This window comes from Bos grunniens, chromosome 16, assembly GCF_055505025.1.
Source record: "Bos grunniens cultivar Pamir isolate PY7600 chromosome 16, Bosgru_T2T1.0, whole genome shotgun sequence".
Classification (NCBI taxonomy): domain Eukaryota; kingdom Metazoa; phylum Chordata; class Mammalia; order Artiodactyla; family Bovidae; genus Bos; species Bos grunniens.
The window spans coordinates 81,412,491-81,483,251 of record NC_141180.1 but is presented as its reverse complement, the minus strand read 5'-3'; the positions used below and the strand labels follow the sequence as shown (position 1 = coordinate 81,483,251).

At 49.9% G+C, this 70,761-nt stretch overlaps 2 protein-coding genes and 1 non-coding gene across 3 annotated transcripts; all 3 read left to right on the top strand.

Annotated features, from left to right (window-relative positions):
* The first annotated feature begins 32,266 nt into the window (after positions 1–32,266).
* PRELP (proline and arginine rich end leucine rich repeat protein) lies at positions 32,267–46,207 on the top strand. The gene is made up of 3 exons (XM_086345779.1): positions 32,267–32,406; positions 39,693–40,678; positions 43,617–46,207. The coding sequence occupies exons 2-3, from the start codon at positions 39,709–39,711 to the stop codon at positions 43,790–43,792; spliced, it is 1,146 nt and encodes a 381-aa protein (XP_086201905.1). The 5' UTR covers positions 32,267–32,406; positions 39,693–39,708; the 3' UTR covers positions 43,793–46,207.
* A 2,076-nt stretch (positions 46,208–48,283) lies between these two features.
* Positions 48,284–60,126, top strand: OPTC (opticin). Its single transcript, XM_086345780.1, has 8 exons — positions 48,284–49,701; positions 50,416–50,517; positions 52,009–52,219; positions 52,935–53,070; positions 55,080–55,238; positions 56,889–57,091; positions 58,716–58,811; positions 59,239–60,126. Exons 3-8 carry the CDS (start codon positions 52,016–52,018, stop codon positions 59,407–59,409), a joined length of 969 nt encoding a protein of 322 aa, XP_086201906.1. The 5' UTR covers positions 48,284–49,701; positions 50,416–50,517; positions 52,009–52,015; the 3' UTR covers positions 59,410–60,126.
* On the top strand, positions 50,924–51,026 carry LOC147357153 (U6 spliceosomal RNA). Its single transcript, XR_015143892.1, has one exon. It is a non-coding gene; the product is annotated as a U6 spliceosomal RNA (small nuclear RNA).
* Positions 60,127–70,761: the final 10,635 nt, after the last annotated feature.

Genomic DNA, 70,761 nt, shown 5'->3' with positions numbered 1-70,761 from the left:
TCCAATTCAAAGCTACAATGGGCTACCATTAGAAAATTGTCCCAATTTTGAGTTGAGGAAAATATGGTCACCGTATCTCTGACCCACCCTTCCTCTTAGCAACCTAAATATATCCTGACTGTATTAAATACTTTCTGTATTGCTATAGTCCAAAAGTCTGTGACCCTCTTTGGAATTCATGTGTTGAAATCCTAACTGCCAGTGTGATGGTATTTGGAGGTGGGGCATTTGGACAATGATCAGGTCACAGGGATAGAGCCCTCACGAACAGATTAGTGCTTCTGTAAAGGAGACCCCAGAGGGCTCCCCAGCCCCTTCTGCCATGCAAGGACGCAGTGGGAAGACAGCGCTTTGTGAGTCAGGAAGTGAGCTTTCATCAGATACCTAATCTGCAGGTAACCTGCTTTTGGATTTCCCAGCCTCCAGAAGGATGAGAAATAAATTCTCATTGTTTGTGAGCCACCCATTCCGTAGTATTCTGTTGTAGCAACCCAATGGCCTAAGACATACCTTATTGTTGACCCATTAGTTGATCTACAATACATATTGTTGATCCATTACTGTCTGTTTGGTCACCTGGAGACCATAGGGTCCTTAAAGTCTCAGACCATGTCTATTCTCCCTCTGTCCTAAGCCTCATGAATAGGTCTGTAGCAGTTAGCTAATGCTGCATAACAAATTATCTCAAATATTAGTGACTTAAAATGATAATAATCATTCATTACTGTTCATTGTTTCTGTGGATCAGGAATCTGAGAATGGCTTGGCTGGGTAGTTCTGATTCAGCTTTCATAAGGTTGTGGTCAACATGTCAGCCAAGGCTACAGTTTCTAAAGGTGTGATTAGGTCTGGAGAACCTACCTCCAGGGTTGCCTACTCACATGGCTGACCAGTTGGTGCTGGCTATTGGGGGAAAGCCTTGATTCCTCTTCAAGGGGAAATTTTCATGTGACCTGAGCTTCATGAACGTGGCTACTAGGTTCCAAAGTTGAACATTTTGAGATAGAGGGAACCAGGCAGAAGCTGAAGTTTTTTGTAATCTAAACTTTGGAAGTCACATGGCATCATTTCTGCTGTGCTCTATTGTTTAAGCGGAGAAGGCAATGGCACCCCACTCCAGCACTCTTGCCTGGAAAATCCCATGGACGGAGTAGCCTGGTGGGTTACAGTCCATGGAGTCGCTAAGAGTTGGAAACGACTGAGCGACTTCACTTTCACTTTTCATTTTCATGCATTGGAGAAGGAAATGGCAACCCACTCCAGTGTTCTTGCCTGGAGAATCCCAGGGACGGGGGAGCCTGCTGGGCTGCCATCTATGGGGTCACACAGAGTCGGACACGACTGAAGCGACTTAGCAACAGCAGCAGCAGCAGCTATTGTTCAAGGCAATCCCAGGACCCTGCTGATTCAAGAGGAAAGGGAACATAAAACCTGCCTCTCACTGGGATGAGTTCCAGTCATGTGTTAAGGAAAGCTTGTGCATGTTCAGCCACATCTGACTCTTTGTAACTCTATGGACTCTATAGCCCTCCAAGCTCCTGTGTCCGTGGAATTCTCCAGGCAAGAACACTGGAGTGGGCTGCCATTTCCTACTCCAAGGGATCTTCCTGACCCAGAAATCAAACCTGCATTTCCTGCATCTCCTGGGAAGCCCAGGGAGAGCTCATGGGATTGGATAAATATACAGATATAGCCACCTTGGGAGAATAGAGAGCCCCCGCATCTCTGGCTCTTGCAAACCCGTAACAAATGCTCATGGGTGGACTTTGTATTCACTGGCACCTGGAACTGAAACAGCCATGTCACAAGAGGAAGGAAATTAACTCAGAGTCCTAATTATTCACCACTCTCTGTACACACATCCTGTGCGTGAAATCTTAGATGTCCTCCCTACCCCAACCCTCGCCCTAACCACATGGCTTGCCTTGACCAACAGGCTGTCAATAGACATGAGTTTAGCAGAAGCTTTATAAGGCCCTTGCATGTTTCTCCTGGGGCTCCTGCACTTCTGTCCTTGCTATGAAAATAAACCTGAGCTAGCCCATGGAGTATCTGAGACATGTAGAAAGAAATCGATTTGTCTCAGCTGTCCCAGCCAAGGAAAGCTGACCTACAAATATGTGAGTGGCACCAGGGAAGGTGAGACCCACTCAGCACCTCACAAGCCTGTGAGCTAAACCGACTTCTAGGTTGACGGCCTGAGTTTGGAGGTTGGTCAGTTATGCTGTATATTCGAGGCAATGAGTAACACAGCAATCTCCGACTATCACAGACCTATACAGGTCAGGCTCAGTGTCTATATTAGACAGATTGTTGACCCCCCAGTGTCCACATTCTAATCTTCAGAGCCTGTGAATATGTTACCTTACATGGCAAGCAAGACCTTGCAGATAGGATTAAGTTAAGGATCTTGAGATAGAAAGATCATCTTGCATTTTCAGGGTGGGCCTAATTTAATCACAAAGGTGCTTATGAGAGGGAGGAAGAGGGTCAAAGTCAGAGAGGAGGTGTGACGATAGCAGATTTTGAGTGTGTGTTCCGGCCGTGGAGGGCAGGGCCACAGCTGAGGACTGCAGGCAGCCTCTAGAAGCTGCAAAAGGCCAGGAAATAAATTCTCTCCTAGAGCCTCCAGAAGTAACTCAGTTCTGTTGATATCTTGATTTTCACCTATAAGACACATTTCAGATTTCCGGCCTGCAGAAGTGTAAGAGAATACATTGATTGTTTTAAGTCATTTATGTTTATGGCAATTTGTTACAGCAGCAATAGGAAACCAACATAGTGTTTAACAACTACATTCCCCGGAAACAGTTAGGTGTCACACTATGAGCCTCACATACTCTTCTGGAAAGTGGGGGTGTGTGGTAGATTAAAGTTGGCCACAGACTTTGACTACCCCTCTTTCTGAGATCTGGGTTGGCTTTAGTGGTTTGCTTGACCACTAGAATATGCAAAAGTGATGTTCTGGAACTTGTAAGGCTTGTAACAAGAAAACTTCCTTCCTCCCAGGTGTCGTAAAACACTGCTTAGTAGCCCAGCTCTCCGGCACTTGTTCCAAGCCAGGCAGCTGGTTATCCTTCCTCAATTTTTACCAAAATGTCTACTGACACCTCCCCTCCAGTCCCTTCAGACTCTTTAGGGGGTTCTAGAATGAAATTTTTGGAGAGGTACCCACTGAGCAACTGCACAGAAGCCCAGTTTTCTTCCAGAGTTACAGCTTGGCTCCCCTCTGTGTGCTGTTCCTTCCACTGCTTCTGGAGGCAGGGAGGCACTGACAGCTCTCCTTGGAGCGTTCATCCCAGGCTCTGCCCATGCCTGCCATCTCCCCGGAAGCCGGTGGGTTAGGCTAGAGTGTGCTGGGGTTGAACAGGTGGGGAGTGTAGTTCATCAGAAGGTCTGGGAATTAGAGCCTAGAATTGGAGCTGGACTGGGACGAGGAAGAAGGGAACAAGCTTCTGCCTTTAATTAGAGGAAGTGTTGGTGCATTCCAGGGAACAAGTTCCTGCCTTTAATTAGAGGAAGTGTTGGTGCATTCCAAAGCTTCTAATTTATTTACTCCAACTTCCCTCTTCCACTTCCCTTTTGCAGCTATGACCGCCAGATCTGCGTTTGTCAAATGTAGGAATAGCATCACCATTTTCAACAATGAAATTTTCAACCTTTCACAAAAGATGCTATCTATAATTTAAAAATAGATTTTCCACCTCCCCTCTTTTCAAGCACTAGCCTAGCTGTTTCCAGCTTTATATATGTTATGCGTCTCTCTGCATTTTCTCAAGGAAATGGTAGGGTCTAGGAGTTAAGAGTGTGGATTCTGGAGTCAGACAGACCTGGGTTTAAATCCCAGCTTGCCTCTTAATAGTCATACAAGTGAGTTACTAAGGCTCTGTAAGCCTTGGCTTTCTTTTCTGAAGAATGGAGTGAATTATAGGGCTATTTGAGGAATTCAGTAAGACAGACCACATCAACAGCCTGGCTTACAAGTGCTGTAGCAATTGTTATTTAGACTCTCATTGCTTGGTTAGCTCTGAATAAGTCAGTACACAACTGACTTCTCCCCTGGTTCTTTATCTAGAGGACAAGAATCTGGGGAGATAGGCACAAAGGACCTTGACCCAAGGTGTTTCCGTTCTCAGTTCCCACTGTGGGTAAGGTCAGAGGAGGTGGGCTCCTGAGTTCAGAAATAGACCTAGATTTGATGAGAGACCCTAGGGCTTGCGGAGGTGTATCATCCTCTCTGTTCTGTTCATTTCTCTGCTCTAGTGACAGACCTTCTAGCCTCAGTCTCATATTCCACAGAGAAAATTTATCAAGGTAAGGCTTCGTGAGAGCTGGTTTTGGAGGACAGAGCACCATTCAGAGAACTGGGAGAATAAAAATATATGCCCAAGTCCACGTCTGTGGGTGTATTTGAAAGTGGAAGACGCTTGAAAAAATGCAGAACTGAATGATGGCATTAATCGAGTCACCCCCTGCTTGCAGGACCTGACTGTGACAAACAGGTAAATCCCCAGTTTTCCAGGGGGACGTCAGCCAATGGTTTGGGGGCCAGTTGAAATGTAAATGCTCCCCGATGTTTAATGTAAATCCCTGCCCTGAAGCCAGCCTAAGCCCTGTTCTCCCTTCGCAACAGTGAGCAGGCAGGCAGAGGGCCCTCTTCCTCAGAAAGCGCATTTTCCAACTCCATGGTTACAGCCCATCCCAGGGGAAGTCGCTGAAGGCAGGCGGTTCCGTGGCTCCACCTCACAAAGTTTTTGGTGGGGGAGGACAGAACTCACTTCAGAGGAGCGAGTGAGGCCGCTGTTCCAGACATCAAGGCTGCCGGGGCGTTGAATACATAAAGGTCACCGCGGCCTGTGTCTGGAGCCTCCTCTGGGCTCCCCTTAGCAGCAGGCACCAAAACACTGTATTCATGACCCATTACACCAACTGAGGTGGCAGCAGCTACGAGATTGCAAAACATTTTCCATCCTCAGCCCCTGCTCTGGTAACTTCACTCTTCATTGCTAATACTTCTAGTTTTTCCATATTTACCTCAGATGAATGAATGACTAGATTCAGAAGGGTTTTTTTTGCGGGGGGGATGATTTTTGGTTTTTTTCAGTGAAATGGTTGGAAAATTACTGCTAACACTACAATGATCCTTTTTCTCCTGTCTTTTTTTTTTTTAAGAGACTGGGGTTGGAATAATTTTTTTTTTTCTTCTTCTTCTAAAAGGTACCTAAAGATTTAGATTTATAGTACGTGACCACTTGTCTTATATTTTCTCAGAAAGCTCCAGTTTTTTAAAAGGAATTTGTAAAATCTGTACATAAATATGATTTAAATTCTACGAAGCACTATTCACAAACTAATATGTACGAGAAGTGTGATTCATTTTCTTTCATTTCTATTTTGACTTTTTATTCAGCTGGGCTGGCAGAATCTTTGAGAACCAACCTCCTTCCTCAAGGTGGTGTCTAATGCCTAGATCTGATTCTCAGTGGGCCTCTTTGCAGAGAAAGCCTCCTCCAAGACCTCAGCCACCCTCCTTGGTCTGGGTGGGTGGGACTCCGGGTGAGTAGATGCCCTGTGCTCTGCCCAGAGTCCCTTCAGGCTGATGGCTCTCTCCGTTATTCTCTGCCACTCTTGGAAGGTTCTGGAGCTCCAACCATGTGCCAGAACAAACAGGAGCCTCCATAAGGCCTTCCACTGAGTTAGGCAGTCTGGCAACATTTCTCTACACACTTGTTGCCTGGAGCTGTCCCGTCGGTGAGGCGCAGACTGCCTGTTCTTGGACCCCTCTTATCTCCCTGGGGTTCTCCCCTCTCTGAGGCTCAGCCTGGTCACTGAGGGAAGAAATGGGTGCAGGGCCAGATTTTCAAAACCTCCTCAGTATTTGTGCCCCTTTTGTTGCCCTCCCTCAACTCTGTCTGAATTTTAGGAGGTGTCCCTCTGGCTGGGGTGATGGAGTCTCACATTTCTCTCCCAAGCCTTGTATCTAGTCTGCATTCTAATCAAGGGGACAACACTGGGCAGAGGGTGATTTTTGCTCCATTGATACCACACTGCCCGAGGCAATGAGTCAAGCGATCCCCAGCTTTGGTGAGAAAGGGCAAAGAGAAGAAGACAGCAAAGAGGGGACGCATAAGTCAACAGTTCTGAGAGCTTTCCTCCCCAGCCTGAAGACTCAGCCCTTTAGCATGTTGACCATATGTCTGTATTTTGTATGAGAGCCCTCAGTTAGAGTTATTTTATTATTTAAAAGGAGACTCTTTATTAAATCTGTAGCTAAATTTGTTTTAAGCTCTGGCAGGGCTTTCTATATAAATACATTAAAGATGGGAGAGAGTGGGAGGCCCCTGAGCTGTGCCTTGCTTTCCTCTGCAGATGTGTTGCATCTTTCTTTTTTGTGTGTGTGTGTTGCATCTTTCAAAGTGGTGGTGTCCAGAGGTCCCTTGGCTCACCTGGGTTGGAATCAAACAATGCTCAAAAACTCTTCCCCAGAATAGGGGAGTGTCCCTGAGCACTTCCAGCTCCCAAAAGACAGTGCATGTGCTCCCTGGTTCCCTAAGCCTGACAGGGCAGCTTGCCCCTCATCGAGAGAACTGTGGAATCCTGTCTGCTTCAAGGGCTCTTTCCAAAATGATCTCCCAAGCAGATCACGCCTGAACTTGGAGTAGTCACTCACACCCCTCTCATTTCATTCTCTTCTTGTCCCTTCCTCCAAGGATAGCATCCTGCATACTAGCATTTCCTAGTATGTAAATAGCTTATAATTAGGGTTTGTTTTACCTAGTGTGGTGTTCTTAATAAAGGTAAGTGTCATGTGTATGAGTCATATCCAAGCCCCATCTGCTTTCTCTCTCCTGCCTACCCTGAACCACCCCAGGGTCATTCCAGCTGCCCCCAGGATTTCAGCCGGCCCTGATGTGCAGATGACCGAGTCGCTCTGTCCGCCTACATTTCCCACTAAACCCCACACCTTTGCACCCACGTGCCTGCTAGACTTCCACTTAGAGGTCAAACTTGAAACATCTCAAATTCAAGTTGTTCAAGAGTGGACTCCTTAATTTCTTCCATAAACCTGAGGGTCCTTTGCATTCCATATTCTAGTGTATTGTAGTCCACAGGATTTTTGGTCCATGCATCTCTGGATGGACTGGTGGTGGTGGGCATGTTTATGAACCTCCTAAAATTCTTCGCAAGATTTTCCGTGAACATTTGTTTCCTGCCTGCAAATAGAGATGGTAGATTTTTCAGATCCTGACTGAAGAGCAAAGTGAACCCTGAGCGAGAGAGTCAAGCTCATGTCTGTTTCTCTGGCTGCGTTTCTTGGCAGTCCGCCCTGACTCCCAGCCACACACCTGAATCTGTGCTCTCGGGCAGTGACTGACTCTTGGAGTTCCTGGAAAACGCCATCAATCTCATGTATGCTTGCTCTTCTGCTGAAGGGTGTTACCCACCTACTTTGCATGCAACCTTCAAGCAGCACCTCCTCTGGGAAGTCTCCTCTGCCTGACCCAGGCAGAGCTGATCAGCCTTTCCCTAGTGCCCCACCTCCATATGGCATCCATCATACTGCAGGGCAGCGTCTTGCACCCTGGGTGTGCCTCAGATTCCCTGTGCATTGTTCAATGAAATGCAGATGCTCCAGCCTTGCTTCCTTCCTCAGTAAATCAAAATTATGAGAGAGAGAGAGGCTCCTAGAGGACCCTAAAGTGGACTCTGCATGCTAAACCACAGTTGTAGGGCCTTTTATGGGTTCATATTAGTTGGACGCACCAGACTATGAAGTCCTTGAGAACAAGGATCTTGTTTCAGTCACTTCCCCAATCCCTGTAGCACTTGGAACAGTGCCAAAGCACGGTAGAATGAGCTAAGCCTGACACTGGCCTACTGGGAGCCCGATACCATTCTGGGGATTTTCATATACAGACATTTAGCACCTACAATTTCCCCATGAGGCATATCATTGATCCCATTTAGAGATAAGGAAATATTTGTGAATGAATGAACAAGTGAATAATTCTTTATAGAAAGCTGGTTGGTGTAAAGATATCTGAAAGTGATTTATTTCATAAACATGACTTCTAAAGGGGCAAGAAATAGCTCACTCCGCTCTGATCATGCCCAGGGAGGGAAGAACAAGAGAATCCAGGAATAGACATGATGATTTTCTGGAAAAGAAACCTACTCAGGCGGTGGCAGAACCAGACCAGGGTTGCCAGAAATTCACCCAAGAGGACTCAGCACAGCCCAAGCTGAGCCCACTTCTTCCAGACTGGAGGTGTTGGCACAGGCAGGCTCAGAGGCCACCGGCAGAGGGAGGGCCACGGTCCTGTCTCCTGCCTCCCCCTCATGGCCGGTAAGAACAAGGCCCAGCCTCTAGCTGCCATTTGCCCTCTAGGGGGCAAAGTGATCAGGAACATAGTTTAAATCATGCAATTGTTATAAAGCCCTTGCCTACATAGGCCACTGGGCCCATTCAAAGCCACCCTCAAGCTGAACAATGCCTTTGCCATCACAGAATTCTGATCCTCACAACAGAAGTAATCGGGGGACCACTCCCAGCCAGTGGTTTGTTTAAAAGGGCACGTAGGAATCAGAAAACAGTGCAGAAAGGCGGCGTGCAAGACCACACTCACACCACAACCACAGCACCGGAGTGACCCATCCTTGTTCTCGTTCCATTTTCCAGGGTCCTGCTCTTCAAGGACCACCTCCTCCAGAAGCCTTCCCAGAAACTGCACACAATCTCCTCTGTCAGGCATCTACACCCAGCTCAACCCAGGGCCTTCCCTCATGTGGATCTTTCCCTCTCCCCAGGCTGCCAGTCCCAGCTTCCCCAGGGGGCCGTGAGCCCCTCAGACAGGCAAACCTCCCATAGGAGCAGCACCCCACTGGAGCTCAGGAGGAAACAGCCTGACTGTTCTGCTTACCAACAAGTCTTAAAAAATTAAAACCCTCCCAGCTAAAATAACATCCAGCTATCTGAGTGAAGGATTTGCCCTTACATTTTAACATAGATTTTAGGGTTGTGCCAAGACAGTTTTCCAGAGACACAACATAGCAAGAGGTTAAAAGAGTCCTAAACTCTAGACTGAGACCTCTTGGATTTAAATTCCAGCTCTGTCACTTGCTAACTGTAAATTCATGGGCAAGCTCCTTAACCTTGCTGTACCTCAGTTTCCTCACCCATAAAATGGGTATAATAATACTCATCTCACATGCTAGTAATGCTCAAAATTCTCCAAGCCAGATTTCAGCAGTATGTGAACCGTGAACTTCCTGGTGTTAAAGCTGGTTTTAGAAAAGGCAGAGGAACCAGAGATCAAATTGCCAACATCCGCTGGATCATGGAAAAAGCAAGAGAGTTCCAGAAAAACATCTATTTCTACTTTATTGACTATGCCAAAGCCTTTGACTGTGTGGATCACAATAAACTGTGGGAAATTCTGAAAGAGATGGGAATACCAGACCACCTGATCTGCCTCTTGAGAAATCTGTATGCAGGTCAGGAAGCAACTGTTAGAACTGGACATGGAACAGCAGACTGGTTCCAAATAGGAAAAGGAGTACGTCAAGGCTGTATATTGTCACCCTGCTTATTTAACTTACAGGCAGAGTACATCATGAAAAACGCTAGACTGGAAGAAACACAAGCTGGAATCAAGATTGCTGGGAGAAATATCAATAACCTCAGATATGCAAATGACACCACCCTTATGGCAGAAAGTGAAGAGGAACTAAAAAGCCTCTTGATGAAAGTGAAAGTGGAGAATGAAAAGTTTGGCTTAAACCTCAACATTCAGAAAACGAAGATCATGGCAACTGGTCCCATCACTTCATGGCAAATAGATGGGGAAACAGTAGAAACAGTGTCAGACTTTATTTTGGGGGGCTCCAAAATCACTGCAGATGGTGACTGCAGCCATGAAATTAAAAGACGCTTACTCCTTGGAAGGAAAGTTATGTTCAACCTAGATAGCATATTCAAAAGCAGAGACATTACTTTGCCAACAAAGGTCCGTCTAGTCAAGGCTATGGTTTTTCTTGTGGTCATGTATGGATGTGAGAGTTGGACTGTGAAGAAGGCTGAGCACTGAAGAATTGATGCTTTTGAACTGTGGTGTTGGAGAAGACTCTTGAGAGTCCCTTGGACTGCAAGGAGATCCAACCAGTCTATTCTGAAGGAGATCAGCCCTGGGGTTTCTTTAGAAGGAATGATGCTAAAGCTGAAACTCCAGTACTTTGGCCACCTCATGCAAAGAGTTGACTCATTGGAAAAGACTCTGATGCTGGGAGGGATTGGGGGCAGGAGGAGAAGGGGACGACAGAGGATGAGATGGCTGGATGGTATCACTGACTGGATGTGAGAGGGTAACAGGCAGGAAGGCCAGGGCTCTCCAAATAGAGGAAATAGCCTGCAAGTGTCAGACATTTTTATCTCTCTTAAGCGGCAGGAGGAAACAAACTAGCAGTATTTTTTCCTTCTCTATACAAATTTAAAGGGAGGTTTCTCTTAAAATATTGTGTTGCCATAATGACACCCGGTTTCGCCTGAAGTTAGCTATTCTCGAGTTGCCCTTTTCTTATGGAAATATTTGTCTTAAGCTATGCTAATGTACTATGCCTTTACCCCAAACTCTGTCTCCAAGTCGGTCCGCCTCTTGGCCCAGAACCTACTTGACAAACCAGTATGGATATTGTTCCCCTAATCTATGTAAATGAAACTATTTGTATGGTGGTCTGCCCTTCTTCAAGATTCAAGTTAATCATTTTATGGCCCAGGATAAACCATTTATCCCAAAATGCATCTTATGGGTGAGGGGCCTGGTGCCATTCTGAATTTTAAGATATTCCTTTCTTTCATTAACAGACTGCTAGTGACTATATAACATCCAGCTAAAGACCAGCAGGGGGGTACTCTTTCTGCCCCCTTCTGATGCCTGTGTCAGAAGCTTTCTCTATCTCCTTTATACTTTAATAAAACTTTATTACACAAAAGCTCTGAGCGATCAAGCCTCGTCTCTGGCCCCGGATTGAATTCTTCTCCTCCGGGGGCCAAGAATCCTGGTGTATTCGCGTGATTCAACAACAACCTTTCAGATGGACGTGAGTCTGAGTGAACTCCGGGAGTTGATGATGGACAGGGAGGCCTGGCGTGCTGCGATTCATGGGGTCGCAAAGAGTCAGACACGACTGAGCGACTGAACTGAACTGAACTGAATAGCCATGTGAGGAGCATTAAAGAGTTAGTATACATTTTGGACAGTGTCTGCCACATGAGCAGGAGTTCATGATATGATCCTCTCATTAATTAAATTGATGTGATTCTCACAATACTAGAAAGTGGATAAAAATGTCTCCTCTTCACAGAAGAGGAAACCAGGCTCAGAGAAGTTTTGTGACCTGCCTCAGACAACACAGCTAATACATGAGCACATGGCTACTCACAGCCAGGACTCTGAGCTCCACAGACGTGGCATAAAAAAACCCTGAAACCCGGCATCCTTACCACGCCTCCATCTCCCCCTCCCCTGGCATTCCTGTGGCCTCCCCACACATTCTGGAAGCCTCCCAATAGCAGTTGCTTTCCCACCCTAAATCTACCAGAGACTGAGGGGATGATGTTCCCCTTGCCACACGCGTACGTTTCTGGCTTGTGCAGAGAGCCACATATGGCCCACTCAGAGCCCAGTTGACAGTGCTGGTGGGCACTGTGGGTGGGCAGGGGCCACACCCTCATCTGGCTCCCGTGACCCAGTTTACTCAGGTCCCTAGATCATCTCCTAGAGCCACCCTGCCGGGCTTTGCTGACACAGCCTCCCGGGCCCAGTGCAGCGGGGCTGTCAGAGCAGGAGGCCTGGACCACAGGTCTCTGCCCTAAGCTGGCATGATACAGGAGCTGGGCCAGAAGGAGATGGGCTCAGTACCTTAAACAGCTGCTGATGGAGAGCGGGCTAAGGAGCTTGCTGTGCACAGGAGCCAGGTGCTACCTGAGAGGAGACTGACGGCACACAGGAGATTTGGGTGGGATTCTCAGACAGACATGACCTGGATGGAGCTTCACCAGCTGTAGCATGAATGTGATCCCGTCATGGTGTCCTGGGCTTGTAACTCACCCAGCCCCTTCCATGTAAATGTTGCCTCTCTAGGTCTCATAACTACCCTCTCAGTTAGGTACTGTTATCTCCATTTACAGATGAGGAACTGGAACTCAGAGCTCCAATCTCCAATTTAGGGGGTCTTGCTATGGAGAAGGCAACGGCACCCCACTCCAGTACTCTTGCCTGGAAAAATCCCATGGATGGAGGAGCCTGGTGGGCTGCACTCCATGGGGTCACTAAGAGTCGGACACGAGTGAGCGATTTCGTTTCACTTTTCACTTTGATGCCTTGAGAAGGAAATGGCAACCCACTCCAGTGTTCTTGCCTGGAGAATCCCAGGGACGGGGGAGCCTGGTGGGCTGCTGTCTATGGGGTCGCACAGAGTCGGACACGACTGAAGCGACTTAGCAGCAGCAGCAGCCATGGACTTCACTGTTGTACAACACAGATCTAAGCCAGGAGACCAGGCAGGTCTCAGATGTGTGTGTGAGCGGACGACACTGGGGAGCAGCGTCTGCCCACGTTCTGATCACTGCCAGGTGGGAATGCAGCCTGGATTCAGGACTACAGGGTCTTTGGGTTTTTCCAGAGAAGCTGGAAATCTGGATTTTTAAAATGTGAAATTTCCCATTTTCTAATGTTGGTAGCTCGGAGAAGGCAATGGCACCCCACTCCAGTACTCTTGCATGGAGAATCCCATGGACAGAGGAGCCTGGTGGGCTGCAGTCCATGGGGTCGCACAGAGTCAGACACGAGTGAGCAACTTAACTTTCACTTTCCACTTTCATGCATTGAAGAAGGAAATGGCACCCCACTCCAGTACTCTTGCCTGGAGAATCCCATGGACGGAGGAGCCTGGTAGGCTGCAGTCCATGGGGTCGCACAGAGTTGGACACAACTGAAGCGACTTAGCAGCAGTAGCAGCGGCAATGTTGGTAGCTAATTTAATTTAGTTTAAAATGTCTAGCAGACTAAACAAAACACCTTCTTGGGCTGGACTTGTCTAAGGCTGCCAATTTGCAGACTTAGGCCTGCACACTGCCTCTAAGATGCGAATAAGGCTGCAATAAGCCCCATCCTTCTCAATTGAATTAAAATGCTCAAATGACCCATGTAGGTCATACATGTGTAAGTCAAACAAACCAATGATTGAGTAATTATTTACTGGATACCTGTAGATCAGACTTAGTTTTAGGGATACAGGATGTATCTTGCTTGATTGATAAAAACAGAAAAAACATCAAACTCATGGAATTCATATTCTAATTGGCAGACATATGATAAAGATAAATTTGAAAATTTTTTAAGGAGAAAAAGAAGGCAGAAAGAGGACTTAAGTTTTATGCAGGCTTCTTGATTTCAGACAGGGTAGCCAGAGATAGCCACTGAGAAGGTAAAATGTGATAAAGACTTGAAGTCAGGGAGGGAGGGAGTCACACAGGTATTTGCAGGGAGAACAAACAGAAAGAGAAAATAGCAAGTACAAAAGCCCTGAGGTCCAAGGAGGGTTCTGGAGTGGTTGAGAAACAGGAAGGAAGCAAGGGGGGCCGGGAGAAGGGTGAAGAGCAGTATTAGTGATGAGAGACAGGAGAGTGAGGGAGAGAAGGCCGAAGAACCTAGGGCTTCCGATCTCACTTGGAGGTAGACAGGAAGCCATCGGAGTGACAAGGTCATTACTGCTTCCGTGTTGAGGATCAACTGAAGAGAACCAAGGAAGGAAGCAGAAAGAGCTTTTAAAAGGCTAGTGCGATAACATGGGTAAGGAGATGGTGGCTCCTGAGGCTGCAGTGCAGAGCAGTATGTGAGCGCATCGAGGCTGGAGCACTCCCAGGGGCAGGGAGGTGCCACCTCCACTCTTGCTGGATCAGGCAAGGGCCTGGAGCAGAGCTGTGCTGCTCCCACCAGTTTTGCTCCCCATCTCCTTCTGTGGGATCTTGGGCATCCCTGCCAGGGGGCAATGAAGAAGTATAAGATACAGATCTTCAATATGGGTGCTACCCGTGTGGCTTTTGACAGGTTGTTAACCTGAATCTCAGTTTCTTTATTTTTAAAGTGGGGATAAAAATGAAAATGAAGCAATATATTAAGGTTCTTAACATATTGCCTGGCATGTAGTAGCCATTAAATGTGTGAAAATTATGATAATGATGATGATGATGATGAAAAGACTAAAACAAGGGGAACAAGATTAACTTAGGATAGGACATGTGTGTGTGTGTGCTCAGTCGTGTCCAACCCTTGGTGATCCATGGACTGTAGCCTACCAGGATCCTTTTCCATGAAATTTTTTAGGTGGCATAGTTGTTTAGTTGTTGTGGACCACAAAAAACTGTGGAAAATTCTTAAAGAGATGGGAATACCAGACCACCCTACCTGCCTTCTGAGAAATCTGTATCAGGTCAAGAATCAACAGTTAGAATCGGACATGAAACGGACTGGTCCCAAATTGGGAAATGAGTACATCAAAGCTGTATACTGTCACCCTGCTTATTTAACTTCCATGCAGAGTACATCATGTGAAATGCTGGGCTGGATGAAACACAAACTGGAATCAAGATTGCCGAGAGAAATACCAATAACCTCAGATATGCAGATGACACCACCCTTATGGCAGAAAGTGAAGAGGAACTAAAGAGCCCTTGATGAAGGTGAAAGAGCAGAGTGAAAAAGCTCAACATTGAAAAAAACTAAGATCATGACATCCAGGCCCATCGATTCATGACAAATAGATGGGAAACAATGGAAACAGTGACAGACTTTATTTTCTTCTCTAAAATCACTATAGATGGTGACTGCAGCCATGAAATTAAAAGACGCTTACTCCTTGGAAGTAAAGCTATGACCAACCTAGACAGCATATTAAAAAGCAGATATTATTTTGCTGACAAAGTTCTGTGTAGTCAAAGCTATGGTTTTTCCAGCAGTCATATACAGATGTGAGAGTTGCACCATAAAGAAGGCTGAGTGCCAAAGAATTGATGCTTTTGAACTGTGGTGTTAGAGAAGACTCTTGAGAGTCCCTTGACCTGCAAGGATCTCCTTGCAGTCAATCCTAAGTCAATCCTAAGAAAATCAGCCCTGAATATTTTTTGGAAGGACTTATTCCGAAACTTTGAAAGGAATGATGCTAAAGCTGAAACTCCAGTACTTTGGCCACCTCATGCGAAGAGTTGACTCATTGGAAAAGACTCTGATGCTGGGAGGGATTGGGGGCAGGACGAGAAGGGGATGACAAAGGATGAGATGGCTGGATGGTATCACTGACTGGATGGACGTGAGTCTGAGTGAACTCCGGGAGTTGATGATGGACAGGGAGGCCTGGCATGCTGCAATTCATGGGGTCGCAAAGAGTCGGACATGACTGAGCGACTGAACTGAACTGACTGATGCTGAAATTTCAATACTTTGGCTACCTGATGCAAAGAACTGATCATTAGAAAAGACCCTGATGCTGGGGAAGATTGAAGGCAGGAGGAGAAAGGGACAACAGAGGATGAGATGGTTGGCTGGCATCATCAACTCGATGGACTCATATGAGTCTGAGCAAGCTCTGGGAGTTGGTGATGGACAGGGAAGCCCATGGGGTCGCAAAGAGTTGGACACAACTGAGCAACTGAACTGAACTGAGACCATGGTGGCACAGGTGGTAGAATCCACCTGCCAACGCAGGAGACGTAGGTTCAATCTGTGGTGGGAAAGATTCCCTGGAGAAGGGAATACCAACCACTCCAGTATGCTTGCCTAGAAAATTCCATAGACATAGGAGCCTGGTGGCTACAGACCATGGGGTCACAAGGAGTTTGACACAACTGAATACACACACACACATGCAAATCAGACCAGCCTTCAATCTTGGGAGCAATCAGGAACAAAAGGAAAAAATAATTGGTGTTAAAGAATCATTTATACATTACATAAATATGCATTTGTAAGGCCTCCACAAACAACAATTTCGCATTGTTGCACTTCTTTTTCTTAGGGATGGTTTTGGTTGCCACTCCTTGTACAATGTTACAGACCTCCATCTATAGCTCTTCAGGCACTCTTGTCTATTAGATCTAATCCCTTGAATCTGTTTGTCACTTCCACTGTATAATCATAAGGGTTTTGGTTTAGGTCATACCTGAATGGTTTAGTGGTTTTCCCTACTTTCTTCACTTTAAGGCTGAATTTTGCAATAACTGGTTCATGATCTGAGCCACAGTCAATTTGTGGTCTTGTTTTTTCTGACTGTATAGAGCTTCTCCATCTTCGGCTACAAATAATATAATCAATCTGATTTTGGTATTGACCACCAGGTGATGCCCATGTGTAGAGTAGTCTCTTGTGTGGTTAGAAAATGGTGCTTGCTGTGACCAATGTGTTCTCTTGGCAAATCTCTGTTAGCCTTTGCTCTGTGCTCTGCTTCATTTTGTACCCCAAGGCCAAACTTGCCTGTTACTCCAGGTATCTCTTGACTTCCTACTTTAGCATTCCAGTCCCCTATGATGAAAAGGACATCTTTTTTTTTGGTGTTAGTTCTAGAAGGTCTTGTAGGTCTTCATAGAACCATTCAACTTCAGCTTCTTCAGCATCAGTGGTTGGGGTATAGACTTGGATTACTAGGTTGTTGAAATGTTTGCCTTGAAAATGAATTGAGATTATTCTGTCGTTTTTGAGATGGCACCCAAGTACTGCATTTCTGACTCTTTTGTTGACTATGAGGGCTACTTCATTTCTTCTAAGGGATTCTTGCCCACAGTGTAGATCTGAATTAAATCTGAATTAAATTTGCCCATTCCAGTCCATTTTAGTTCACTGATTCTTAAAATGTCTATGTTTACTCTTGCCATCTCCTGTTGGACCATGTTCAATTTACCTTGATTCATGGACCTAACATTCCAGGTTCCTATGCAATATAGCTCTTTACAGCATTGGACTTTACTTTCACCACAAGGTATGTCCACAACTGGGCACTGTTTCCTCTTTGACTCAACCTCTTTATTCCTTGTGGAGCTATTTCTCCACTCTTCTCCATTAGCATATTGGACACCTGCTGACCTGTGGGGTTCATTTTTCAGTGTCATATTTTTTTCCCTATTCACATTGTTCATGGAGTTCTCAAGGCAAGAATACTGAAGTGGTTTGCCATTCCCTTCTCTAGCAGACCACATTGTATCACAACTCTCCACCATGACCCATCTGTCTTGGGTGGCCCTATACGGCATGGCTCATAGTTTCATTAAGTTACACAAAGTTGTGATCCACGTGATTATTTCGGTTAGTATTCTGTGATTGTGGTTTTCATTCTGTCTGCTCTCTGATGGATGAGGATGAGAGGCTTGTGCAAGCTTCCTTGCAAACTAGGTCTTGCTCTGGTGGGCAGGGCCATGTCCATTAAATCTTTAATCCAATTTTCTGCTGATGAGTGGGGATGTGTTTCCTCCCTGTACTTCGGCCTGAGGTCAAAGTGGTAGGGGTAATGGAGACATTCTCCATATGTACTTATTCCAGCACACTGTGCCTCCTAGGACTGCTGCTGCCAATGACCCTGACCCCGCAGCAGGCCACCGTCAATCCATGCCTCCACTGAAGACTCCCAAACACTCATAGGCAAGTCTGGCTCAATCTTTTGTGGGGTCACTGCTCCTTTCTCCTGGGTCCTGGTGCACAAACCTTCATTTGTGCCCTCCAAGAGTCAGCTAAAAGCAAAGGAGAAAATGTATGATATTCCCATCCTAATGTAGAGTTCCAAAGAATAGAAAGGAGAGATAAGAAAGCTTTATTAAGTGAACAATGCAAAGAAATAAAGGAAAACAATAGAATGGGGAAAACTAGAGATCTCTTCAAGAAAGTTAGAGATATCAAGGGAATATTTCATGCAAAGATGGGCACAATAAAAGACAGAAACAGTGAGGACCTAACAGAAGCAGAAGATATTAAGAAGAAGTGGCAAGCATACATAGAAGAACTGTACAAAAAATGTTTTAATGACTGGATAACCACGATGGTGTGATCACTCACCTAGAGCCAGACATCTGGGAGTACAAACTCAAGTGGGCCTTAGGAAGCATCACTACGAACAAAGCTAGTGGAGGTGACAGAATTCCTGCTGAGCTATTTCAAATCCTAAAAGATGATGCTACACTCAATATGCCAGCAAATTTGGAAAACTCAGCAGTGGTCACAGGACTGGAAAAGGTCAGTTTTCATTCCAATCCTAAAGAAGGGCAATGCCAAAGAATGTCCAAACTACCACACAATTGCACTCATTTCACATAGTAGTAAGGTAGTGCTCAAAATCCTTCAAGCTAAGTTTCAACAGTATGTGAACCAAGAACTTCCAGATATACAAACTGAGTTTAGAAAAGGTAGAGGAACCAGAGATCAAATTACCAACATTCGTTGGATCATAGAAAAAGCAAGTGAATTCCATAAAAATATCTACTTCTGCTTCATTGACTATACTGAAGCCTTTGATTGTGTGGATCATAACAAACTGTGGAAAATTCTTCAAGAAATGGGAATAACAGACCACCTCACCTGCCTCCTGAGAAACCTGTATGCAGGTCAAGAAGCAACAGTTAGAACCTGATATGGAACAATGAACTGGTTCCAAATTGGGAAAGGAGTACATTAAGGCTGTATACCATCACCCTTCTTATTTAACAGAGTACATCATGTGAAATGCCAGGCTGGATGAAGCACAAATTAGAATCAAGATTGCTGGGAGAAATATCAATAACCTCAGTTATGCAGATGACACCACCCTTATGGCAGAAAGTGAAGAGGAACTGAAGAGCCTCTTGATGAAAGTGAAAGAGGAGAGTGAAAAATCTGGCTTAAAACTTAACACTCAAAAAACTAAGATCATGGCATCCAGCCCCATTGATTCATGACAAATAGATGGAGGGGAAATGGAAACAGTGACAGACTTTATTTTCTTGGTCTCCAAAATCACTGTGGATGACTGCTTCCAAGAAATTAAAAGACGCTTGCTCCTTGGAAGAAAAGCTATGACTAACCTAGACATATTAAAAAGTAGAGAAATCACTTTGCTGACAAACATCCATCTAGTCAAAGCTGTTTTTTCCAGTAGTCATGTACTACAGATGTGAAAGCACCATAAAGAAGACTGAGTGCCGAAGAATTGATTGAGGTGTTGGAGAAGACTCTTGAGAGTCCCTTGGACTGCAAGATCAAGCCAGTCAATCCTAAAGGAAATCAACTGCCGGGAGCCAGCCTGAGGAACTCCGTCCATGGCAAAGGTCATGAGGAAGGAGGCTCGGCATACGCAAAGGCGGGTTCGAGCCTCAGGAGTCCCCCTGGAAATTCTCGAGCATCTACCCCCAAAACCAGAGTCTGCCTACTTTACTGCTTTGTGCTCTCACCTACACCTCTGACTTCACGGGGGGCTGTCCCCCACCACCATCTCTCTCCTGAATAGGTTCTTCCGGCCACATGTGATTGTTCAGAGCCTCCCAACTGTGAGAGGCATGAGATGTTCTAAACTGTCTGAATACAGATTCCTTTGAGCAGTTAAAAGATTGATTAGAAATTGTATTGGTGAAGGGTTTTTCACTTGTTGGGCCAATGTTTGCTGCTAAGTTTCCATATCCCTTACCTACTGTGTCCCTGGCAGTGTATTGATTAATATAATTGGTGTATAGGAATGTAAGTAGTAGCTTTAATGTTTGTAACCTTGGACCCTTGAGTTAATTCATTTTCTTGTTATAGCCCATCACACCTTTGCCCTATAGGAATGCAACTTTATCTAATGCTTTTGGAGGGTGGCGCCTGACTAATCACCTTTAGAGAAAAATAAGTTTTCTGAAGAAAGGGTCTTAAAATGTTAACAGGCCTCCGGGCCAGATGATGATGCAAATCACCTAAACTTTTGCATATGATAAGTTTGCAGGAAGAAAGCCTGGCTTACTGCATGACTCTACCCCTTCCCCCCTTATCCTCTATATAACTTAAGGTATAAAAACTACTTTGGAAAATAAAGTGCGGGCCTTGTTCACCGAAGCTTGGTCTCCCCATGTCGTTCTTTCTCTCACCTTCTGGCTGAATTATTCAGCCTCTTTTCTCCACTGAATTTCCTCACTGAGCTATCCTTATTTAACCACTCTTTATATCCTTAATTAATGTTTAACTAAGCAATTGTTTCCTGATCCTTGCCGACGCTGTCCCCACTTCGAATTCCCTGGATCCACCGGGGCTTGGCCCCGGCAATCAACCCTGAATATTAATAAGGACGAGTGATGCTGAAGCTGAAGCTCCAATACTTTGGCAAAGCAATGAGAAGACCTGATCATTGAAAAAGACCCTGATGCTTAGAAAGATTGGGGGCAGGAGGAGAAGGGGATGACAGAGGATGAGATGGTTGGATGGCACCATTGGCTCAATGGACGTGAGTTTGAGCAAACTTTGGGAACTAGTGAAGGAAGGAAAGCCTGGCATGCTGCAGTCCATGGGGTCACAAAGAGTCAGACATGACTAAACAGTAGAACAATAACAACATAAATACATATCAAGGGCCTACTGTGTATCACCCCCCCACTTCATAGCACTACCCCCAATTTTGATATACTTAGATTTATCTATGTGTCTGTCCATTTTTTCCCAGCTCTATTGAGGTATGATTGACAAATAAAAATTATATATATATTTGGGTTACACAATCTGATTTTTTTTTAAGGTTGTTTATTTTCTGTGTCTCTCAGTAGACTGAGCCCTCCAGGAGGGCAGGGACAAAGTCTGTTGTCTTCACAGCTGTGTCCTCTGAGCCCAGCACAGTGCCAGCCACATAGTAGGTGCTCAATGAGCATGTGCAGGATGAATGCCAGGCCTGGGCATGGTGCTGGCATACACTGTAAGCCTTCATAGAGCTTTTCATCTCAAGGGGAAGCTGGAGTAACTTAATCCCTCTGAGGGCATTTCTGAGACCTTTGTAAGGCAGGCTGCAGACCACAGGGTTGCGAAGAGTTAGACATGCATGTGCAAGAGCAGCAGGCATCAGACAAGGGGGTGAAAGGGCAGAGAGAGAGACCAGGAAATGGAGAAAGACACAGGGCAGGCATAGGAACCCTGCCGGGAAGGCGGCAAGGGCACCAGAGATGGGCTGGGGTGGGGAGCAGGGGAAAGGGCCCGGTGCTGGGCAGAGAAAGCAGATGGGGGGCCAGAGAGTGGGGGTGAAGCTTGCCAGAGAGAGGCTGTAGAGAGAGCCGCTGGAGCCACCTCCACCCCCAGAGCGCGCCTGGGTTGGGGAGGGACCAGCTCCGGGTCACAGGGACCTGTGGAGTCAAGGCTCCCCAGCACTGAAGGGTCAGGAGAATCCTGGCAGAGCTGCAGGGCGCCAAGGCTCTGGGAGGGCTTGGTGGAGGGGAGAATGCTGCCGGAGGGGAGAGGCCAGGGTGACTTCATCCCGCAGCAATGTGGAGGCTAATGAATTTCATATCCCCTCCCTGAACTCAGCCACAGGAGGAGCCCAAGGCTGGAGGAGAGAGGGAGAAGCAGGATGGAGAATAAAGAGAGCCATCTGAAGGAGAAAGGGAGAGGGAATGGCTGGGTGGGGGAAAGGGAGGGAGCCTAGAGGAGAAGGGAGGGAGGAAAAGGGCCTCCTGACAACAAAACCACTGTGCCGGCTCCACGGACCAGATGATCCGTATCACTCCTGTGCCTCCACGGGAGGCGACCATCATAAGTCAGGTTCATAAAGGCCGGTCTGATGGGTGACACAGCCTCTTTCGGGGGAACATCCAACTGCAGGCTAAGGGTGGGGCTAGCAGGCCCCCCGGGAGCCCTGCCTTCCCCGTCCACCCCCTCCTCCCTACGCCGCCTTCTCCCCTCTTTCCTCTTCTCCCCAGAACAAACAGCAGGGAGGTGGCGGCCTGCCCAGAGAGCTACTATATTCAGAAGCAGCAGACAGACAAGCCATGTTCATGACATAATAGTGCTAATGACACCACTGTTTACCCATCACCTATCTCCAGAACCCTAGGCTCTCTTCAGATCTAAGTTCCAGCTCAGGTGGGCGGAGACTTGTCTGTCTGAATACAAAAAAGGAGGCTGAATTCAAGCCCGAGAGAGGCAAGGTAGACTGAAAGAAGAACTTCCTCGCCAGGTCATTGAAACTTAAAGTGCTAGGCTAATGGAGACTGAGGGGATGAAGGTAAGGTGCAGGGAGAGTCCTCATTTCTGGGGGTATCCAGTGAAGGCAGAGCTACCACGACCCCAGACTGTCTCCCCACAGCTGCCCCCCATACCACTTTGCCAACTCCACAGCCTCTCACCGAGCCCTGGCCCAGGGAGCAGACAGTAGGGGCTGCCAGCCACCTTCCAAAACATGTTTTGCCTTTTTGCCTTCATTTTGTGGCTTGGCTCAACCAGGCCTAAAAATTCCCCACACCTGGGGTGGGCCAAGATGGAATGCTCCACCGCTAACATCACTGTTTCCAGCCTGAAAGCCCTGCTCTGTCCTCAGGACAGCCTTATGGGGTAGGACAGCAGGCCCTGAGGTCCCAAGAGCCATGAGGGGCGGCTTCCAGGGCCACACAGGGGAAGGACCATCAAGAAGCCATGGCGGGAGTCTCTGGGGTCTTGACATAGAGCCCCTCATACCACCCCCAGTGTGCCTCCATGAAAGAGCATCCACGGTGGTCTTCTAAGATCCGGCCAGAGTGGCCCCATCAGCTTACTGCCAGGAGGTGACTGGATCAAAGGGGTATCATTTGTGCCCAGTAAATTTCTTCCCGATTTGTAACAGTCAGCCCAGAGCTACCTTGGCTAAATCCTATTGATGGCCGCCAAGGCCAGTGTAAACATTACAAAGGAAACACAGTGTCTCTTGGCAAGGACACTTCATAACAAAGTTCTGAATTCTTCCACAATGCTGTTTCAAGAGCTACAGCCACAAAAAGTATTTACCCTTTACTGTGAATCTCTGGGTTGAGACAGTCGCATCGGTGGCCCAGTTGTCCTGTCTGTGTATCGCTCGTTTCAGACTGAGACACTTCAATAGGCCCAACCGTCTCCGGCTACCCTCCCTGGGCGCTGGGGGAACAAGGGTGAAGCCAGTCAAGGCTCCTCTTCCCTACACCATGGACTGGGAGAATCCCTTCTCACACTGCTACTGGGAAATGCCGATCTGATGGGGAGACACCCCCTGTCTGGGGGACAGTCCAACCTGCCAGTTAGACCATCAGAACCATGCCATATGAAGAACAGAGAAAGGAGATGCAAGAACAAACCGCGGGCAGGCACATGTGGACAGAAGGAAGGGGGATGCGGGGCAGAGAGGCTTCAGGGCAGGCTGCTGTCCCCGCAGGTGGGGAGCTCTGGCACAGGCTCTGTGCAGCCTGGTGGCTCCGCTCTGGATAAGCAAGCTGAGGCCCCAGGCAGCTACAAAGGTGCTCGCTCCCTCTGCTTCAGTCTGCCGGCCAAGTCACCAGCCCCTGAGGCAGCAGGAGCCTCACTACCCAGCGCTGCGACATCCCATGGAAGCACTTGGTAGCACTTCTGAACGCTGCGGGCTGAGAAAGGAGAGCTCTGGAATGAGAACAAAGGCTTGTCTTTGCCTCTGGTTGGGTCTTTCCTCTCTGGCGGCACCAGAATCAGGAGGGAGCTGGGTGTGCAGCCACACAGCTCAGCCCCTGAGCCCTGTGATCTGACGAGGCCAGGGCTTTTGAGAGCGAGGCCAGGGCTGTGCCCCAGAGGCTGGGAGAGGGGGCCCAGAAGGCCAGAGGGAGAAGGGACACCTTTCCCTGAGCTGCAGGCCAACCAGCCATTTTTCAGACTGGGCAGGCAGAGCAGAATATAAGAAAAGTGAAAAGAAAGAAGGCTGAAGCTAGTGCGTGTAATGAGAGGAGTATCACTGTATCACTGAGTGATTATTGTATCACCTGCTAGAAAAGAGATAACAGCTCTATCTCAGTAAAAGGCACAGACCAGGTCTCAGGAGACCAGGGTTCCAATCCAACCTGATACCAGGAGTAGTGTGGGTAGGAGTCGAGTCACATCCCATTTTATTAACTAATACCACCCCTCCCCACCCCCACACACACGCACACACAAAACTCACTACGGATTACCATTCATTTGCTCAACAAACATTATCAGTATAGTGTAGATGGCACGGACACTGGAGCCAGGCTGCCTGGGTTCAAATCCCAACTCTGACACTTAGAAACTGTATGAAAAGTGAAAGTGTTAGTCACTCAGTCATATTCCACTCTTTGCAACCCCATGGACCGTACCGCACCAGGCTCCTCTGTCCGTGGGATTTCTCAGGCAAGAATACGGAAATGGATTGCCATTTCCTTCTCTGGGGAATCTTCCTTACCCGGGCATCGAACCTGGGTCTCCCACATTGCAGGCAGATTCTTCACTGTCTGAGCCACTCTGTAAAGTGAGGATAATAATAGTAGTACCTACTCCTGTGGTTTTGAGGATTAAATGAGTTAATCCACTATAAAGTACATGCAAGGCACAGAGTGAGCTCTTGAGAGGGTTAGCTATTCTGGCCATTATTACTCCTCTTTCAAGGTCCTTTGTCAGGAGCTGAATTCCTGCCTTGGAGACCCTCCAGTCACACAAAAGAGGTCGACTGGGAAAGGAGCCGTGACTGTACTGTGCGATAAGTGCAGTGATAGAGCTGTGGCCCAGGGAAGCACAGGCACGAGCAAGTTCACTCTGCCTGTGGCAATCAGGGAGAGCGTCACACAGGAGGTGACATTTGCTTTGGGCTTTGCAGGGTGAACAGGAGTGCCCCAAATGGAGAACAAGGAAAGAAGGACATGTGAACATAGACTGGGCAAAAGCTTGCTGCTGCCGCTGCTGCTGCAAGTCGCTTCAGTCGTGTCCGACTCTGTGCGACCCCATAGACGGCAGCCCACTAGGCTCCTCTGTCCCTGGGATTCTCCAGGCAAGAACACTGGAGTGGGTTGCCATTTCTTTCTCCAATGCATGAAAGTGAAAAGTGAAAGTGAAGTCACTCAGTCGTTCTCAACTCTTAGCGACCCCATGTATTGGAACCTACCAGGCTCCTCTGTCCATGGGATTTTTCCAGGCAAGAGTACTGGAGTGGGGTGCCATAGCCTTCTCCAGGGCAAAAGCTTAGAGACATGAAAACCCAGGAATACATGACCTCATGAATCTGACTCTCAAATTCTGTAGGAATTATGGAAGGAAATCACAATGGCAACGAAGCCAGGTCAAACTGCAGGGCCTCAAGTGTCAGGCTACGGAATTTGAACTTTGTTCTGTAAACAACTGAGAGACTCTACAGAATTTCAAGCAAAGGGATTACATGATTAAGTTTGTGTTTGGGAAAATAACACGTTTATGGGTCACGGAAAATAGATTAGAAAGTGAGAGGGGTGCTGAAAAACACACCCAGGGGGGTTTGCATGGCTTGGGCAAACACAGAAGAGGAGAAAGTATTCTAGTGCTTCTGGCCAGCTGCCAGATTGCACTGAGGCCAGGCTTCAGGCAACTGACACCTACTGTGAGTCAAAAGGGTGCCGGGTCTCAGTGCTTCAAGTCAGAATCAGATCTGACACAAGCCTCTGGGGGGCTGGCAGAGCAGGCAGAGGGCAAGGAAGTGGCGCAGGTTCCAGGCTGGACACACACCAGGGGGTCGCTGGAACATGAGGACAGCGTTCTAATGGCTTCCTACGGGGTGGGGAGGAAAGCACTGTCAGGAGAGCGTCCTAGAGGAGCAGCAGCTGTGGCTCAAGGGGGCGGAGAGTGAAGGTGTGGAGACGCGGGCCGCCTGCAGGGCTCTGGGTGCCCAGGCGCGTGACTGGGGTCGAGAGCTTGAGAAACAGGGCTGGAGAGGTAAGGAGGAGTCAGAGCTCCGCCAAAGGCCTGGGTCCAAATCTCTGGTGGCAGCAGCCTTTAACAATACAGATCTAGTTAAATCAGCATGTCTAACAGAGGGGGGCCTCAGGCATTTTTAAGAACTCTCTGGAGAATCTGACCTGCACCATGGGCTAAGAACCAGAGTCTTGGGGTTAGCCACCAACAGGTGACCTGGTCAGATCTTTGCCTTAGGAAGATCCAGGTGGAGGGGCGGGGCAGGAAGACTCGATCAGAAGTTCCAATGGTGGTGCAGGGCCGTGGCAGGTGAGGGGAGAAGCTACAAAAGCCATTAAGGTTATGGAAGTGACAGAACTTGAGGAGTCCATACAATCTCACAATGAGGGGTGAGAAAGAGAGGAGCTGAGAGCTACCCTGTATTTTAGGAATGAGAAACTGGGGCCTAAATCCATGGTTATCAACAGTTTCAAGTTTGAGCATTTCTTTTCAGCATCAAAAAAAATAAAGTGATGATAGCTAAACTTGCATTTATTGAAATTACCTAAGAATACCAGCTACATGGATTTAGAGAGCATTTTAAAGAATTTCCATTTTATTCACCACAGCAGCGTAGACAAACATGAACAAGGACACTGGAAGCAGAACAAACAGGATTCCAGTCTTACCCCTGCCATTACAGCCGAGTGACCTTGGGCGCATGAACTATCTGTGCCTCTGTTACTCACCTGTTGGACAGGATTTCAGCAGCACTGCATCATGGAGCAGGGTGAGGACTGAAGAGTCGTTTAAGTAGAAGGCTGGGAAGAAGGCTGACTTACAACCACCTCAGTGAGCTTTAGCTGTCACTATTACTAACAGTGCAATAGTATAACTACTATTATACTATACTAGTTATACTGTAATAGTATAAATACAGTTACTGTAAACCTGTGACAAATAGATTTAAGGGACTAGATCTGATAGAGTGCCTGAAAAACTATGGATGGAGGTTTGTGACAGTATACAGGAGACAGGGAGCAAGACCATCCCCAAGAAGAAGAAACACAAAAAAGCAAAATGGCTGTCTGAGGAAGCCTTACAAATAGCTGTGAAAAGAAGAGAAGCCCAAAGCAAAGGAGAAAAGGAAAGATATACCCATTCAAATGCAGAGTTCCAAAGAACAGCAAGGAGAGATAAGAAAGCATTTCTCAGTGATCAGTGCAAAGAAATAGAGGAAAACAACAGAATGGGAAAGACTAGAGATCTCTTCAAGAAAATTAGAGATACCAGTGGAATAGTTCATGCAAAGGTGGGCTCAATAAAGGACAGAAATGGTATGGACCTAACAGAAGCAGAAGATATTAAGAAGAGGTGGCAAAAACATACAGAAGAACTGTACAAACAAGATCTTCATGACCCAGATAATCATGACGGTGTGATCACTCACCTAGAGCCAGACATCCTGGAATGTGAAGTCAAGTGGGCCTTAGGAAGCATCACTATGAACAAAGCTAGTGGAGGTGATGGAATTCCAGTTGAGCTATTTCAAATCCTAAAAGATGATGCTGTGAAAGTGCTGCACTCAATATGTCAGCAAATTTGGAAAACTCAGCAGTGGCCACAGGACTGGAAAAGTCAGTTTTCATTCCAATCTCTAAGAAAGGCAATGCCAAAAAATGTTTAAACTACCGCACGATTGCACTCATCTCACACGCTAGCAAAGAAATGCTCAAAATTCTCCAAGCCAGGATTCAACAGTACGTGAACCATGAAATTCCAGATATTCAAGCTGGTTTTAGAAAAGGCAGAGGAACCAGATATCAAATTGCCAACATCTGCTGGGTCATCAAAAAAGCAAAAGAATTCCAGAAAAAACATCTATTTCTGCTTTAATGACTATGTCAAAACCTTTGACTGTGTGGATCACAGTAAACTGTGGAAAATTCTGAAAGAGATGGGAATACCAGACAACCTGACCTGCCTCTTGAGAAACCTGTATGCAGGTCAGGAAGCTATAGTTAGAACTGGACAGGGAACAACAGACTGGTTCCAAATAGCAAAAGGAGTACGTCAAGGCTGTATATTGTCACGCTACTTATTTAACTTATATGCAGAGTACATCATGAGAAACGCTGGGCTGGATGAAGCACAAGCTGGAATCAAGATTGCCGGGAAAAATATCAATAACTTCAGATATGCAGTTGACACCACCCTTATGGCAGAAAGTGAAGAGGAACTGAAGAGCCTCTTGATGAACGTGAAAGAGGAGAGTGAAAAGGTTGGCTTAAACCTCAACATTCAGAAAACGAAGATCATGGCAACTGGTCCCATCACTTCATGGCAAAGAGATGGGGAAACAGTGGAAACAGTGGCAGATTTTATTTGGAGGGTCTCCAAAATCACTGAAGATGGTGATTGCAGCCATGAAATTAAAAGACGCTTGCCCCTTGGAAGAAAAGTTATGACCTAGATAGCATATTAAAAAGCAGAGACATTACTTTGTCATCAAAGGTCCATATAGTTAAGGCTATGGTTTTTCCAGTAGTCATGTATGGATGTGAGAGTTGGACTATAAAGAAAGCTGAGAGCCAAAGAATTGATGTTTTTGAACTGCGGTGTTGGAGAAGATCCAACCAGTCCATCCTAAAGGAAATCAGTCCTGAATATTCATCGAAAAGACTGATGCTGAAGCTGAAACTCCAATACTTTGGCTATCTGATGTAAAGAACTGACTCCTTAGAAAGGACCCTGATGCTGGGAAAGATTGAAGGTGGGAGGAGAAGGGGACAACAGAGGATGAGATGGTTGGATGGCATCACCGACTCAATGGACATGAGTTTGGGTGGACTCTGGGAGTTGGTGATGGACAGGGAGGCCTGGCGTCCTGCAGTCCTTGGGGTCGCAAAGAGCTGGACACGACTGAGAAACCAAACTGAACTGAACTGAGACTGGAATTCCAGGATGATGTAGTTGGAGGGTAGGCATCCCAGAACCTTCGAGAACCTCTCCTTGGAAGGCATAATGCCGTTACCACTCCCCTGAACCTGGCTTCCTGAGGCCCTGAGGAGCTCTCGAGGTGATGCTGACTGAGCAGCCCCTGGCCAGCATTGTCTGTTCACACCAGCTGATGATGCAGCAAGGCTGCTCAGCTGGCCCACAAATCCTCTAGCCAGGATCACGGACGGCGAGCGGAAAGGACTTTCAGGGTCCTCTAGCACAACTGTGCTCCCTGGGTGGCTGCAGACATGCTCACCCCTCCCCTCCCTGTCTTTGCCCCTCCCTTTGGTTGACAGGTGAAGGTCAGGTCTGTTCTAGAGGAGGCAGGGAAGGGACAGAGCCTATGAGTTCCTTGGTTTCATTTTCTCCAAGGCAGAGCCCTGGGGAGTTTCTGAACATACATACAATGTCCTGGCCAGAAATAAGGAGGACTAGGAAGCTTTTTCTCTGAGAAGAAATGAGCCCTGGTTGGCGCCAAGCCAGGGAAGAACGTGGGGTCTGCGGGGCCTGAGCCCCTGGCAACGAGCCAGGAGCCAGCGTGTCTCCAGAAAGGAAATGACCACTCTGTGGAAGGTTTCTGTTCTGGGCACACAGCCTTAGAAAGTGTCAGAGGTCTGCTAGGCTAGAGGGGCCTTCCAGGACAAAGGGAGTGTCCTGCAGCCCTGGAGGGAAAACGCTAACTGCCTGCTGACTGCACAGCCCCCGGGGAGGGATAACCAAGACCTGAGATGGAGTTTTCCACTGTACCAGTGATAGAAACACTCAGATTCAGAAATGAAGTTAACTTTCAGAAGAAAGTTTGCATTAGAGAATAACTGAACTATCCAGTCAATAGACGGCAAATGATACATGCAGATGAGAAAACTAAGGCTCAGAAAGGGCAAATGAGTAGCCTCAAGCCACTTAGCCAGCATGGAAAGGAGGCAGAGCCACAGCTGGACCCACATGTGTGAGACCAAGTCCGTTACCGTAAAAAAATGGGTCAGGAGGGGGCAACAAGCCCAAGTGTCCATCAGGAGGGGCCGCTCAGATAACTATGGGGCAGAGAGTGAGGGAGAGCCTTAGGTACCGATACGAGTGATCATCAAGCTATCCTACAGAGCAAAAATAAAAGTGCGTAGCTGCTTGTACTTACTGCTTACATGTGCATTAAATAAACCTGGCAAGACACAAGAAACTGGATGCCGATTGCGTCCTGAAGGAAACTGGATGATGGAGAGACAGAGAGGGGAGAAGACTTTTCCCTGGTGCAATCTTTTGTGCCGTTTGGAATTTGAATCAAGAGACAGTATTAGCTTTTCAAACATTTTTTAAAAGAGAGTGACAGAGAATTTCCTTGTTCAACCCTCTTAAATGTGATGAAACAGACTTCTACTGACCACCGAGGGTGTGCCAAGCCCCAGGTGGGTGCTGCGGCTTATGCCATGATGAGTAAGATGCTGCCTCTACCCACCAGGAGCCACTCACCCCAGGTGACCCAGATCCCCCAGGCTGGGTGGTGGGATAAGCAACCACAGGTCTCCCACAGCTCTTCCCTGCTGTGCATTTTCCCAGACCCCCAACCACCTTAGGCTGGGAGCCTCAGTTGGTGAGGGGTGAGGGTCTGCCCTAGACCCAGCCCTAGTGGGCCTGACGACCACGAGCCAGTCTGAGCCAAAACTGCCCAGGCCACACCGCGACTTCCCAGCAGAGTCTTCAGGTAGGGCCATGGAGAGGTGGGAGCCTGCACCACCTCCCTGTGGAGAGGATCGTACACAATCATGCCCTTTTTTCTCTTGCTTCAAGCACTCACTGCTTATAATCAAGCAGCAGTTGCTGAGCAGATCAAATAAGCAGTGAGCCCTGAAGATGAGATTTCAGCCTGGGTGGGAAGTGTGAGCAGGTCCTGACTCTGGAAATGTATCTGTGATCTACCACATCAGGGAGCCCCCTCCCTCCCGCCTCGCCCTTCCTGTACTTTCCTGCCCCCGCGTTCTGTCCCCCTGAGCACACTTCCTAGGAGTGTGCAGCAGCAGCAGCAACCCCGGTATCTTGACTTCCTGCCATTCTCCCCAGCAGTCACTTCATACTGTCCTTGATACGCCAAGAAAAGATAAATACCTCCCCTTGGGTCAAGCTACACCAATTGGTGTCCCCGAGATTCAAGAAAGGGAAGCTCTTTCTGGAGGAAAAGTGCAAGTGTCCATGGAATTCTCCAGGCAAGAATACTGGAGTGGGTAGCCAGCCATTCCCTTCTCCAGGGGATATTCCTGACCCAGGGATCAAACTTGGGTCTCCCACATTGCAGGTGGATTCTTTACCATCTGAGCCACCAGGGAAGCCCCTTTCTGGAGGAGCTACCTCTTTTTGGAACTGGCTAAGGGTCTAGCTGTATGAAGTCAGTGAATCACAAAATGCTCTCCCTGTCAATGCTTCCAATGAAGCTGTTCTCCATGGACTTGATGATAGAAAATGTAAATATAAGTAAGTTTTCTTAGTCATCAACTGAGGTGGCAGAAAGTTTTGATGGGTTGCTACTTAACACTTAACTGCAAGTGTGCTGCAGTTTTTTAATTGAGAAAAATCAGGAGAGGTGAAGATCTTACCTGAATGCGTCTCCTGGGAAGACATGGACAGGGAACATTTGGGTTTCCCCATTTACTCTGTTTGATGACCATACAGCACCCAAATCTCTCCTGAGTGTGACATACATGGAGAAGCTGAAAGAAGGCACTGGCATTATCCACACGAACAGTGACTTTAAGTCTCACATAAAATCTTTATTCTGCCTTACTCTGCAGTGCAGTCCCAGGCCTGACTTTTCCCTCTCCGGTTCTCAGAGCACCTGGCAGCCAAACCACGGCTATCTCCCATGCCAGCTCACACAGAGCAGGACTCCTTCCCCCTAGCAACCTCCTAGGGAAGGTGACCCAGGGAAGGACCATCACTGCTCAGAAAACACATCCCCACCCCCACATTTGGGAATTCAAAAGCAGAGGAGTGAGGGGCATCAGAAGCAAGGCAATTTGTCGGGAGGAGAAATGCAAGACTCTGGTGCTGGACCCAGCCATCCAGTTCTCGCCTGCACAGAGGTTGCTTTCATTCCTTTTCTTCTGTTAATTTGGCCTGTTTTCCAAACATGGGTCAAACAACCCCCCTCCCAGAAGCAGCAGCAGCAGAAGGAAATGTTATTAAAAACGGGTCCGTTAGTGGGCATGGTGTGTGGATGGAGTCTTTGGGATTTTGGCTGCCAAATAAAGACTTTATTGTTGTCATTCCTCTACTCCCAAGCTCCCTCCCTCTCTTCCCTCCTCCCTCCCTTCCTCCCTTCCTCCTCCCCTCCCTACTTACAATCGGCCTGGCCCTCCCCTAAACTAACCTCCCTACCCCAATAGGATCTGGTGGAGGAAGAGTCAGGCAAACACAAGCACGCACACACCACTGGGAGACCAGAACTTCTGGCTGGCTCTCTGCTGCCACAGCTCCACTGAGGGTGGGGGGAGGCAGTCTCGCCTCGCCGGAGACAAACCCGAGCTGAGAGGAGAGGCAGGTGGTTCAGGTAAGCCCGTCTGGAGGAGGAAGGCTCCGGCCTCCAGCCAGCCCCTTCCCACCCCATCCACGCCAGGCTACTGCTCTAGGCTCTGTCCTCGCCTTCCTTCCTTCCTCCCACCCCTCCTTCCTGTCTTCTACCGGATTTTTCTCCTTTCAGAGGAGCTCAGATCAGTCATCCTCATTTCGTCTCCACCCTCTTCCTTCTCTTCATCATTCTGCACCCATGTATTGGCTTGTTGCAAAAGTTAAACTTTCTTGGTACAGATGTGTACTGTAGCACAGCTATGCTGCACGCAGCATTTCTACAGATCGGGTTCCCATGGAAACTCTACAACCCGTTTTGCTGAATCTTTGATGCTTTGTCACACACTGTCCCAGGCACACACATGTGCCACACAGATGCTGCACTTTCACTTCGCATGCACACACACGAATACACACACAGTGTGAAAGCATCCTGTCCATTCACCTCCGTTCTGACGGCATTTGACACGCAGAGCAGAGCACACAGTGACAAGACCCTGGCAGGAACGCACACAGGCACGCGCGCACTGCACCGAGGAGAAAAGAGCAAGTGCGTCTTCCCACCGAGGTGGCAGAGCCAAAGAAATCATGTGCCCCGAGTGCAGGCAGAGCAGGAACAGGATGAACAGCAGCAGGGGCTGGAGAGGTTTCTTCGTTCTTTAGAATTTAATTGGGTGGGAGAGAGAAAAAAGCAGCTTTCCAACCTGCACAGTGTATTCCCAATAGCTCTGACTTTCTCTGCCTCACTAGTTCAAACCACTTTTCTTTTGGAAAGAGAGAGAAGAAAGCAACCCTACTCTGAAGCCTTAGAGGTACTATTTCCCAGCACTGGGGGTATTCATTTCTGTTTTCGGCAGGCAGCCAGAAAAGAATTCTCTTTAAAGCCACTTCAACATAATCCCACATTGGCAAGGGCTCCCTATGGGAGAGGAAAAAAGACGCAGTTCCTTAATCAGTCAAGGGAGGGGAAAACTGAAGTGGGAAACGGAATTTTTTAAATAGGGTGGACCCTCTCCATTTCCCCAGCTCATTCCTCTTCGATTATGCAGAGTGTTATCCCAAGGCCAGAAGGGCATGGCCTAGGAGAGGGTCTCCAAGTACCTGGAGACCTGGGTGCAGGGGAGGGTGAGAGGTGCTCACTAGAAATACAGACAACCGGACCCTTTGCTCTAGACCCACGGGATCAAGACCCAAGAAGCTGCTGTTGTTTCAGGATGTGAGAGGCAGCAAGGGTTTGAGAGTCTGAACCAGAGGCCTGAGGGAGACATGTGTAGGACTGAACAGCCCAGGATTCTGGCAGCGTTAGCTGGGCAGACAGGCTGTGTGGCTTCCCGGACAAGGACTGTCTGATGGAGCAGCTTCCAAGTGTCTCTAGTGGGCCACCCTCTTTTGCAGAGTAGAAGCAAGCGCCTGAAGGAACGGAAGACCTTCTGTGAGCTCTCCGCTTCTCGTCTCCTTATAAGCACTGGCAGCTGTGTAATGAAGGAACATTCCAGAAAGCAATTTCCCCCAAGGTAGCTCCAAAGAGCTTAGGCTTCCTCCTACCTGCTAATCCGCCTGCCTGGGCCCCCAGGGGCACTGTGCAGGGCTCCTCCCCACCCCTGTTAGATTCCCTGCTCCTGCCCAGTAGCTGCCTGCTCTGGCGGGCCTGCACAGAGGATGGGCCTAACCGCAGGGTCTGCACTGCCCCTTCACCTCCCCGGGGGCAGCCCCACCTCTTGGGCCTCTGGGGGAAGCTGGAAGGGAAAGGTACCCAAGGTTGGGAGGGGAAGTCCCGAGTCACGGTGGACTCCACAGCCAGCTGAGGTCAGCAGGCTGCGGTGTTCCTGGTCAGCACTCCCGCAGCTGCTGCAGAAAGGCTCAGGGATGGGAGCGGGTGTTAGTGAGGGGGAGGGACAGAGCGAACATTCCCCAAATGGCTGGGGGCATCTATGGCTTCTCTAATTATTTGATTCTGAGACCTAAATGTGGTTTCACAGGCCTGAAAGGGGAGGAGCTTGCTCTGTGTAGGAGAGTTGGTAGAAATCCAAGTAACCATCTGCAAGGATCGGCATTCAGTGGAGGGAACGGCTGTCCTCTGGCCAAGCTAAGAGAAAGAGACCCCATTACTTTGAAATAATGTCAGTAGTAGCTTAACATTCACCGAGCACTTGCTTTTTTGCACATTTACTCACTTAACCTTCAAAATAATCTGATAAAAATGTATTAGTATGCCCATTTTACAGATGAGGAAACTGAAGCTTAGTAGAGGCAAGAGATTTCCCAAGAGTACCCAGCTAAACAGCTGAGGAGTTGCAGGGTTGAGACCCACATCTATAAGCACTCAATACATCAGATAGATTCCTGTAGGCTTTCTTCAGGGGGTGGAAAAGCTAGGGGATTGAGGCAGAGAGAAGGACTTAGTGAGGAGCCGTAATGAGAGGACAAGAGCCATCTCACCCTAAATTGTTCCCCTTGCCTTTAGAATGGAAAATTTGCTCTTCTGGACTAGTGGCCTGAGGCCAAAAAAGATTGTGTTTACATGTTGCCTTGCGGTAGACACTGGGGAGACAGATGGTTTCTCCATTAGAGTGTTAGATTTATTTTTAGCTCTTTTTGATCTGTAGCACATTTTAAAGTCACTTGTCACGTTTACTTCTGAAAATAACCCGATGAGGAACAGAGGGACAGGGAAGATTTCTTTATCTGTGTTTTGCAGGTAAGGGAAGTGAGGCTGAGGACAGGGTCGCGTCACTACAGGCAGTGGTGGCTGGGCGGGGACCCCACACCCTCCGTCTAGTTTGCACCATGATGCTCTCTTCACCTTTGCCCCAGTCAGCCTTACTCCTATTCTGATTTCACTCCCCAAGAAAGGGACAGTGAGTCGGTGACTTGCTGAATTCACCATGCCTCCACGTTAGCCCTTTCCTTACCTCAGAACCCCACAACGCCTACTTGGAGACCTTGGAAGAGTCTAAGGCAGCTGCGGTGGGCCTGCCTCACTCCTCTGTTAACAGCTGGGCAGAGACGACCTGATTCTCCCGGCTTCCAACTCCCCTGTGGGCTTCAGGAAGACACAGAGAATACAATGGCTTTCAGAAGTCTGAGTTTAGGACAGCAAGAAGGAAACCAAAAAAGAGGGTCATCCCAACATCCATGGGCACGGCCCTGGCAGGGGCAGCCCCACTCCAACGTCAGGGTCACTGGCTGGGTTAAGCCATGGAGGTCCCAGGGGTCATGAGCTGGATGTGAAATCTGACAAGAACACCAGGAAGTAGTGTGGAGTCATCTTTCTTTAACCCAAGGAGACACACCCAACCTCACTCTCAGCTCAACCCCAATCCCAGGCTCTCTCCATACAAAGCCAATTACCCTATGATTTGGTAAACCCTTGTGGGCCTCAACCCAACCCTGCCCTGAGGCTAAACGTTGCAAGAGTCCTGGGAGTATGAACCTTAAATGAATGAATTTATGAGCTAAACAGGGATAGGACTATCTCACTTTAAAAATCAGAGTCTCTTGAGAGAATATGTTCTTTTGCAAACAAATAAATGAATAAATGAAACCCCTGCCATTTGCAGAGATTTTATGCTCTATGACATGTCTTCATGTGGATGATCCCATTTGATCCTCACACAGTTGAGGACCCTGGACCTGAGGAGGTGGGTCAGAGCCAGGATTCAAGCCTAAGTCTCTAATACTTGAGATTGAAATTTGAATTTAAAACTCTCTTAGAAAATCTCAAATGGGAGAGTGAATTTTGGGTTGGTCAAAGCACTTGCTTTCCTCTCACAAATGAGCAGCTTTCTGAGAACAGGTGTTGGTGAATGGGATTACAGGAGGTCAGTGGTTACAGGCGGTCCAGATGCATTTATTGATCAAGCAGTGAGCTCAGCCCAGCAGAAAGTGGGGAGGTGTGCTTGTGAAGGCATAAGAAATTTAAAAATCACATACACTTACAATCCCAACTAAGGGAACTTATGACTGGACAGAAGGTTCTGGAAGACAGGAACATACGAAGGTGTGACTTAGGGCTTTGTGGGAGAGACTATGGCTCCCTGTGGAGTGCAGGGACTTCTCGTCTGTCCCAAATTCTGGTTTGGAGACTTAGAGTGTGTGGACAGCCCAGACTCCATCAGGAAGGAGCACTGTCCCATGAGAAAAGCCTTAGAAATGAGCACTGCTTCCTCAAGGGAGGAGTGTGCGCACACACACACAGAATGGTTCAGCCCCAGGGCTAAGAGCAGACCTAGCTAATTCAACAGACCTAGTTTCTCCAAGGAACAGGCCCAGGAGCTTGTCCTTGAGAACCTTCTCAGCTCTGAAAGGAGCATGGCCAGCCCCCAGAGGTCTGGAGTGTAGACGGGTCAGAGCGCCGGTGGGGAGATAAGGGAAGTTGCCGAAGGGTCTGGCACAGGAGGTGGCGGCAAGGGCGGCCGGTGTTCACAGCGATGGCAGGGGTGGGAGGCACGCCCGTCGGGTGGAGCTGAGACTGACCCGCGGCTCTGACTCGCCTGAGCCAAGTGCTGCCCGGGCCCCACGTCACCGGGAAGCGCTTCGTGCCAGGGCCAGCTGCCGCTCCGCACAGGCGTGACTTGCCCACTCAGGGCCCAGGGTAAATGCTCCTGTTGACCAAGGCAGTGAAGGGGAGGGGGCTCCGCCAGGCTGGAAAGCCTTCCCAGGGCTTCTCACTGCACAAGAGACCTCTTGCTTATTGTCAGGCTCCCAGCTGGTCAGGAAGTAAAAAGTGCCAAAGCAAAAAAATTTAAGGTCACAAAAACTGGGGCTTTTAAAAATGTTAGGTTTTAGCACACGAATATAATGCTTTAACCCCGTTTAAAATCTCTGTGCAATACTGTTGTGCTATTTCAAGAAAATGACAGAACTTGTAACATTTTCATTGATAGTTCACCAATTACAAGCAGTGTGGGGTCTGGCAACAAGACTCAAGTTTAGTCTTACAATGAATGTCTTTTCACCTCAGTCTTTTTGGTGTATCCCCAAGATTGTTACATGCACAACTGGAGATAAAGCCAAGAATCTAACTGCAGCGTCCTTTGTGATAGGAGGCCAGGGGAAATGGCCCCCTGGGCCCCCTTGGAGAGGTCTGCCTGAGAAGAGACCACCTTAGAGGAAGGAGAAGGAGCAGAAGCTGCAGGGCAGCCTCCTCTCCCTTCCCTCCGCGCTGTCTCCATTCTGCTCCTTCCTTTCCACACTCTATACTCCGTGAGGACCCACGCACGCACACCAAGGAGGGGCGTGCATTTGCTCATGTGTGTGGCACAGGGAGAGGAGTGTCTGTGCGAGCGTGTGTGGGCTGGGTGTCCAGGGCAGGTGTGCAACAGGTGTAGGTAGACTCCCTCACCCCTCCAGGGTGAGCCCTGCCCTTGTCCATGTTTCTTGTCACACTCAGCTCCTTCCAAGTAACAGACTCAGGCTAAACATCTGGTGAGGGGCTTCTACTGAGCTAGCTTTGAACAAAGCTAGCAGGAAGCCAGTACTGGGTCACACAAGGGAAGAACCTAGCTGATGTGGGCTCCAAAGAAAGCGGGGGAAGCCTGGCGCAGAGGCAGTGATCACAGGGTCCAGATGCAGCTGAGGATACACTCCAGCCCCCTCTCTAAGAACTCCAAGAAACCTGCATCTCCAAAGTGTCCCAGGCCCTAGGAAGGGGAGGGGCAGACCACCGCAAATTGTGAAGAAGCAGCAAAGAGGGCCATTGGAAGCAACGTGGAGACAGAGATCCCGGAGCAGACCAGAGGGGCTGTCACAGGGACCTTGGGAGGGGAAAGGACAGGTAACCCGACAAGCTAGGGCAGGGAGTCTGAGAGAGATGCCAGTTTTTGTCTGCAGCCTTGGGTCTACCACAGTTTCCTCAGCTTAATTTGACTCAAACCACATGGCCCTATCTGCAGCATCATCAGAATCAATGGGAAGGTCAACCCCAGAGCATCCTTCAGCAACATATTCCACTATGTCTCTGAGGCAGGCGGGAAGTTCTCCTCTATATCCCACCCCGATATCATCAACTCCAATGCATATGGGAAGCAGCAATACCAGATCAGAAGAAATGAAAGTGGTTTCCCTGCAGCTTTTTAAAAAATTGAAACATAGTTGATGTACAATATTATCTAAGTTACAGGTGTACAACACAGTGGTTTACAATATTTAAAGGTTACACTCCATTTATAGTTATCATAAAATATTGGCTATATCTCCTGTGTTGTACAATATATCCTAGATTAGTTTATACTTAATAGTCTATATCTCTTAATCCCCTATCCTTATATTGCCCCTCTCCACTAGTAACCACTGGTTCTCTATACCTATGAATCTGCTTCTTTTTTTTTTGTTATATTCACTAGTTTGTTGTATTCCCCACAGCTTTCAGTTGCTTCCTTGTTTTTTTCCCCGGGAGCCTCCACATCTGGGGAGAAATTCTTGGTGTGTGTCCTGCTGGCAAAGACCATTGTTCTCTGAGCTGAGCCCTGGGGAGGAGGGGTGAGCGGGGGCAAATGCAAGGGGACCGCAGCACTTCCTTCCCAAGAGTTTGCTGAGCCCACGGAGACGTGGGTCTTTGTCCTGGGTCTGCTGTTATATAGCTTCCTGGCCTTGACAAGCTAGTACTCCCCTCCAGTGCTCAATTTTTATAAATAGTTGAATCTGGACTTTGTGAATTTCAAAACACTTTAAGCAATGCTACTTTTTTTTTCAAATGCATGCTTCAGCTAACCCTTAATTTGTGTAACAGATTTTAAAACCACAGAGCTCCTCATGTTGGACAGGGGTGAGTTGGGGGGTCCCCCAGGGCCATCCCCTTGGTATCCCTCCCTCAGGAGGACTCCACAGAAATGGGGCACAGTTTGGAAACCACTGAGTTATGGAACCAGTAAGGACCCTTCCAGATGTAATACCCCAGGACTCTATGGCTCACATATCCTAACATCCCTCCTATAAGGGGAGAGATTATTTTCTCATGCTGCAAACCAGGAGACTGAGGACTAGAGTGGTTAAGGGTATTCTCCAGGAAACCCTGGGACTCCTGATTCACAGCCCAGAATGCATTCTGCCAAGACAGCTGACACTCTAGCACATCAGCACCTGGGCCTCTGGGAAAGGGAGCCAGACACTCAAACCCTTGCTGCTGGATACAGGCAAGCAAGGAGATGCTTCCACAGGTCCCTGCCACAGCTCCCCCCAAGCCCATCCCGGCCAACTCCAGCTGCAAAGACACGTGTTCTTTTTACTGAGGCCCAGCAGGCTGATGACCTCCCGCGTTCCTCCCCACAGGTGTGTCGCCTGGATCATGAGGTCATCCCTCTGCTGGCTCCTCACACTTCTCCTCATCTTGGCCACAGCGGCCCAAGGCCAGCCAACAAGACGACCGAGGCCCAGACCGAGGCCTCGGCCCAGACCCAGGCTCAGACCCACACCCAGCTTCCCACAGCCCGATGAGCCAACGGAGCCTACAGACCTGCCTCCCCCACTGCCCCCAGGCCCCCCGTCGGTCTTTCCTGACTGTCCCCGGGAGTGCTACTGCCCCCCTGACTTCCCGTCCGCCCTCTACTGTGACAGCCGCAACCTCCGAAAGGTCCCTGTCATCCCGTCCCGCATCCATTACCTCTATCTCCAGAACAACTTCATCACTGAGCTCCCGGTGGAGTCCTTCAAGAACGCCACGGGCCTGAGGTGGATCAACCTGGACAACAACCGGATTCGAAAGGTGGACCAGAGGGTGCTGGAGAAACTCCCCAGCCTGGTGTTCCTCTACATGGAGAAGAACCAGCTCGAAGAGGTGCCCGCAGCCCTGCCCCGGAACTTGGAGCAGCTGAGGCTAAGCCAGAACCAGATCTCCAGGATCCCGCCCGGGGTCTTCAGCAAGCTGGAGAACCTGCTGCTGCTGGACCTGCAGCACAACAAGCTGAGTGACGGCGTCTTCAAGCCTGACACCTTTCAGGGCCTCAAGAACCTCATGCAGCTCAACCTGGCCCACAACACCTTGAGGAAGATGCCCCCTAAGGTGCCCTCCGCCATCCACCAGCTCTACCTGGACAGCAACAGAATCGAGGCCATCCCCAGTGGGTACTTCAAGGGCTTCCCCAACCTGGCCTTCATCCGCCTCAACTACAACCAGCTCTCGGACCGGGGCCTCCCCAAGAACTCGTTCAACATCTCCAACCTGCTGGTGCTGCACCTGTCGCACAACAGGATCAGCAGCGTGCCCGCCATCAGCAGCAGGCTGGAGCACCTGTACCTCAACAACAACAGCATCGAGAGTGAGTGCGGGGACTGGGGCGGCGCGGGCGGGCGGCTGGCTCTCCCTCCTCAGCGCTTCCGCGCGGGCCTCAGGCCTGTGCCTGAGGACGCAGAAGCACCCAGTCTGGCACAGTCTTCAAACCTTGGTCTTTCCACTTGCAGCCCACATGACCTTCAAAGAATATCTGACCTCTCTGGCAAGTCTCCTCATTTGTAAAATGGCACAAAATATATATGAAGATTTACTAGTTTAGTATTGATAAAGTGCCCAGAATACCATGCTTGGAGGGTAACAGCTTTTCTACCTCCAGCCCTTCTCACCAGCCCCTGCTCCTTTGCCCTCCAGACCTGTAGGTAAGGGAGACGTGAAATACAGTCCTGGACATTCTCCTAAAGAATGGTGACATTTAAATGCTGACTCTGGAATGTCCTGGAGAAGCCAATGGCACCCCACTCCAGTACTCTTGCCTGGAAAATCCCACGGATGGAGGAGCCTGGTAGGCTGCAGTCCATGGGGTCTCAAAGAGTCAGACATGACTAAGCAACTTCACTTTTACTTTCATGCATTGGAGAAAGAAATGGCAACCCACTCCAGTGTTCTTGCCTGGAGAATCCCAGGGATGGGGGAGCCTGATGGGCTGCCATCTTTGGGGTCGCACAGAGTCGGACACAACTGAAGCAACTTAGCAGCAGCAGCAGCTGGAGTGTCCTGGATCTGTCCACTGCAGCCATGAGAAAATGGGCTTCTTCCCAAGCCTGAGCCTAGGTTTTAAAGAGTCTGTAAAAACATACAGAGAGGCAGTTCTGTGTATATTATGAGTGGCTGGTGGTTTAGTCGCTAAGTCGTGTCCGACTCTTTGTGGCCCCGTGGACTGTAGCCTGACAGGTTCCTCTGTCCATGGGATTTTCCAGCAATAATGGTGGAGTGGGTTGCCATTTCCTTCTCCAGGAGATCTTCCCCACCAAGGGATCAAACCTGGGTCTCCTGCATCGCAGGCAAATTCTTTTACCAATTGAGCCACCAGGAAAGCCCCACACTAAAAGCATACGACTGGAAAAGACATGGCAGTCAGGAGAATATGTCTGTATGTGGATGCTTTTCTGAATCTATCTGGAAGGCTGAAGGATTTGGTCATAAAAGTCAGTACACTCAATGTAGAATTTGCCTAAGCTACATTTACAGGGTCCTGGGCTTTGGATAAAAAATGTAGGTGAGAAAAAAGACTGGAAGTGACAGTTTTGCCCAATCAAAAACATCAGATCTGAGTAGAGCATCAGCAGAACAATTTAAAAACAAATGTGAGAATATTCTCTGGCCCCTGGACAAAATCAGGCTACATCCACAAGACGAATGCAGCAGCTGTGGGAATGGAGACCAAGGAGAAAGAGAAGCACTCCCCAAATGATATTAGGAATCCTTAGCTTTCAAGCCAAAGGATGAGAGGGAGATTGTTGAATTTCTGTAATCTCGAAACAAGTGGATAATAGAACAGGCTTATTCACTCATCTGAGATAATTACCCAAAGGTAGGGGAAGTCTTCTTAAATCTTGCAAGAAAGAAATTCAGGAAAAGGCAAAACTGTCTAATTGTACGCTGCAGGTAGCAAACTGATGGAACACATTACTCCCACGAGGCTGTATCGGCCAAAAATCTAGACAGAAAGGATACCTTGATTAATAAATGGTTGACAATGTTCTATCAGATTGTGGATAAAAACAGGCTGTGGTGAGAGGGGGTGGTGATCCAGCCTTCTGAGGTTGAAGACGGAAAGATTCCACCCACTCTCACCATTTCACAGTTTCAGAACAGCGCATCAGGGGGGTAAAGTCCAAAGCTACAACAGGTCATAGGAAGAAAATTCATCTACGTCAGGGCTCTTTCTGCTGCTCCAACGCTGAAGAGAGAAGAAAGCGGAGAGAAGGAAGAGGAGGAAGGAGATGAAGAGCACCCAACCACCACCCACAGAAGATAAAAGAAGCAAGGCTTGGGAGGATAGAAAACTTCATTTAGAAGAGGGCATACCAAAAAGGTGAAGGGGAAAATGGAAACTCAGCTTCCATTTGAAAACCCACCTCCATTTGCCCATCTCTTCCCTTTCTAGCTCACTTTCCCCAGAGTCAGTCATCAGTCCAGAATCAACGGCTCCATCACATCCTGGCACCCTTTCTCTTCCTGTCATCCCTAGGTCAGTCAACCTAGCCATCTTCTGCTCACCCTCAAGCCTCACATCCCGCTTACAGGAGAACCTCTGGGGTAATCCATCCACTGCGGGCTTCAGATCTTGCTTCCCTCCACTGTTTCTCCACATGCAGCCAGATTCATCTTTCTACAGTATAAACCTGATCATAGCGCCCTTCCAGATTTAGCCCCCCCGGGACACCAGTTCATAAATCCCACTGTCCCTCTCATAACAGCAGTCCTGCTCAGTGACATTCCTCAGACTAGAAATCAGAGACCCCATCCTTAGTGAAATATCTGAAAGTCTCTTATAATTGGTGGCCACAACTGGAGCCTCTCCAGTTTACTCTGCTTAGTATATTACGTTGTACTATTTACTGGTTCCTAACTCTGCCAAGAGCTTTTTGCCCTCCACAACATCATTCAAATAGGTCACAGCATCAGAACACCATCCCCAGGTCTCTACATGTTAATCCTATCTTTGAAGGGTCAGCTCAAAGTTCACTTCCTCCATGAGTCTTTAGAGTGAGTTTGCAATAACAATTGTTGATCGGTTCCAATTTAGTTCATTTTATGAACGGGTAAACCAGCCTGGAGGTTAGGGTCAATTACTCATGGTCGCATGTTCCCGAGAACTGGTGAGCCAGTTCCAGAGAAGAAATCTCTAGGGTCCTTATCCTTGTCCACCCTCTTTTCCCTCCATGTTTTGGCCTCTAGCCCTATCTGGCCTGACCCCCTGCCCACCTCTCCTGCTGACTTCTCCCTTTCTTTCTCGGCAGAAATCAATGGGACCCAAATTTGCCCCAACAATATAGTCGCCTTCCATGACTTCTCCTCGGATCTGGAGCACGTGCCGCACCTCCGCTACCTGCGGCTGGATGGGAACTACCTGAAGCCGCCCATCCCGCTGGACCTCATGATGTGCTTCCGCCTGCTGCAGTCTGTGGTCATCTAGGCCCTCCTGTGCCCCTGGAGCTCCTCCGGCCGCGCTGAACGTGGAGGCCCAGGCGCCCGTGCCCACAGCTTGTTTGCTCTGTCTCCTTTTCTTGCTCCCAGCTCTGCCCTTCTTATCCCACCTTCCTGAGTCAGGGACAAGCCACATACTCTGCTGCCCCTGCAGCTTCTAGAACAAGATTTCCAAAGGCTTGATTTGGTCCACCCAGTTCAAAGACACCTGCTGTGCACCCCAACTTCTGGTCCCAGAAGCACAGGTGTATATCTAAAGACATCCCACTCTCTTCCTCCCTCATCACTCCTGGGTTAGCCCTGGCCATGGATGGAAATCTGGTTCTCGTCCTGGCCAAAGCAAGCAGAGCATGGTCAGGGGCAGCCTAGACGTGAAGTTTGGAAAGTCCTGCTGGAAACTCCTCTATTGTGAGCAGCTCTGACCCAAACAGACTGAGGAACTCAGGTCTCCTGGGTCAAGGATCCCATCTTCCAAAACTGCTGCTGCCCTGCCCCATTCACAGGCACCAGACAGGCACCTGTCCTCTGCCAGCCTGGGTTCTGGAAAGGAGATGCAAGGGAACGGCTGAAGAAGGATGCAGGCTCAGAGATGGGCACAGGGACCTGCTGCTCCTTCATAAGGTGAGAGGGGCCCTTCTCGGCACACAGCCTCCTGGCTGAGCCTCTGTGCCAACAGTAAGAGCAGGGAGGAGCATTCCAGGAGGAGAGTGGCACAAAAACCCAGGGACCAGCCAGTGCGAGAGGCTGGGAGTCAGAACCCACGATGGCCCGTGTGGGTGCGGATGGCCCCTTGGCGGCTGGACAAGAGGCCCAATGCCTGAGGAGCAGCACAGGGAGGGTACAGAGCCAGCAGCCCCGCCCTGCCCTGCCGTGCGCTCTCTGCCTCTCCGTTGCTGGGGAGCGGCTCCTGAGGAACTGCTCAGAGAAGGGGTGGGGAGCCGGAAATCTCCCAGAGCCCTCTTCTGCTTGTGCAGCGGCCTCCCCTCTCAGCCAGGCACAGCAGTGACATCTGGTGGCTGATACTGCCCACAGCTGGTCCTGTGTCATCATCTTTCTGGAGTGATTTGCCAAGGTCAGGAGTTGGCCTCTAGTTCCCACTTGAAAAGCTGTGGGCGACACGCGTGGTCTCTGTCCTCTGGGGTCTATAGGGTACTCGGTATACCCGAGGCACCAAGATAGGGGACCTGGTTCCCATATGAGTGAACCCAAGAGGGAAGCTTCAGGAACCCAGACGAGGATATGGCTTGTTCCCCTCTGCCCTCTCACCTTGCGGGTCCCTTCTGCTCTCTGCTTTCAGGTGGTAGACCAAGGAGGTGGCTACAGTACCCCTCCAAGGACCCTCTGGAGCTCATGTTCCCTATGCAGCTTCACCTTTTAGACCATGTTCTAAGGCAGCATGAGTCCTAAATATTATCTCCTTCCTTTGCAATAATTTATTCTCTGTACGGACTGTCCTTCCCTCAAAGTTTTCACACACACTGCCCCCCAATCTGGCCCAGGGGAGCAGTGTGTGAAAGGCCTCTAAGAGAAGCCCGAGTCCACCAGAGCCGACTGAACTTCATCTCCCCTTTCCTCCCTCCAGTGGGTGGAGATGCCCCCCGCTAGAATCCCCAAGTGTACATTGGTGGGACTAGGGGGGGTGTGTCCTAGAAATGAGTAGGACACAGTGCCCACTCTCAAGTTAGGTTGAGAAAAGTTCCAGAGATGTTTAAGAAATTGGATTAAGCTAGCTCCCTAACTTCAAGAAATCTCCATTTTATTCTAATTTTTCTCTTTTGCTAATTTACAGAAAATAGGCCTGTTTCATCAAGTTCCTCCCCATGTTCCTATTCAACTGCTTCATTCTTTGCAGCTGCAGCTGGTTTTTCCAAAGCTCTTGCTTAAAGTCAAGATAAACTGTAGCCGAGGTGCTACGGCTTGGATAACCGCCCCTTGTGTATCTTACTCCCACCTTGCCCTCTCAGCCCCTCTGGTAATGAGCACAGCGCCTAGGACTCCTCAGGGAGGAGGGGTCATTCCCCTGCTCCTGCAAATCTGAACTGTTTTGTTTCAGCAGCAACAAAATCACCATCATCCCAGTGCCCTGTCTAGAATATGCCGGCTTCCTCTATAGCTCCCTGCAGCTGTAAACCAGAGGAAACTGAATTGGCCGTATAGTTCCACGCCCCGCCCCACCCCCACACACAATGCGCTGGTTCCCCCTGGATTAAGGAGGCCGCCTCCTCCATATACAACTTCATTCTCTCAGTGCTGTTGGCATAGGCACATACAGATGTGTAAGTAGGTGTGTGTGTGTACTCTGTACCTACATCTATTCTTTCTTGAAGATCATGACAACTTTGTGAAACAACTTTCACATTCCATCACGCTTCACAGCAGAGAAAATAAAGTGATATGAAAAATATCCTGCTTGAAACTGACAATGTAAACAGGTGAGAACAGTACCTTAAATTCATCTTGCCGCCCTCTCCCCCTGCCTCCAACCTTACTACCTCTGAGAAGACTGGTAGAGATAGGAGCCTATTCCTAAGAAACTCTAGGGAAATGATTCTAAAACCTTTTCTTGGGGAACTCCCCCCATTCCTAAAGTCAGATAAAAAAATCTGGCAGCTACATGCGAAGCCCCAAACTCCAAGTTCTTTTCAACCCACAGATACTACTAGATGGTTGAGGGTCTCCCAAATGCTCAGCACTGAGACAGATACAGAAAGACACAAACCAGACTCCATTCCTAACCAGAAAAAACTTACAGACTAGTTGAGGACAGGCAGTGTAAGATGCACAGAACAATGTGGCAGGGGTATATCGAGCGCAGTGAGCAAAGGGCCAACCACTGCATCTGGAATGGTCTGTAGGCCATGCAGACATTCACAGAGGGGCAAGATCAGGATGCCCTGGAATCTCTCTTCCGGTGGAAGGTTTGTTTCAGAATCCTCCCGGACTACACCACCTCCTTTTGGATAAAAAGCTGCCAGATACTGTCCCACTCCTTCTACCTTGCCTCCTAAATTTCTGCCTCAGTTCAATTCAACAAGTGTTCAATGTATATCAACTACATGCAAGGTTTCCAGCTAAGAATTCAAGGACTGGTAATATATACCCCTTGCCCTTGAGGAATTCATAAAGGGAAAATCCATGAATTAGTAATTGCATGTCTTAAGTGTGGGCAATAATGCTGGGTACAAAAAGCACTGTGGAGAGGGTATCTCCTTCTGCCTGGGAGAAGCCAGAATGGTTCCTATCATTTGCCCTGGATCTTAAGATTTGAATCAGATTTTGCCAGGTGGGAGGAGGAAAAAGCACATAAGCAGGAAAGAAGGGAACCAGCTTGAGAAAAAGATCGGAAGACATGGAGTCTACCGTGTGTGTGTGTCTGAGAGAAGAAGAAGAATGATTTGCAGTCATGGATTTATGTGGCTACAAGCCCTCGGCAGGAAATAGACCCCTGCTGTCCAAAAAGCAGGGGAGTTTCTGACACTTCCACCTCTGCCTCTCTCTCTCTCTGTGCCCATGAACAGGGAGGCAATGGGGTCACCCTGCCCCAGACCTCTGTCCCCAGGGCCTGCCACCTCCACTCCATCATCACGCCTCCTGCTCCTCCTAACGAGGCTCGGATTAGAGTGGCTCTCCAGGGCTGAGCTGCCTGGAACAACAGCAGGACGGTTAGACGGTTCCCACACAGATCACACACACACATACCACGGGCCCTCACACACACACACACACACCAAGGACCCTCACAGACACACACACACACCATGGACCCTCACACACACACACACATACACACCATGGGCCCTCATAGACACGCACACACACACACATACCATGGGCCCTCACACACACACACACACACACACACACACACCATGGGCCCTCACAGACACGCACACACACACACACATACCATGGGCCCTCACACACACACACACACACACACACACCATGGGCCCTCACAGACACGCACACACACACACACATACCATGGGCCCTCACACACACACACACCATGGACCCTCACACACACACCATGGACCCTCACACACACACACACACACACACACACACACACCATGGACCCTCTCTCTCACACACAGACCCCCCACGGGCCCTCACGCACACGCACGCACACACACCCCGTGGACCCTCACACACACACACACACACCATGGACCCTCCCTGCAATCCATGGTAACCAGACAGCGTGTTGGGTGTGTTTGTGAAGCCAAGAGTAGAAGGGGTTGAGGATCTAGAACCTGAAGCCTGAATCAGAAGCGGCTCAGCGGGGGCCAGAGGAGCACGGAACTGGCGCATGCGCGGCGGGACCAGAAGCAGCCGAGAGCGAGAGCGGGCGCGGGGCTTGCAGGGGCCACAGGACACAGCCGTAGACCCGAGAGCAGGAGAGCTGGGGGTGCAGCCCAGGGGAGCGGGGGCAGACTGCAGGGGAGATGAAGGAGCAGTCACACCACTTTCTTCTCAGGGAACAAGCGGTACGGCGGTGGAGGGGTGACGCCCGGCTGACTGGAGTGGGCCGGGGGATCTGAACGCGGAGCCTCGGCTGTGGAGAAGGTTGAGGACCGCCCACCGCATGCACCGTCGACTTCCTGGGCACCTCCCTGGCTCCAGGGCCATCTTTCCACCAGCAGAGCCTTCTGTGTCTCTCCTCGTGCGGGGGTCTGCCGGGGGATCAGGAACAGGTTTTGCTCTGGAGACAATGGTCCTGGGCTGGGAAAGCCCCTCCATTCCAGCTGGTGCCCAGGAACACTGCAAGCCAGGCTCTGGCCCTTGGGCCAGGCTATTAGCTCTGCCCCTTCAGGTATGTGCCAGGGCAGAGATGAGTTCTGCCAGGGCCATCTGTTCTGAGGGCACAGGGACGCATGGCCTCAGGACTTCTAGGGTGAAGCAAAGCAGGCAGCTGCTGCTGCTGCTGCTGCTAAGTCGCTTCAGTCGTGTCCGACTCTGCGACCCCATAGACCGCAGCCCACCAGTCTCCTCTGTCCCTGGGATTCTCCAGGCAAGAATACTGGAGTGGGTTCCCATTTCCTTCTCCAAAAGAAGGCAGGGGTCATATGAATTAAGGATTTAGGACCTGATGCTGCCTCTATGTGATCTTGGGCAAGTCACCTCTTTGCTAGGCCTCTGATTCTCCACCTGTACTATAAAAGATTTGGATTAAATGATCCTAAAATTATTACTTTGCCAACAAAGGTCCGTCTAGTCAAGGCTATGGTTTTTCCAGTGGTCATGTATGGATGTGAGAGTTGGACTGTGAAGAAAGCTGAGTGCTGAAGAATTGATGCTTTTGAACTGTGGTGTTGGAGAAGACTCTTGAGAGTCCCATGGACTGCAAGGAGATCCAACCAGTCCATCCTAAAGGAGATCAATCCTGGGTATTCATTGGAAGGACTGATGCTGAAGCTGAAACTCCAATATTTTGGCCACCTCATGTGAAGAGTTGACTCATTGGAAAAGACTCTGATGCTGGGAGGGATTGGGGGCAGAAGGAGAAGGGGACAACAGAGGATGAGATGGCTGGATGGCATCACTGACTCAATGGACATGGGTTTGAGTGTACTCTGGGAGTTGGTGATGGACAGGGAGGCCTGGCGTGCTGTGATTCATGGGGTCACAAAGAGTCGGGCATGACAGAGTGACTGAACTGAACTGAACTGAACTGAATGATTAATTAATGATCCTGAGACCCATGCAGCTGGGATTTAGTACGTGGTTAGTGGGAGGAAGCAGAGAGGAGGAGCATCATCTAAGAACCTGGGCAAACCATGTATACAGGCCGGCAGAATCAGGAGGAGGGTGTCTGAGCTCCTTCCCACTGCCTTCAGCAGGGACTTGCCAAAAGCACCAGGGAAAGAAGAGTCTCTCCCAAGAAGTGCGTCTTTGGTAAGGACCCCGGAGCGGGGAGATTCTCCTCAGACACCTGAGGACCCCACACGATGCTTTCTGGTGTTTATGATCAGGAAATGCTTTTCTAGGGCCCATTCGTGTAGGTCCGGAGAGTTTCCTGTATCTTCCTCTCCATCATTGTCAGAGAGCTTGAAGCTGGCTTTCAAATTCTACCGCATCCCCTGTTCATCTCCTCTTTGAATGTCTCTCCCTGTGGTGATTTTTGTGTACTTATAGTCCCATATTAGAGGTCCAGGTGGCAGGTAGTGGCGCTGGTCAGAGTACCTCAGGTGAGCCTCTTTATATCTTTGGATTCCATCTCTGAAACCAAAGCCGCGTCACTCTCAGGCTGAAGAAAGCGGGAAAGGCGAGCTCCGTCCCTCCACAAAGCCCCACGGCTGCCTTCTCTTCTTGGAGAGTGCAGGATCTGAGGGGTGGGTGTCCCGTGCAGGGGTGGTAGCCACCTGTCCCCTCAAAGAAAGTGGGCCAGAAAAAGAGACAGACAGCAGACAGAGAGAGGAAAGGATGAGGTGGAGGTGGGAGGGGTCCGTGTGGGGCTGGGAGGGGAGGGCTGGGGGGAGGGAGAGAGAGAGTCTTTCCAACCAAGCAGAGGGGTGACGTGAGGGACCTGCTGAGGAAAGGGGAGAAGAAACGGCTGGACCTCAGGAAAGAGAGAAGTCATTGGCTTGACTCGCTCCCCGCCCTCCCCAGGCAACCTTCTACCCAGGCCCCTCAGAGGGTCATAACTTCCCCGTCAGAGTTCCCGCCTCTCTGGAAGCTGTGAGGCTCCATTTGGAACCCAGAGTCTACAGGGTAAGGTTGTGGGCTTTGAGGTGTTAGGCCTATTGGTGCGCAAGGGAGGGTGAGTGTGGGCGGAGGGGAGCACCGGGCACAGTGGGGTGGGGTGTTGGCGTTGAGGTTGGAGGGCGGCAGTAACTCGTCTTAGGGCTTTCTTCTTCAAGATTTTTTTGATTATATAATTTGGTTTGGAGTAAGGTGTCGGAGGTAAGTGGAAGAGACAGCTCTTGCTATGGATGGGGGCTTACCCCCTTGCCCAGCAAAAATTAAGAAAGAGGGAAAGTGCTCGCTTTAGCAACACATATATATATGCGCTACACACACACACACACACACACACACACACACACACTGTATCAATGTAATTATGACTGGTTCAAGTTGTATGGCAGAAACCAACACAACATTGTAAAGCAATTATCATCCGATTACAAAATGAAAAAATAAAATTGGGATGATACAGAAGATTAGCATGGTCCCTGCACAAGGATAACATGCAAATTCATGAAGCATTCCATATTTTTTATAACTGAATCACTTTGCTATACAGCAGAGATTGGCCCATCACTGTAAATCAACTATACTTCAATTTTAAAAATTGAAGGGAAAAAAAGAGTCTCCTAGAGACTCGTGCAGCTGACTTTGGGGAAAGATGCGTTATCAGAAATACACCAGGCGCCTCACACCCACACGACACACATTCCCTGACCCCTCTGTGCATATGTGGATGAACACGCGTGAACATTTGAACTCATCTGTACAGAGATACCTACGGAACTTTCTGGGTGTGTACAACCATACACAAAGAGTTCTTTTGTTTCTGTAATCTTTTGTTTCGAAAAAGCTGCGTTCATAAATACATTTTAAAACTAACATTCTTTTCTGTAATCAGTTCTAACCGGAATCAATTTTTAAGCCTATGTTCCCTAAATGGATCAGGCATTCCTGGAACTAGGCTTGCCCTATTTATTTCTGTGCCCCCAGAGACAAATCCAGGGCCTGGGACTATTAAGATAGCTCATACATGTTTGTCAGGCAAAGGCAAGAATGAATGAATGATCTTCTTAAAAACCACAGGTTTCCTTAATGGTGAAGTTTCTCTAAATCTAGTGTAGTGGCTTATAGTTGTACTCTGAATGGGTGACTGTATAAGAGAGCACATCTGTGTATGCCTAGTTAGTAGGGAGTGATGTAGACAGGGGGACACGCATGAGTGTGTGTGTTGAGATGAGTAAATGAGATTTTGCCAGGTGCCTGCACATTCCTGCGCACGTGAATGAGTATCAGTGTGTGGACGAGACTAAAGTGGGGCCGACAGGAGACGTCCCCTGAGATGTAGCCCCAGCGTGGAGGGAGCCTGCACTCACACTGAAGACACTATGTGTGACGAACAGCTTCAGGGTCTGCGAGCATAGGGGTGGAAGTCGGATGAGTCTGTGAGCTCTTCCCCCAGGACTGGACACCTTAGTGATTCGGCTCCATTCTCATTCCACTCCCACCTGCCAGGACCCCCATGAAGCTCCTGGCCTTACTGAGCCTTCTGATCCTGATGCTGCAGGAAGCAAGGACAGCATCTCTCTCAAAGGAGGAGAGGGAAGGCGATCCTTATGCCATTCTGCATCTGGGGGACTATGTCCTGAGCCTGGACAACTATGATGAGGTCATCGATCCAAGCAACTATGATGAGCTCACAGACTACGGGGACCAGCTCCCCCAGGTGAGGCCATGCAGCAGACTCACTGCGTTCCCTGAAAGAAACTGGGAACCAGAGGCCTGGTCCCTCTCTACCTCGTAATCAGCTGTCTCAAGCCTCCCTCTTTCTCTGGGAAGTGAAATTCTTGTTCCTCCACAGGAAACTGTCACATAATGCTAAGAAAGAAGACACAAAACTTCAAATTTGTAGCAACAATTGTGAGCCTTCCCTTAGAAGTCACACATCCCTCCCTCCCTCGGCCTTCAAGTGAGACCACAAAATATATCTCACTGGAACATCAGCAGTGTCCTCACATTCTCCTAGCAAAAAGGAGTGCCACAGCCTGTCCTAGACTGCCTTCAGTTCAGAAGTCCATTCCTCAGCCCTGCCTCCCTGCACAGGGGCTGACGTGAAGACTACGCTCTTTTGCTGTGTGAGCCTGATCCCCAGGCAAGGGAAGGTCCCCGGTCAGGGGGTCTGGAGATTGATCCTAGCTCTCCCACCAGCTTGGCTGCCTGCGGCCCCTGAGCTCAGGCCCTCCCTGTCTGGACCTCCATTTCCGCCTCCATAATGTGATGAGAGACCAGACGCTCAGAAAGTCCTTGCCTGTCACACTTTCTGCCCACCCTCCACCATTCTCCACAGGGACTGTCTGTAAGCTTGGAATTGGTTGCTGACGTTCCCAGACTACAAAGTTCCTCTCAGGCAAAAACTGACTTACTGTGTGCTGTGTCTCCAGGTTAAAGGGACCAGCCTGGCTTCTCTCACCAGGACACGTTTTACTCAGAGCACAGAAGCTGCAAGGACGCTCCCTTCAAACCCCACCACGGCCAGGCCTCCGGCACTAGGGCTGCTGGCTGCCCCGGCCAACCACGGTAAGTTCACAGGCACGGTCTCAGTAGCCACGGGTCACAGCCTGGGTAGCCACGACCGAGCACCAGGGATGCCAAAGAGGAGTGTTGTCAGGGGTGGAGAGCAGAGGGTCAGGGAGAGAAGGGCAAACAGCTGCGGGGCTCGGGGCGGGGGGGAGCGTGGGGTGGAGAGCAGAGGGTCAGGGAGAGAAGGGCAAACAGCTGCGGGGGTCGGGGGGGGGGGTGGGGGGAGCGTGGGAAACAAAGGGAGAGGCTGACTGTTCCTGATGCTTCTGCCTGAATGCACAACCTGGATGGAAGGCAAAGAAAGCAAGAACTCCTCTGTGCCTAGCAAAGCCACCTGCCTTAATTAATGGCATCGCTGGGGGAGCAGGTTGAGTGGTAATTAGATTAGAGACAATTTAAAACCTGTACAGAAGAATAAATAACTTTGTGGCTGTCATTTGGCATGGGGGCAAATGAAGAATTTATTTTGCTTTTCAACTTGAATTCCTTCCCTAGTATCTTCTCCCCTACTCCCTGAGGCCCTCCTGGAGACTCAGATGCTGGCATATCCATCAGTAGGGGGTTGGCACTCTGCTGCGGGTCAGAACTGAGGCACAGGAGGATGCAGTTAATTCCGGAATTGCTTGTTCTCAGCTCCTATTCTTCTCTGGAGATGTTTGCCTTGAGTGGGTACAGGGTAATGAGGCATCATTAGAGAAAACACTTTAGGCAGGAATCTATGACCTCCCAGGTTTAAAGGGCCTCAGCTTGACCTGCCATCCAAGGCCTGGGGATAAGTACACTGTCAACTCATGGCTGGTGAGGAAAAGCTGTCTCTTAATCTTGAGTCCTTGCCACTACCAACAGAGTTCCTCCTTGAGCTGGACTAGCAGTGGTCTTTAGCAAACTCTGTCCTTTCTAAGCGGAGAAGGCGATGGCACCCCACTCCAGTACTCTTGCCTGGAAAATCCCAGGCAAAACCCTGGTAGGCTGCAGTCCATGAGGTCGCTAAGAGTCAGACACGACTGAGCGACTTCCCTTTCACTTTTTGCTTTCATGCGTTGGAGAAGGAAATGGCAACCCACTCCAGTGTTCTTGCCTGGAGAATCCCAGGGACGGGGGAGCCTGGTGGGCTGCCATCTATGGGGTCTCACAGAGTTGGACACGACTAAAGCGACTTAGCAGCAGCAGCAGCAGCAGCAGTCCTTTCTAACAGCAAGAGATAGAGACTGTCTACAGTATTCAATAAAACCATCCCAACTCGTTAAAGCCAGTCTGAGCTCAGTGGCCTGGCCTAAGTCTCATGACCACTGGTCATAGACTGAGAAGAGGGGAGGGATGTTTCCCAACAGCAAACTGAGATGCTGATATCATAAGAATGGGAAATGAATCCTAGACAGTTAGTGTCCACTCCACCTTGACTCTATTATGGTTTTTGGAGCCACCTAAAACCTAATTCCTCTCCCACAAGGCAAGTAGCAGAGCCTTTGGCCATTGCACTGGCTTTGTATCATCTGCAGTGCACTTGGGGGCCAGTGAGAAGCCCCATGGAAAGGAGACGAACACATCCACCTCTGTGGCTGCACCTAAATGTCCTAGAAATACCCACATAGGCCCGGGTAAATCTACACAGGACCAGGGTCTGATGAGGGCACTAAGGGCTTGGATCATAACGGTAATAATTGAGGGAGGCTCTGCTTCTCGAAGTCAATGGCTGAGTGCCAGACCGGGGCAGCCAGCAGCACTTCCGGGGGCACTGTGACAGTCGGTCTGGGTGGCAGCCCGAGGGACACGGGGGACCTCAGCTCAGACACTCCTTGGCCAGGGCCTTTGGTCCCAGAGGCTGACGGAGTCTCACGGGGGTGTGTGTGTGTGTGTGTGTCTCCCACGGGTCCCAGAAACTGAGGGAGTCTCATGGGCGTGTGTGTGTGTGTGTGTGTGTGTGTCTCTCACTGGTCCCAGAGGCTGAGGGGGTCTCACGAGGGTGTGGGGGGGTCTCCCTTTGTTCTCTCCTCCACCTGGACCAGGCCTGCCGACCTGTCTGATCTGCGTGTGCCTCGGTTCCTCTGTGTACTGTGACGACGCGGACCTGGAGACCATCCCTCCTCTTCCCCAGACGACTGCCTACTTATACGCTCGGTTCAACCGCATCAGCCATATTCGGGCTGGAGACTTCAAAGGGCTGAGTATGTATATATGTATATGTGAGTATGTGTATGTATATGTGAGTATGTGTATATGTATATGTGAGTATGTGTATGTATATGTGAGTATGTGTATGTATATGTGAGTATGTGTATATGTATATGTGAGTATGTGTATGTATATGTGAGTATGTGTATGTATATGTGAGTATGTGTATATGTATATGTGAGTATGTGTATGTATATGTGAGTATGTGTATGTATATGTGAGTATGTGTATATGTATATGTGAGTATGTGTATGTATATGTGAGTATGTGTATGTATATGTGAGTATGTGTATGTATATGTGAGTATGTGTATGTATATGTGAGTATGTATATATGTATATGTGAGTATGCATATATGTATATGTGAGTATGTATATATGTATATGTGAGTATGTGTATGTATATGTGAGTATGTATATATGTATATGTGAGTATGTGTATGTATATGTGAGTATGTGTATGTATATGTGAGTATGTGTGTGTATATGTGAGTATGTGTGTGTATATGTGAGTATGTATATATGTATATGTGAGTACGTGTATGTATATGTGAGTACGTGTATGTATATGTGAGTATGTGTATGTATATGTGAGTATGTATATATGTATATGTGAGTATGTATATATGTATATGTGAGTATGTGTATGTATATGTGAGTATGTGTATGTATATGTGAGTATGTATATATGTATATGTGAGTATGTATATATGTATATGTGAGTATGTGTATGTATATGTGAGTATGTATATATGTATATGTGAGTATGTGTATGTATATGTGAGTATGTGTATGTATATGTGAGTATGTGTATGTATATGTGAGTATGTATATATGTATATGTGAGTACGTGTATGTATATGTGAGTACGTGTATGTTTATGTGAGTACGTGTATGTATATGTGAGTATGTGTATGTATATGTGAGTATGTATATATGTATATGTGAGTATGTGTATGTATATGTGAGTATGTCCTGGCAAAGAAAAGAGTGGGTGGGCAGAGGGAACCCCTCGGTTCATCCCCTTGCCACTCAGCCACACTGAGCAGTCATTAGCATGCCCCACCTGTGTCGGCCCTTTCAGTCTCTCCAGCCTGGAAATTAGTCTAATTCCTGGCCTTGAAGGTTTTTCTATGGCAGAAGTGACCTGCTCTTGTTTTTGCTCCACAAAGCTATAGGAAGCTGGGGAGGAGAAGCTATGAGCAAGCCTGTTTTCAGGCTGTCCTAGCAGCTGTAGCTCTCTGCCCTCCTGGCCTCTGAACAAAACCATGCTAAAGCTGGTCTATAACCCAGATTCTACCTCTCATTGCTGACAGGCTTCCCGGGCCTCAGAGTTTTTTGGGTTCTTTTGTTAGTTTGTGTAAACTAACAGGTAGAATGGATCCAGAAATTCCTGTACCTGTTGGGTCTTACCCTCAAAGCCTTCTTCCAAGCCCATCCACACAGGGCAGAACACTCCAGGGAAAGGCATCACGGAACCTGAGGACTTTCCCAGTTTTACCAAGTTCTTCCTTCTGGTTTGACCCTGGTGCATGTGGAGTGCTGGCTCGCCTTCCCTGTGCTGAGACAGGAGAAGGGCGCGGGCAGCTCCAGCAGGAGCAAGGGGAGATGGTGTGTCCCTGTGTTCTGCTCTGCACCTCTTAGCAAAACTGAAGAGGATTGACCTCTCTGGCAATTCCATCTCCTCCATCGATGACAAGGCCCTTCGCCTGCTGCCTGCTCTGCGGGATCTGATCCTCCCTGAGAACAAGCTCGTGGCACTGCCCGCACTGCCCACCAGCATCGAGGTCCTGGACGTCCGCATGAATCGGCTCCAGAGCTCAGGGATACAGCCTGAAGCCTTCAGGGTGAGCCAAGGCCTTGCATCCCTGTCTGCTGCACGCCACCAGGGCCCACAGCCACACACACATGCACCTGGCCCTCGTGGAATGTCTCTGTCCCAACCCTGCTCTGGGGCATGAAAGTCAAATGTCATTTTCTTTTTTTTTTATCTTTTGCTTTTATTTGCATTTATTTTTTGTGGCCTTTATTCCCAGGCCATCAGTTTTTGTTTCTTCTGTTTCTTCTGAAAGGATATCTTTTTCTTCTGTGCAGACGTCCTCTTCTGGTTTAGGAACAATCTGTTCTTTTTCAGTAAGGGTCATCTCAACGTGGCAGGGGGAGCTCATGTCTGTGTTGATCCAAGTCCCGAGCTGCATCTTCGGGGCTTTGTTCACATGAGAAGCTGAGTGGCCAGAGATCTAAGTCTTTCAGTACAGCATTACTCTCTGCATTTCTGAGCATGTGCAGTAAAAATTCAGCACTCTTTGGGCCACGGACCCTGCATCCAGCCCCTTCGGCCTGGGCACACCTGCCACTGTAACAGTGGAATGGCGGTGCATATTGCTTCTGTAAAGTGACATCTTTCAGATACTTGGTGGCCTTCAGATATGCATACCCTGAATGACGTGGGCAGTTTCACAAAAGTTCTTAACGTGAACAAGAAGATTTAAACCTCTTGATTTCCGGGTCAAGTGGATAGAGAACGGTTTTTAGAGCTCCCCTCAGGCCACTCACCAGAAAAGCCAAGCCGCATTTTCTTCATCTAAGCCACCAGCAACTCCCCCTCTCCCTCTTGGGGCACCTGGCCTCTCGGGTTCCTTCTCTGCAACTGCTCACTCACCTCCCTGGGCACCAGTGTTTCCCACACACTCACCTTCTGCTCCCCAGAAACTTGGACTAACATGTGACTTGACTTGGAGTTGTACTGATTCCTGCTCTCACTCTGCACATCTTTTTGTTTTCAGAACCCACCACTAACTGACCAAGCTTTGTCCTTCTAGGAGCAATTTCTCAAGAGAGACAATCTGGTTGGTCCCTGGCTGGCCAGTTTCAATGGGAAGGGCTAAACGCATGCACGGATACAGCCCCCTGGGCTGCCCACTCAGCGGTCCAGGGAGCCCTGGGGGCAGTCCCAGTGGGGGAACGGAGAGAGCTGTGAGTGAGACTGACACCCCGGCTGTCACACTCACATGCACAATCTTCTCCATCGTGCCTGCGGCTCTCCTTATGCTGGTCCGAGTATCTCCCATCCGAGCTCTCCATATTTGGTCCAGTTTTAGCATCTGGAGACTTTTTTTCTTTTCTGGAGACTTTTCACTTGGGAAAGTCCCTTCTGATAGCAGGGATGTTGAAGCTGGGCCCGAATGTCCTGCCGGCCTATTTCCCAGCCATCCCTGCCCCTTGCTTGCTCCTCCCAGAGTCCCCCCGATACTGCTGAGCTCCTTCATGAACTTCAGCTGCAGCAGCTGTTCCTTTTGCATCTGGCGGGAGGGGATGAACCGTCCCTGAAGCACCCAGCTCAGAATCCGGCACCTGGCTGAGGCCCAGGAGACGGGCCCAGGAGTGGAGGAGTGGGGTCACATCAGTGCCCCTCACTTCTTGGGCCCCACAGAGCCCACCAGCCTCCCGTGTCCTTTGCCCCCTCCCCAGGCACTGGAGAAGCTGCAGTTCCTCTACCTGGCGGATAACCTGCTGGACGCTATCCCCCCGTCCCTGCCCCTGAGCCTGCGCTCACTGCACCTGCAGGTGAGTGGCTTCCCCGAGAACAGGGGTCTTGGACAGCACAGAAGGTGGAGGTCAGACTGCAGGGAGCCCCCTTCAGCAGTGGTGGGTCTCCGTCACTGAGAGCTCGGCGAGCAGAGTTGGCGCGTCTCACTCAGACCACTGTCTACAGCCTCCATCTCATTCCTTCCCCTTCCTGCCCTTTAAAACACTTCCCCTCCGCGTTCTGACCCACCTCACCCAGTGCTCACTCCTGCCCCCCTCCCCTCGCCCTCTGCCCCCCCCACCTCCGTGCCCCCTCTCTCCGTCCTCAGTGGGTCCCCGGCCTCCTTCCTTGTTTGTGGCCCCGGCCTTCTGGGCCTCGGTGTCTCCAGCTGCAGAGGGGAGGTGAGCTGGTGAGGCAAGGCCTGAGGGCAGAGGAGCAACACAGCGCTCGGTGTGTTCTCTCCAGAATAACATGATAGAGACCATGCAGAGGGACGCCTTCTGCGACACCGAGGAGCACAGACACACCAGGAGGCCGCTGGAAGACATCCGCCTGGACGGCAACCCCATCAACCTGAGCCTCTTCCCCAGCGCGTATTTCTGCCTGCCTCGGCTCCCCACGGGCCGCTTTGTCTAAGTCTGCCCGCCCCCTAAACAGCGACCTTTCATCCGGGCGTTAGTCAGCCTCAAGATCCAGTGGCAGAAACCCACTGCTCCCCCTGCCTCAACACACACACACACAGGCACACACGCGCACACACACATGCACACGCACGTGCACACGTGTGCACACACATGCACGCACGCACAGACAAGCACACACGTGCACACACACATGCACACACACATGGTGCGCACACATGCATACACACATGCAGACATGTGCACACACGTGCACGCACGCACGTACACACATGCAGATGCGTGCACACGTGCATACACCCACGCACACATGCACACGCACATGTGCGCATACACACACACACTGAAATGTCCTCCAGGAGCCAGATTTACATTTCTCCATCCTCCTTCCTTAACACCTTATGGCTCCTGATCAAAGAATAGAGATGTCTGCAGCAGAGCTCTTTCCCATATTCCCGATTCCTCCTACCCACACAGAAGGCCAGGAGAATAATGTAAGAGGCAGAAGAGGGACGGAAAGAGAAGAGGAAGGGGAACAAGCAGTCGTGTCCTGGAGCTAGTTCTTACTACTAGGCTTGCAAGAACTGATCATTAAATTTTCCAGAATTTTTCAAGCCAGTTGTTAAATGCAGTCATTATTGAAAAGTAAATCATATAAGCTCACAATTAAATATTCTGTGTTGAAAACAAATGTAATAAATACTCAAACTCATCACTTCCCAATTATTTTACCATCTTTTACTATTAACCATGTTCTTGAACTTAATTATGTCTGTGGTATTTGTGCAGTGGAAATACTATATAATGACATGCTTTTAGTGACATCACACTGGTAGTTTGAAATTGGCCACGGTGGGAGTATTTATACCACAGAATTAGTAAACGCTACGTGTTAGGATTTTGTTAGAGAGAGAGCCTGTTCTTAAGCCTTTGCCAGCATCGCTGAGGATGAAAACAGCTGTTTAGCCTCCCCCTATCTCCAGGCCACCCCAATGGGGGTAGGGTGGGGTTTCTGGGGCTTTTGAAAGCTGCTTGCTTTTCCTATGCCGGGGCTTGCTGTTAGACTTGGAGGGAGCCTTTCCCAAGGATGGAGAACGGACATGTGTCTTCCTCTGGAGGCCCTTCTTGCCGCGCTTACCTACTCCTGGCTCTTCCTGGCCACGCTCTCTTCTGTGTTTAACCACCAGAGGGCAGCCTTGTGCAAAGGTAAATGAATAAAACAGCAATTACTCATCTGCAGCTTTCCTGGATTCAGGGCGGGGCCCACTGTGCTGGGAGAACAGAGAGGACAACTATGATCCAACCAACTTACTCCTGGAACTATAATGGTAGGAGGGATGGCATCTTTCTTCTCATAAGGACTTTGTGGGCAAGGGGGTTGTAATAGATGAGTGCTTGGCATCAGGTGTTGATTGGAGCATAGAAGAGGGGTGTGTGTGCTCAGTCGCTCAGTCATGTCTGACTCTTTGTGACCCTACAGACTGTAGCCCCCCAGGCTCCTCTGTCCATGGGATTTTCCAGGCAAGAATACTGGAGCGGGTTGCCATTTCCTTCTCCAGGGGATCGTCCCAACACAGGGATCAAACCCACATCTCTTGCATCTCCTGCATTGGCAGGTGGCTTCTTAACCACTGAGCCACCCGGTGAGGCAGGCAGCTCATGTATTCATTCAAGCAAGGGTTTTATTCAGCACCTACCTGCTATGTGCAGATGATACGCAGCAGACACACTCCTTTTCTTCATGGAACTTAGAGTTGAGTGTGGAAGACATGTGTTGAACAGATAATCACACAAGTAACCACACACTATTCAACTCATGATAAATACTGTAAAAGGAATATACAAAATGCTATGAGACCTTACAGAAGGGGGACACGGTTAAGGGTCCAAGAGACCCTGAAGAACCAATGTCTAAGCTGAAAGCTGAAGGACTGGGAGCCAGCCAAGCAACCACTCAGCGTCCCAGGTGATGCTCACGTCTGGATGACAGGTCCACACGGGAGGGGACCCGTGTGTCTGCCTCCTCTGCCTCTGCCTAGCACTTCTGCAAGCGCTGTGGAGGCGCAGGTCAGTGCTGTCAGCCGACCAGTCAGGGATTGTTATTCGCGTTCTTCAGATGAAGAATTTGAGAACTAGAGAAGACTCCACACACAAGTTGCAAGCTGTGAGTGGGTGGTGAGGGAGGCCCGGTTTAGTTGCTGCTGTGTCTGCTCTCTCTCTCCCTAGGGATCCAAGGATTCCAGGACCCAAGGACCTCTTCTCTCTCTCGCATCCCCCAGTCGCACCCCCTCCATATCCCGCTCTATTTGATTATGATATGGCCTTGGCATGCAGCAGCTGGAAACCACAAGATCCCTGAGTGCAAGAAACCCTGATTTGAAATAATCCAGTAAAAAGAAGCGAAGAAATTTCCCAGAAGTGGGGCTCTCCGGTACCAGAAACTGCATCATACCCTCACACCCCGAGGTTAATATGTGCTAAGAAAGGCATCTGACCCTGGTCTCACATAGCAGAAGTGGACTAAGGATTTCTGGACTCCTGGAATCTGCCAGATGTGTATTAGGAGTTTTTATGCACATCAACTCACTTTAGCCCCAAGCACCACTCTAGTTAATAGAGATGTTGATCTCCATACTGTGGATAGCGAAACAAGGTTATGGAAGGGAGGTACCCACATCCACACAGCTAATAAGTGGCAGGGCCAGGATTCAAACCTGGGGCCCTCTAAGCCCAGGGAACTGAGTCTTGTTCTCACAGCACACACAGTGCAGGCACTGCTGTCAAGGCCAGCCCAGCAGGCAGTGTCCTCCCTGAGGCTGAGCCTGCTGTGCGGGGTAGAATTTCCCCCAGGGCCTGCTGCCTCTGCAGCTGCCTCCTAACTAATCCCCTATTTTTGGCTAGGGAAATCCAAGGAACAGAAAGCATGCCCTTGTTGGCCGCCCCCCTGCAGAAATTCTAAACAATGCATCTCTGGACCCTCCTGTGACCCAGGGAGCGGGCCGGGGGGAGAAATCCCAGCAGCTGTCACATCTTCACTGAAGGAGCTGGGGGCTCTCCTCCGGGACCTAGAGAAGCTAGGGTTGGAGCCTGTCAGGGGAAAGAGAGGGTGCCTCTTTATCCGAACTGAGGGTCTCCTGTCCTGAGGAATGGAAAGACGGGAATGAGCCACCCCTGCGGGAAAGCGAGAGCAGAGAGGAGTGGGCTGCGGGGGTCCAGTCAGGCAGGGAAGCGCCTCACCGCTGACGCCGCTGGACAGGGCTGTGCTGGTCTTAGATCCACCTCTTCCCAGAGCCTCCCTCGTGCAGGTCCTCGGTGGCAGGCAGCACCGTGCTCCACCCTGGCACACCTGGCGAGGACCCTTGCTCATGGGTGGCTCCTGGTGGCCCTCCTGCCAACCTTGAGAAAAGGGGAGCACTCCCCCCCCACAACACCCCTGTGGCCTTCAGGATGGTTCTAGCTCCAGGCAGGAGCCCTGACCAGTTCTGTGACTGTCTGGGAAGAGGCAGAGTGAAAGGGGAGTGTTTGCAGTGACCGCCCTGTCCGCCCGCCTGTCCTCAACTCCACAGCCAGCTCGGGCTGGCAAGAGATGGGTGGGGGACGGAAGGAGCCAGAGAGGGTTTCCTCACCCTGACCTTGCCTTGCTGCTTGTCTTCCCTTAAATTTCCTCCCTGAATAATAATCCCTATGCTTATGTTGTAAATTGGCACTTTGCTGATCTCTTTGACATATGGGGTTGAATTTATAGTCCCTATAACTCTGTGCAGACGGTATTATTATCTCTGCTTTACCGATAGAAAATGGAAGGCTAAGTGATTTGCTCAAGAGCCAGTTGACTTAACATGTAGGAACACAAGGGGGAGTGGGGGCGACAACCTTCACTTGGGAACTCCGCAGGACAAATGGGAATCCCAGCCCTGCCTGCTGGACCCATGGGTCAGCAGCCCCCTCCCCACTCCCCAAGAGCTCTTTGAAAAGCAGAGAGCATTTCCCAAACTGGCCAAGCGCCTGCCACCCGCAGAGCTGCCGGCCTGCACACGGATGGTGCACCGGAGGTGATGAGGAGGACTCAAGGACACACTGCACCCCGTCAAGGCCCCCACCCAGCCCAGCACCCACATGCTCCTGTGTCCCTGCTTCCAGCCCAAAGGAGGGAGGCACCGCAGGGGTGGGCCCGCCTGCTGCCCCCCCCCACCCTGTCTGGCTCTCTCCCTCTCTCCTCCCCCGGGCCTGCCCCTCCCCGCTCCACACACTAGACACCAGCTGGTTAGGCCTCTCCCCTCTTTCAAGGTCATCTCTCTCAGCCGGACCAGCTTCCCATCCCCCAGAGCCACCATCTCACAGACTCCCTCCCGCGGCTGCTGGCAGCTTGAAGAGGGTCTGCATGTGGAGGGGGGCCGCTTCTTTCCCCACAGCTTCTGAGTCTTCCTGCTCTTCCAAGGGTGATGACGCAGCCGAGCGACCACGTCCTGCCTGTCTCACTGCTCATCCTCCCCAGCTCAGACCTGCTTCTCGTCTTCAGACCGGCCTGTTCATCCCTCCTGGGCATGGCCACATCTATGGCTGGGACACGCGTGTGCACACCCTGCAGCACACACATACAGAGCATGCTACACCTGCTCTCTCTTCCCCTCTGCATCTGGCCCCTTTCCTGCAGCCCCTGCTGTGCCCCAGGCCCTGGAGCAAACAGTGCTTAGCCTTCTGGCACCGCGGGTCCCAGCCCCATTGCCCAGAACCCTCATCTCTGGTGTGTGTCTAATACATAATTTACACACAGGAGGAAACGCCGGGAAGAACACTGGAATGAGACTCCAGAGCCCTGAGTCTGACCACCCCAAGCCCTGATGTGCTGTGTGACGTGTGGCAAGTCATGCCAGCACCATACCCTGTCTGCCTCCTGCTTGGGGCTGCTCAGCCTAGTTCCATGGCTCAAGGCATAAACAAGCCTGGTGGGTGAGGTATCTCTCCCCATCCTCATTATTTTTCTTGTCTAGGAACAAAGACCAAACTCTCCCAGGAACCTGGGACATGGACATCCGTCCTGACCCCTCATGACCCGAGAAGCAACACCTCTTGAGTTGCACCTTGCGCATGATCAGTATCCACCCACCAAAGAATAACTGGCTTGGAGTCTCAAGGGAAGTGCTTCCCTCCCCCAGAGAGGAAACTGCATCCCAGGATGCGCTCCTGGAGTGCAGGGCCTGCCAGAGGGGCAGCACCTCTCTTGGGGACCTAAGAAACTCCCACAGAGCCATGTCCTGGGAGACACGCAGGTTGGCAGGTTTGAACCCTGGAAACAAGCAATGGCAGGTGAGCTTGTGGCCTCGAGGAAAGTGCTGAGGGAAGTGGGGATTGGCGTGAGCAGAGGAGAGGTAGGACCCTGGTCATGCATAAAAATGCCAGGACAAAGGGATGCCCATAGCCCCCATGCCAGAAACACTCTGCAAAGTAGGAAGGTAGTAAGCAGTTACACAGATGGTTCAAGCTAAAGCACCCTTCAGAAGAGGGAAACAGTGTTGGCTTTAAGGATTCAAGTCTTCCAAATCATCTCTGTATAGTTGGCTTAAAGTCACCTTGCCCATATGGATTCTGGTAACGCTTTGAACAAATCCGTCTGAAAAATAGGGTCCATTTTAAAGTCAGCAGATCAGGGCATGATCTCTGCAGAGATTATGGGAGGTAGAGAAAGATGGCAATGGCACCCTGCTCCAGTACTCTTTTGCCTGGAAAATCCCATGGACATAGGAGCCTGGCAGGGCTCAGTCCATGGGATCGCTAAGAGTCGGACACACTGGGTGACTTCACTTTCACTTTCATGCATTGGAGAAGGAAATGGCAACCCACTCCAGTGTTCCTGCCTAGAGAATCCCAGGGACGGGGGAGCCTGGTAGACTGCCATCTATGGGGTCTCAAAGAGTCAGATATGACTGAAGTGACTTAGCAGAAGCAGCAGCAGCAGAGAAAGATAGGGAGAAATCCAGTCTTCCGAAGGCTTCGCAATTCCTCAGCGCTCTTCAGTCCAAGCCCCACTGTGCAGGCAGGGCTTTACCTAGTGCACGAGGTGGCTTCCCCTGGTTCTAAGTAAGAGCCAGAGCTCCAGGCTGCCTAGACCTTGCCAGGCACCATTTGCAGGACACTGTTGCCTGGCCTCAGCCAGCCCTTGGCATTGCTTGCATGGTTACATTTGATCTCCAAAGTAGCTCTATGAAGCGGGCACTGTCTCAATTTTGTAGAACTCTGAGATGTTAAGTTCCTTGTCCAAGGTCACTCAGCAAGTAAGAGGCGACTTTGAATGGAAATTCAAACTTGGCCTGGCTGCAAAGCCCTCTAGCCCTCTTGGATTGATGCTGGGTGTCTGACATTCCTGGTAACCTCACACTTCCTATAGGAGCCTTGCTTAGGGAACACACCCAGTGAACACTATGCGGCCAGCTCCGTGGCAGGGGGTAGGCAGCCTTCTGCAGAAATCTGATCGTAAACAGCTTCTTTTCTAATCCCTCTCTGCCCCAGTGGTGGCACCCACACACCTGACTCCTCTAAGACCTCCCTTCCCCACACCACTTCCCTTCCTACCCATTGTCTCTGTGCTCAATTTCTTGGCTCCTGATCTTCTATTCACCAAATTCTTTCCGCTTCTTTCACCCTGAATACAATAGGCTCCTTCCCTTGCATTGGTAAACAGAATGACAGCACTCTGAGGGCGGTGTATTCCAGGTTACAGCTCCTGCCATTAAGTCTTCCTAACGGAGATGACCTCCTAGCGAGGTGGCCCACCCTGGCCAAGCCTGCCTCTCTGCCCCTGCCATTCTTGCACACTGCAACTTAGGGGGCAAGAAGTACAGTACCAACTGTACTGCCTGTTTCTTTCAACTTAGAGCCCAGGAACTGCCCTCTCAGCTCCTGCCTGAAATATCGGAAGAGGAATGGGAATGTGTTTGTTCGTTGCCATCACCAAGAAAGTTCCCACCACCCTGTACCCAGGCTGAACTCTGATGGGTGGAAGAATTTTGTTTTCCAAGTAACCTCCATGACAACTGGCAGAGACGCAGCAATAAACAAGGCAGAGACACCAACACCCCGAAAGGGAGACACACCCACCTGAACACCGCAGGCAGCCGCAGCTCCTCCATCACGTTGGGAACGTCAGGCGAGTGTATTTTCCTCCGTTCTGTCTCATCTCAACAAAAATCTGAAGCGACGGACGCTAGAGCCCTCGGCCTGCCCTAGCTCTTGGATAGACCGTGTTAAAGCTCTCAGGTCTCGAACAGACCGTGTTTTAGCTCTTAAACAGATCAGTGTTACAGCTCCGTGTTACAGCTCAATTTTATTTAGAAAATATCAGGAATATACATCCTCGAGACATGAGGGCATGCCAACCCAAAGACGCGAAGAGAGGAGAGAGCCCTGGCCCTGTGGCTCCTCTTTTCATATGTTTTTCCTCCCCCTGGGCCTGCCCTCTGTAAGTTGGGCTAGCCAGGAGTGCTGTTTGTTCTGCCTGCAGTCCTCACTCCGGTCCTCGGACCTTCCTTTGACCTTCCCTTGTTCTATTTTTGTGGGCTTTCCCCTTCCTTGTCTTTTGGCCACCGCCATTTTGGACTCCTGTTTCCTATTCTAACTGCCTAACAGGGATACCTTAATTCTTTACCCACACAGATCCTGAGTCTCAGTGTTCTGAGCAGGATGGAGAAGGAGCCCCTGAATCTGCACGGGCCCATTTACCAAGAGATTCACATAGAACCAAGCCCTCCCTCAACCTAAACCATCTCCAGTGTCCTTCATCGATTCTTTGAACAACGCTTTATTAAGTACCAGGCATCAGGGACATTATAATAAATAGACGGACAAGGTCCCTATTCTCAGTGGGGGAGGCAGGCGGTAATGGAATAAACGAACAGCAACAGATCAACAATATAATTCAGACGTGCAACAAAATGAAGATGACGTAACAGAGACTGGCGACAGTGCCCGCAACGTTAGAAAGGGGAATTAAGGAAAGCCTGTTGAAGGTGGTGATGTTGAGCTTGGACTTTCATGACAGGAAGGCAACAGCCATTCCAAATTGGAGGGGAGTGCTCTCCAAGCAGAGCGGGGAGAAGAAACAAAGGCCCTAAGCAGAAACAAGCAAACTTAAAAGGAGAGAGGAGACCTAGGCAAGCAGTCAGAGCTGCTGTGAGGCAGGTGGGAGGCAGCAGACCCTGAATACGAACATCTTGTAGGATTTTACTGTAAATGTGATGAGTCCTTTTCTAAGGAGCTCCCTATTGTCTCTCTGTTAGTGATGCTAAAAAAACTAAAAACCCAAGGAAGGAGGGGAAGGAAGCTTGATTCACTAGGAATGATGGTGACCAGAGCCAGAGCATCCTTCCAGGGAGGAAGGGTCTGCTGCTTGGCTCCCAGGCCTGAGGAGTGTCACGGGGGGAAATGGGAACAGAAGCGGAGTACGAAGAGAGACACCAGGAGCTGAGCGAGGGTTGAGAACAGATCTTACTCGGGGAGCTTACAGGACGAAGGGCCATGAGCAGCCCCCCAGGAGCCAGGGCGCTTTGAAGAGGGGGACACAGGATTTAAGAAAGTTGGGTTTTCGTGCAGCTTAATTTCCCTTGGTCATTCTCTTAAGAAGGCCTTGTGTTAATAGTTGTACCATGTCTCAAAGCTTTTAGAGTCTAATGTCTGCTCCTTTGGGCTAAGTCTCTAGCTTGAAGCGGGCCTCAGGAGAGGCCCGGTACTGAGTACACTTTGAAACTGGGACGCAGGTGACAAGGCCCCCGGTGGGACACTCACATGCTATGAGTGTGTGGCCTCAGGCCAGGCACTCCTCTGCTCCCTTCCTCTGGACCTGAGACGACTGAGTTACCTCATATCCAAGGTGCAAACAGTCTGAGACTCCAAGATGCCACAGGTTCATCCGTTTTCTTAACAGAGACTTGAGAAGATCAGGAGGGAGATCCAACCAGTCCATCCTAAAGGAGATCAGTTCTGAATATTCATTGGAAGGACTGATGCTGAAGCTGAAGCTCCAATACTTTGGCCACCTGATGCGAAGAACTGACTCATTGGAAAAGACCCTGATGCTGGGAAAGATTGAAGGTGGGAGGAGAAGGGGACGACAGAGGATGAGATGCTTGGATGGCATCACTGACTCAAAAGACATGAGTCTGAGCAAGTTCCGGGAGTTGGTGATGGCCAGGAGGCCTGGTGCTGCAGTCCATGGGGTCACAAAGAGTGGGACACGACTGAGCGACTGAACTGAACTGACCTCCAGAAGGCGGCCTCACCCCTGAAGCAGGCCACTCTGCTGCCCTTGGCACCAAGGGGGTACAGTTTTAGGGGCCCATCCACTCCCTAACACCCACACACACTGCTCAGGTCCAGTCTTCTGCAAGGAGCTGACCTCCCCCGGGGACGGGGACTCTCAGAAGCTTCCATCAGCATCTGTCTTTCCATGCCAGAACTGGGTTGGATGCCGCCCCCAGCAAGGCAGACCATGGACACAGCTCCCCAAGGAAGGTAGCTCTGACCTCAGTGGGTGAGATACCCCCTGGGGAGCAGAAGAGCCCTGCCCACTTTTGCAGACGGCCTGGGGTAGCCTGGGACCTGTGGTCCAGAGTTTACGCCCCTTCTCCCACTCACCCTGCTGCTTCAGGGCCACACAGAATCTCCACTCCCTGGTTAGCCCTCTCCTTCCTAGCTGCTTCCTCTAGCTCAGCCCCAGGAGCCTGGGCAAAGCTGCTCTAGCCAACGGCCTGCTTCCTTCAGCACAGAAAGCCTTCCTGCGAAGCTGCGAGGCTCCAGGCTCTGCACCATCTTAGTAATCAGCACGGGAACCACAGCCCCTCCTCTCCTCCCCCCTCCTCCTCCCCCCCACTCCGCTCCCCTCCTCCCACCCTCTCCAGATCCTCCCCTCCCCCTCCCCTCCCCTTCCCCCTCCTCCCACCTTCTCCAGCCTCTCCCCCCTCCCCTCCCCTCCCCCCTCCCCCTCCTCCACCCTCTCCTCCCCTCCTCTTCCCCTCCACTCTGCTCCCCTCCTCCCACCTTCTCCAGGTCCTCCTCCCCCCTCCCCTCCCCTCTCCTCCCACCTTCTCCGGCTCCTCCCCCTCCGCTCCCCCTCCCCTCCCTTCCTCCTCCTCCCACCTTCTCCAGTTCCTCTCCCCCTCCTCCCCCTCCTCTCCCCCCTCCTCCCACCTTCCGCGGCAGCCCTCAGAGCCGCTGCCACCTCCTGAGAAACTGAGAGGCTTTATCATCAAATGAGGCTTTGTCATAGGAAAACAGCTTTCTTTTTCTCACTTTGAGAAGGCGCTGACAGGAACAGTTAGGTAAAGGGTGTCATGTGTATTCAGAGCGTCCGTCTTTCCTTTCCCACCCTCCCTCAGCCCTACGCCCATGGCTGAGTCCGGCTCTGCGTTTTCCTCAAAGCCTGCTCCTCTGACCTGCCTCGGGCACCCCACCCCGTTCTCTTGATGCTCCCCGCTGAGCCTGGGCCCACAGGACCCATCCCCTCCTACCCATTCCTTCATTCAGGTCACCTCACTCCCTCAGCAGTTTACAGTCCTTGCTTTCAGGGACTCCAGGCGCTGGGGTAGGAGACACGTGGGAGAGCGGGGTGGGGTGCGGGGCACAAGAGGAAACCACTGAAGTGCAAAGCGTGACCGCGGCCAAGCAGACCCTGGGCTGGGGTGCGGTGGGGGTGAGAGCGGGGCTGCAGAGACTGATGAAGGGACCCTTGCTGGGCTGTACTGGGGCTGGGGTTTCAGAAGTTCTGAGTAATGACAGGCTGGGGTTTCAGAAAGGCAGCTTTGAGGAGGACAAGCAGGAGTCAGGGAGGGAGCCTGGTTAGGAGGCCAATGGCACGAGCACCAGAAGTGAGTTCTGAGTGAAGAAGTCCCAGCAGCCATTCAAGACCAAGCCTGCAGTAGTTCGGGTGAGAATCCAGGGGAGGGTTGGGATGATCACTAAGCACAGAGCCGTGAGAATGGCAGCCAGGGCCAGGAAAACGCCCCAGCAGGAGCCCCAGGCCAGGCAGGTGCAGGCCAAAGAGGAGCCTGAGACAGCAGCGGGAGAAACTGGTGACCCAGACGGAAGGAGGGCGGGAGGGGGAAGCAGGGAGGAGGCAGGCCGGGCTCCACTCCGAGGGGAGCACTGCTCAGTCCTGCAGTGGGAGGACGCTGGCCCCCGGCACACCTGTGCGAGCAGTCTGGGTTCACTGCTGCCTCTCCCCTCGCCTCTGAGGCCTTCCTGGAGGCAACCCCACCATCCATCACAGTGACTGCTGAGCATCAGTTAGCAGGCCGGCCTTCTACAGGCTGTTATTGAAGGGGACACACAGCGCTGTTGCTCAGAAAGCCCCTGGTCT

Excerpts from the sequence above, each read along its gene's own strand:
- PRELP (XM_086345779.1), top strand. The coding sequence starts at position 39,709 with ATGAGGTCATCCCTCTGCTGGCTCCTCACACTTCTCCTCATCTTGGCC. Across the intron at positions 40,679-43,616 it reads CAACAACAACAGCATCGAGA|AAATCAATGGGACCCAAATT; the intron begins GTGAGTGCGGGG and ends CTTTCTCGGCAG.
- OPTC (XM_086345780.1), top strand. The coding sequence starts at position 52,016 with ATGAAGCTCCTGGCCTTACTGAGCCTTCTGATCCTGATGCTGCAGGAA. Across the intron at positions 52,220-52,934 it reads ACGGGGACCAGCTCCCCCAG|GTTAAAGGGACCAGCCTGGC; the intron begins GTGAGGCCATGC and ends CTGTGTCTCCAG. Across the intron at positions 57,092-58,715 it reads TACAGCCTGAAGCCTTCAGG|GCACTGGAGAAGCTGCAGTT; the intron begins GTGAGCCAAGGC and ends CCCCCTCCCCAG.